Genomic DNA, 53641 nt, shown 5'->3' with positions numbered 1-53641 from the left:
GGGAGTGTAGCAGTGACCTTAATTTAAACTTCACAAAGTATTTTGTCTGTTAATTCTCTTAAGTCACATTTCAAAGACCTTACCCAAGAAAATGCTAATTGACTTTGAGATTTTTCTTATGTAAGGAATTCAGGATTTGGCCCAGTGATATTTCCTGAATAGTGGAAAATGTGTCTTTTTAAGTGTCATGGAGGAAGAAAAACAAATAAATCTGAACTCTCACATTCAGCCAATGGACTACCAATTAGGAGTAGCAGTTCACCAGATGAATCACTCATTGGCTGATCATGTCATGAGCACATTGTACTTTTTATAACTGCTTCTGAAAGGGTTCATCCAAAGGCAGGAGCCTTTCATGTTCCACCACCTTTTAAATTTGCAAGACAAATTCATTTACATCACGACATCATGGGATGACATTGCATAAAGGTGCCATCACAATGCAGGGCCACTGTACTTGCATCTGCCTCATCTTCTCCACTCTTAAGTAAGCGGGGGACAACTCACCCAGCGAGTTGCATCAGTGAAGCTCTCACCAATATCGAGAGTCCCTTCCCTTTTCCCAGGGATGCAGTTATTGTTCAGGCATAAACACAGTTCAACATCAGTCAAAACAGGTCCGGCTGCCTGGTTCCTCCAAAGACCTCTGCCTCATAGGGCTTCTCCTGCCTGCACAGCAGGTATCCCCAGCCAGGTCTTTCACCTAGCTAGTGTGGCAAGCCCCCTTCCAGAGACAAGGTGAAGAGAAAGAAACGTGAGAGGGAGAGAGAGAATAAGGAATAGGGGGGAGAGAATTGAAGGAGTCATCACTGCTCAGACGCTCCTCAATTATATTATCCAAAAGGGAAGATGCCAAGATGTTTGGGAGTCTTAAACAGTCTCTACCCTCCAGATATCCTTCTTCACAAACACTTCAGATATTCTAGAGGCTCCAGCTGCTCCTGACTCCTCACTCCACCATGCAAACTGTACTCTATAAAATGGGAAATAACCTCCCCCACACAGCTTCCCTGACCCCATTGGACAGCCCGCCATCAAATAATGCAGAATTGCACCATTAGAAATGGGAAATACCTAGAGGCAGTCAAAGATGGCTAAACTTTGCAATGCCAAGGGCCACACTGGCAACTTGCATAAAAAACCCTCTGAAGAGTATGTCAAACTTATGTCTGTTTTAAATGCCATCCAGTGGAAACTGGCTTGGATACTGCATTTTTACTGAGTGTTTTTTAATAACACTGATTGCGTATCGAGACTCTTCTTGCTTCCTTATCACCTTCTTCTCTCCTCATACGCTGCTTATTCAGACCTAACTCTTTTGACCTTTTCTCTGCATTCATAGGGTGGGTTGGGGTTGTGATTTCTGTGACTTTTTTATTTTTATTTTTTTTGTTCTGCTGCTGCTCTCATTCCCTGAACACTGCAGGGACTCAGTTAGTGCCAATTATGATGGTGGCTTTTGCAGTGTGGTCCATCTTTCTGCTAGGACTGAACTGAGATATGCCTAACTCATTGTACATATTGAGAGCACTGAACAACCTTTGCCAAAAGAACCACATGCCCATTTGGTACAGATTGCTCCCCATGTTGGTATTTTCTGGAGAAAGGCCATTGACTGGGATGGCCACAGACATTGAATTGCCCCTGCCTCATCTCTCTCTACCTCTCTGTTTTCTTCCTGTTTGTTCTCTCCTTTTGTCTCTTACCCCCTTTGTCACTCTTCTGTACGGTCTCTGTTTTCCTCACCTGTCTTCTCAGCCTGTCCCTCCCTCCCTCCATTCCTTCTTTCTCTCTCCTCACTCTCTTGCTTCTTCTTTGTTCCCTCTACTTTCACTGTGTCCTCCTTGGTCTCTTGCCTCTCTCTCTGCTCCCTTTGTGCCTCCACAGCCCCTCACCTTCTTCCTTTACTCCATCTCTTCTCTCTGGCTTTCCATCACATATATCCTACTTCCTGCTTTCTCCTCTTAATACCTCACTCTACATAGTCTTCATTCCTTGATGGAGTTCTTCTGACCCATCAAGAAATATGATGAGGCCAAATTCTTGTCACTTGTCATTTAAATCAGGATTTGTACCCAAATCCTCAGAGATGGACATCTTATGCTTAAACCACACTTCACCACTGGGACTCTTCCCCCTATGTTACACACCTTGTGCTGTTAGGCCCCTCCCCTCAAAAACAGGGTTAGTGCAAGGACATCTTTCATAAATAAAATACCACAAATATATTAGCTGGTCCTTTACGTGACTCACTGGACAATGACAGAAAGTATGGAGAGGTAGAGCACAATGAAGACTATGCAGGCTATCTTCAGCTGCCTCACTGTAGTGCTTCTGGATTGCACAGAAAATGGATCTCTCATTCTCATGTAGCTCTGGAATCTTACATGCAGGAGAAGAGCCGTGCCTTCCAAATGATACCTACCAGCACCCCTGCCTATGTTCTCACTGACAACCACAAACTGAAGCATGTCAGTGGATGAGGGGAAGTCTTTGAGGACTGAGGCTGTAGGGCCCTTGAAGCGGTGGCTCAAGGGAACCCGGGCAGGGGGAAGGACAGAAGTGATGGTAACTAAGCTGTTGTCCTCTGAGGCAGGGTCCCATGCGGACCTGGCATAGCTGAAGATATGGGTGATTCTGTATCTCACTGCCAGCGCTGACATGTGGAAAACTTCTAGCACCCCATCGAGGAACCCAAAGAAGAGTGAGATGCTCGCCTGCCTCATGCCTCCTCGCAGCGCTGTCTTACAGTCCCTGCTGTTCTCCCGGAAACAGGCAGCCAGATGATGGTGGACCCACTGGGCACTGGATGACAAGGTAGCCCAAACCACTTGTTTCAGGTGCCCCAGCAGCTGCACAGCACATCTCCTGCCACAGTGCAGCAGGATAGTGAGTAGGTGAAGGCAGAAGACTCTGGCTGCTGCCAGGGACTGCCATAGGGCCTTATTTGCTAGCATCTCAGCCCAGAGCTTCTTGCCCAGAATTAAGAGTAAAGCAGTCGCCATCTCTAGGCTGCAGCGCCACAGGATGAAGAACCTGATCACCTGGGCAGTGACCCACTGGTACGCTAGGTCTGCTACAGTGGTGAGGTGATGGAACAGTGGTTTGTAGATGTTCACAAAGACAGAATAGGTCAAGAAGTAGAGTAGCACCAGGTGGACTCGATGCAGCTCCCAGTTCATTCTGCTCTGTATCTAGTAGTCTTCTTCACTGGCAGATGGAGATCCAACCTTTTTGGCCCTGCTCTTTGCTCTCCTAGAACTCCAACCCCTCAGCTGTGGGGTTGTGCTCATCTCAACAGTAATGTCCTGCCCTGCCATCTGTCCCCTGTATTTGGTTCTGTATAGTCCCCTCAGATGACTGGGTGATGACACCACAGTCAATTGCATCAGAAAGAGAGGAGGGGTGATGGGTCCTCTAGAGGACACTAGTAGCTTGAAAACACAGGATCAACTTAAAGGGAGTGGAAGCTGGTGATAGAAGAAAGTGGATAGGCAAAAATGAAGGAAAAGTGCTTGCAGAGGCCTTGGGCACTGGTGCACCTTGGTCCCTCCTATTCTCTGGCTGTGGCACACCATAGTTTAGTCTCCTAAAGGCTGTAATACTTAGGTTTAATTCTGGTTGTGGGGTTTGATGTGAGTGTGGCTGGGTGTTTGGTGGCCTGTTATGTACAGGATGATCAGAGTAGATCCCTTCTGGCCTTAAACCTTAGGACTATGACTAATGCTGAAAAGATCATACTGTATCTGGCTTGCACCAAGACAACCAATCCTGAGCAGTTGCCACTGTTACTGGAATGATTTTTACTTGCCAAGGTTCTACACCAGTTCCTGTATTTATCCTGTGACTATCTATAGCAACATATAAAGCAAAGCAGAACTCTTTACAGTGTTCTAACCATCAAACTATCAAACTTTTAAATGTTTGTAATTTGCAGTGGTGTCAAACAGGGATCTGTTTTGCTACCAACACTCTTCAGTTTATTCTTCTCTCTGCTCCTTCGTCACGCTTTCTCATATAACACAAAGTGTGTACATACAAGATCGGACGGGAAAACTCTCCAACAGTGCATGTCCAAGAGCAAAAAGCAAAGTCAAAAACCTGCTGATACACTAACTGATTTTTGATGATGATGCAGTGCTCATCATACACGCAGTGAAGAGGAGCTCCTGCACCTTTGCAATAGCTTTGTGCTAGCTTGTGATGAATTTGGAGTAATCGTCAGTTTGAAAAAAAGAACAACCAAAAACCCAATGCTTATGGCAAAAGGTGTGTTGACTGCTCCAGAAATTCTAATAGCTAGCATCACACTATAAGTTGTGCAGAAGTCCTGTTATCTAGGATCAATTGTATCTGATAATGTATATCCAGCTGGTGAGTTTAATTTTTATAACAGAAAGGCAGCCACCATATTTGCCCAACTGACCAAGTGCATGTGGGATAGCCGGAAACTGACACTGCACAACAAGATACAGGTCCGCTAGACATATGTTTTGAGAATGCTGCTATATAGTGGTGACACCAGCTACAGCAGACATGAGAGCAGGCTAAACGCTTTCCACACCCTCTGGCTTTGCTTTATGCTGAATATCAAGTGGGATACCAAAGCTCCTGTCACTGAAATACTTGAGAAAGAAAAATTACAAAGTCTTATCACTATTCTCAAACACAGACATCTGCGTTGGCTTCGTCATGGGCACCAGATGGACGATGCATTCCAAAGTATCTCATGTATGGAGAACTTGTGGATGCTCCAAGGACACTGGGTCGACCTAGGCTCAGGTGCATGGCCATTTGCAAAAGGGACCTGAAAACTTTTTACATCGACACAGCAAGGTGGGAAGATGCAGCTAGCAACTGACTGTGCTGGAGGGAGTCAAAGAGGCTGAAGAGAGGGGGTTGAGAGAGCAGAAAGTGAAAAGAGTGAAGAGGAAAGCACAGCAGGCCTCAGGTGCTAGTAGTGCACTGGCTTCATCTTCCTTCCCTGCGCTTTATACTTGCATTATCTGTGGCAAGGACTGTCGCTTGAGCATGGGACTTTTAACCACTTGCGGTACTATAGCACGGCATATAGCAACTGATCTGCTTTGGCACTTACACCATTGTCTTTTCAGACAGATGGTTGCCATTCATTTCTAATTTTTAAGTGCACACATGTATAGCTGTGAATTACATGAACTCCAACATAGATTTTATTTATTTATTTAAGCCAAAAGAGAGTTCAGCTCACCTTTGAAATGATGAGAGGACGGCTCTGCTCTTCTGTCCCTGTTGTTTGGCCCAGGAATAGAGGCCCAGAGGACTGTGAGCAGTCAAGAATAGTTGGACTGTACTGCACTCTAACCTCTCCTTAGCACACTCCCCACAGCAGGGGCCAGAAGAAGGGCTGTCAGAGAGCATTTCTAACAGCTTTGTGCAGAAGGTGATCCCCTTTAAGTGGGAGACATTCCCTGTAAGCTGTTACTTTGGCAGTAAGGTAAAGGTACAGTAGCTACAGCTAAGCAGATCTGAGGAGTTAATTCTGCAGGTATAACCAAGCCCCTCAGCTCCTAGGACAAGAGCGAGCTGGGTGAATGTATCAAAGAACAGGAAAAATTCTCTTCTTGGTCCCTGTTTCTTCCATCTGCTGTTGGAACATAGATCTACAATCCCAGCCGTGTTGTTGAGACAAAGAAATTAACAACATTGAGTGACTGAACATTTATATGAACAAAGATAATATTCTGTTATAATAGAAGCAATCTTGGAACCATTCACAATTATCACGGAGAACTCATGGAGGGCAAGTGAGGTCCTAAAAGACTGGTGAAGGGCAAACATAGTACTTATCTTTAAAAATGAAGAGGAAAGAGGACCCATGGAGTCACTGACCGGTCAGTCTAACTTCAATACCAGGAAAGACACTGAAACAAATGATTAAACAATCATTTTGTAAGCATCTGGATCAGTGGTTCATAACCTATTTACCATTGTGGGCCACACATGAAGCTCTCTATGGGTATGTCTACACTATGAAATTAGGTCGAATTTATAGAAGTCAGTTTTGTAGAAAGCGGTTTTATACAGTCGATTGTGTGTGTCCCCACACAAGTGCTCTAAGTGCCTGTAGTCGGCAGAGTGTGTCCACAGTACCGAGGCAACCGTCGACTTCCGGAGCGTTGCACTGTGGGTGGCTATCCCACAGTTCCTGCAGTCTCCGCCGCCCATTTGAATTCTGGGTAGAAATCCCAGTGCCTGATGGGGCTAAAACATTGTTGCGGGTGGTTGTGACATATCGTCAGGCCCCCGTTCCCTCCCTCCCTCCGTGAAAGCAAGGGCAGACAATCGTTTTGCGCCTTTTTTCTTGAGTTACCTGTGCAGACGCCATACCACGGCAAGCATGGAGCCCGCTCAGCTAACCGTCACCGTATGTCTCCTGGGTGCTGGCAGACGTGGTACTGCATTGCTACACAGCAGCAGTTTATTGCCTTTTGGCAGCAGACAGTGCAGTATGACTGGTAGCCGTCGTCGACGTAGTCCTGGGTGCTCTTTTAACCGAGTGCCTGGGCAAACATGGGAGTGACTCAGCCAGGTCATTTCCCTTGTTTCGTCTCATGGCGATTGAGTCCTACCGGCAGTGCACTGTCTTTTAATCTGCAGCTAGCAGAAGACGATGGCCAGTAATCATACTGCACCATCTTCTGCCGAGCACCCAGCAGATGACGATGGCTAGCGGTCTGACTGCACAGTCTGCTGCCAGCAAGATGTATAAAGATAGATGAAGTGGCTCAAAACAAGAAATAGACCAGATTTGTTTTGTATTTATTTTCTCTTCCCTCCCTCCCTCTGTGAAATCAATGGCCTGCTAAACTCAGTTTTGAGTTCTATTCTTGAGGTTTTGAGTTCTATCCTTGAGGGGGCCATTCAGTTTCTTGCAAAGCCACCCCCTTTGTTGATTTTAATTCCCTGTAAGCCAACCCTGTAAGCCATGTCGTCAGTTGCCCCTCCCTCCGTCAGGGCAATGGCAGACAATCGTTCCGTGCCTTTTTTCTGGGCAGATGCCATGCCACGGCAAGCATGGAGCCCGCTCAGATCACTTTGGCAATTAGGAGCACATTAAACACCACACGCATTATCCAGCATTATATGCAGCACCAGTACCTGGCAAAGCGATACCGGGCGAGTAGGCAATGTCAGCGCGGTGACGAGAGTGATGAGGACATGGACAAAGACTTCTCTCAAAGCATGGGCCCTGGCAATGTGGGCATCATGGTGCTAATGGGGTAGGCTCATGCGGTGGAACGCCGATTCTGAGCCTGGGAAACAAGCACAGACTGGTGGGACTGCATAGTGTTGCAGGTCTGGGATGATTCCCAGTGGCTGCGAAACTTTCGCATGCGTAAGGGCACTTTCATGGAACTTTGTGACTTGCTTTCCCCTGAGGCACAAGAATACCAAGATGAGAGCAGCCCTCACAGTTGAGAAACGAGTGGCAATAGCCCTGTGGAAGCTTGCAACGCCAGACAACTACCGGTCAGTCGGGAATCAATTTGGAGTGGGCAAATCTATTGTGGGGTCTGCTGTGACGCAAGTAGCCAATGCAATCAAAGATCTGCTGATATCAAGGTTGTGACCCTGGGAAATGTGCAGGTCATAGTGGATGGCTTTGCTGCAATGGGATTCCCTAACTGTGGTGGGGCCATAGACGGAACCCATATCCCTATCTTGGCACCGGAGCACCAAGCCGGCGAGTACATAAACTGCAAGGGGTACTTTTCAATAGTCCTGCAAGCTCTGGTGCATCACAAGGGACGTTTCACCAACATCTACGTGGGATGGCCGGGAAAGGAATGACGCTCGCATCTTCGGGTCTGTTTCAAAAGCTGCAGGAAGGGACTTTATTCCCAGACCAGAAAATAACCGTTGGGGATGTTGAAATGTCTATAGTTATCCTTGGGGACCCAGCCTACCCCTTAATGCCATGGCTCATGAAGCTGTACACAGGCAGCCTGGACAGTAGTCAGGAGCTGTTCAACGACAGGCTGAGCAAGTGCAGAATGGTGGTAGAATGTGCATTTGGACGTTCAAAGCGCGCTGACACAGTTTACTGACTCAGTTAGACCTCAGCAAAACCAATATTCCCACTGTTATTACTGCTTGCTGTGTGCTCCACAATATCTGTGAGAGTAAGGGGGAGACGTTTATGGTGGGGTGGGAGGTTGAGGCAAATCGCCTGGCTGCTGGTTACGCACAGCCAGACACCAGGGCGGTTAGAAGAGCACAGGAGGGTGTGGTGTGCATCAGAGAAGCTTTGAAAACCAGTTTCATGACTGGCCAGACTCTGGTGTGAAAGTTCTGTTTGTTTCTCCTTGATGAAACCCCCCGCCTTTTGGTTCATTCTACTTCCCTGTAAGCTAACCACTCTCTCCTCCTCCCTTCGGTCACCGCTTGCAGAGGCAATAAAGTCATTGTTGCTTCACATTCATGCATTCTTTATTAATTCATCACACAAATAGGGGGATAACTACCAAGGTAGCCCAGGAGGGGTGGTGGAGGAGAGAAGCACCAGGAGGGGTGGTGGAGGAGGGAAGGACAAGGCCACACAGCACTTTAAAAGTTTAAAGCTTTAAAACTTATTGAATGCCAGCCTCCTGTTGCTTGGGCAATCCTCTGGGGTGGAGTGGCTGCATTCTTGGGCGTCTGGGTATGGAGGCTATGGAACTTGGGGAGGAGGGCGGTTGGTTACACAGGGGCTGTAGCTGCGGTCTGTGCTCCTGCTGCCTTTCCTGTAGCTCAACCATACGCTGGAGCATATTGGTTTGATCCTCCAGCAGCCTCAGCATTGAATCCTGCCTCCTCTCATCATGCTGCCACCACCTTTCAGCTTCAGCCCTCTCTTCAGCCCGCCACTTACTCTCTTCAGCCCACCACCTCTCCTCCCGGTCATTTTGTGCTTTCCTACACTCTGACATTGTCTGCCTCCACGCATTCGTCTGTGCTATGTCAGTGTGGGAGGACAGCATGAGTTCAGAGAACATTTCGTCATGAGTGCGTTTTTTTCACCTTCTAATCTTCGCTAGCCTCTGGGAAGGAGAAGATCCTGTGATCCTTGAAACACATGCAGCTGGTGGAGAAAAAAAAAGGGACAGTGGTATTTAGAAAGACACATTTTACAGAACAATGGGTACACTCTTTCACGGTAAACCTTGCTGTTAACATTACATACACAGCACATGTGCTTTCGTTCCAAGGTTGCATTTTGCTTCCCGCCACCACATGGCTAGCCCCTCCACCCTCCCCTCTTCCCATGGCTAACAGCGGGGAACATTTCTGTTCAGCCACAGGCAAACAGCCCAGCAGGAACGGGCACCTCTGAATGGCCCCTTAAGAAAAGCACCCTATTTCAACCAGGTGACCATGAATGATATCTCACTCTCCTGAGGATAACACAGAGAGATAAAGAACGGATGTTGTTTGAATGCCAGCAAACATAGACTGCAATGCTTTATTCTACAATGATTCCCGAGTACGTGCTACTGGCCTGGAGTGGTAAAGTGTCCTACCATGGTGGATGGAATAAGGCTGCCCTCCCCAGAAACCTTTTGCAAAGTGTGACAGGTTTCAGTCCGTCCTCCGAGCCCCTAGGGGCGATGGAGAGCTATGATCCACTGGCAGGCCTCAGTCACACCTTTTGGGCGCTGAGGAATTAGCGGGGAAGGTGTGCCGGCCGGAGTCTGCAGCGCGCTCCTCAGGCAGGGGGGCGCCGGCACAAGTCTGTAGCGCACAGTTCTGCTACCCAAGGCAGGTTGGCCGGGGTAGGGGAACTCAGGCCCAGCCGACTCCACTGCGTTCCAGCCCCTGGGCCCGGTCAGTGGCGGGAGGCGAAGGTCCTGCCACTGGGTCAGTGGGGCCGACCGCGCCCGCTGACCAAACACACCCACCCCACGGTGCAATTCTGCCCCTGGGCTACTTCCTATCCGGTCTCTCCGGTCCCTCCAGCTCGTCCGGGTATTCCGCTGCTGGCAGCTCCAGCTCCCCCTCTGTGTCGGACTCACGCCGGCCCAGGCTGCAGCCAGGCCCCTCCAGGTCCTCCGGGTATTCAGCGGCTGGCAGTCCTGGTCGCCACCGGCCTTCCTCCTGGTCCGGTTCCTCCTGGCCCAGGGCCTCACTTGGGTCAGCAGCAGGATCGCGAGGGACCAGCCTGCGTCTGTCTCCCTCCCTGGTGCTCTCCTCACTGGGCAAAGGGCCCCACCCTTTGTACTTCCTGTCCCACCCCTCCCCTTCCGGGGATTGGCGGAAGCTTGGCCTGGCCCCGCCCACTCAGGCTCAGAGGGTGGCTCTTTACCCTCTGGTTCGGAGAGGAGCCACGCTGGCTCCCTACACAAAGGCTTTGGGAGTATATCCAGGAGAGCCACGAATGCCAGGGCAAATTAATCATTGAACATGCTTGCTTTTAAACCATGTATAGTATTTTAAAAGGTACACTCACTATAGGTCCCTTCTCCACCTGGCAGGTCCGGGAGGCAGCCTTGGGTGGGTTCGGGGGGTACTGGCTCCAAGTCCAAGGTGAGAAACAGTTCTTGGCTGTCGGGAAAACCGGTTTCTCCGCTTGCTTGCTGTGAGCTATCTACAACCTCATCATCATCATCTTCCTTGTCCCCAAAACCTGCTTTCATGTTGCCTCCATCTCCATTGAAGGAGTCAAACAACTCAGCTGGGGTAGTGGTGGCTGAAAATGGCATGCAGCTCATCATAGAAGTGGCATGTTTTGGGCTCTGACCCGGAGTGGCCGTTCGCCTCTCTGGTTTTCTGGTAGGCTTGCCTCAGCTCCTTAAGTTTCACGCGGCTCTGCTTTGGGTCCCTGTTATGGCCTCTGTCCTTCATGCCCTGGGAGATTTTAACAAATGTTTTGGCATTTTGAAAACTGGAACGTAGTTCTGATAGCACGGATTCCTCTCCCCATACAGCGATCAGATCCCATACCTCCCGTTCAGTCCAGGCTGGAGCTCTTTTGCGATTTTATCTACATACATATTTACATATTATTTATGTAAAATTAACAAGTTTATTCTACTCTCACTACACTCAATTCTTCAAACAAATTTTTTCCCCTAGCTTTAGATGTGGCAAAGTCATGAATTATGTCATTGTAATTCAAAGACCTGATGATTTCATTCTCAGTGCTCAAGAGGGACAAAGCACTGAGATGCTCTTGAATCATGGTGGATCGGAGGACATTTTTGACCCTTGTAAGAAGAGAGAAGGAACATTCTCCACTACAGTTGGTGATCATTAGTGACAAATTCAGACGTAATGCAGTTTCAACATTTGGAAAACATTCTATCACATTAGATTCAGTGATAACTCGGTATATCCAAATAGATTTGCTTTAGTCATCTTTTTCCCTCTATATCTGAGAGTTATGTGAATTCAACAAATTGAAGAAATTCTTTAGTAAAATCTGCTGGGAGATCGTCTGGTTACTTCTGACACAGACTTTTGATAGCTTCACTGACTTCGGAATTTGAAATGTTAGGCAAAAAAATTGTGAGTACACTAAAGATTTTGTCATTATTTTTGTAGGCCTTGATCCAATGTTCTAATGAACTCTTCAGTTTGTCGATGATTGTGATGAAAGTATTAACTATGAAAGCCTCCTTGTCACTGAATGAGTGGGCAGTTGCATCTTCGCATGTCTTCTATCTTTTGTGGTGTTTGGCTGACTTATACTCATGGTTAGCAGTCCTTACAGCCCCCTGAATTTCACACTCATCAAAACTATCTCACATTTGTGGAAGAACAGTTCCAAGACTTCTTATTAGATTTACAGCAGTGGAAAGGTCAATTTGAGTACTTTGCAACCTTAGACTGCACCTGCTGAATGGCTGCAGTAAATCATTCCAGACCTCACACAAAATACCAGTTTCCAAAGTGTGCATTGCATCACTCAGGATCTTCGCATCTTTTTTTGTTGCTGATTTTTGAGATTCATCATCCTTGATGCTCTCTAGCGCTTCAAGGATGATGGGGTATCCCAGAACAACTGCATTCACAGCTTCAGCGTTGGCACTCCACCGTGTCCCTGAGAGTAATTTGGGCACTGGGCAGCCCTTTGGTAGTGAATCTCTAAGAATCATACAATGACTGGTTGATGCAGAGAAAAAATTGTAAAATTCTTGACAAATCCAAAAAAAGAAACTTCTTTAACACAACAATCCACGGCAAACTGGCAAACAAGGTTGAGTGAGCGTGCAGCACATGGTATATAATCAACCAAAACATTGCGCTCTTTTATCTTTGCCTGCATCCCTGAATATTTGCCATTCAGATTGCTTGCATTGTCATAGCTTTGGCCACGACAAAGGCTGATGTCAATCCCATTTTCAGTGGGGAAATCAAGTAGGTATGAGGCAAGTTTCTCCCCTGTGTGGCTGGTGATGTTTATGAAGGTCATGAAATGCTCAGCTGGTCTGCTGGGTAGCACATAACGCAAGATGACAGTCAGCTGATCTACATGTGACACATCCGATAATGAGTCGACGGACACTGAAAAAAAATCCCACATCTTTGATCTCATCTACAATGGCCAATAGCGTTTTCTTTGCCAGCAATGCAATGAATTCATCACAGTCTTTGATAGATATAATGTATGGCCTTTTCCACGATTTGCATGTTCATTGATGTGCTGAGATAAGAAAGGATCGAACTTAGCGATTAGCTCTACAACGCCAAGGTAATTGCCGTTGTGTTTTGATCCAACAGTCTCATCTGAGCCACGGAATGGCAGACCACGCTCAGCAAGAAAAACTATGGTTTCAACTACATGTCTGAGAATGTTCTTCCTATCAGCATGAGCTTCCCAAAAATGGTTTTCCATTTGTGTATTAATACTGCCACTAACTTTCTTTCAGGCATGGTAGCTGCTAATTGAAAACGTATGCTGCTCACTCATTGCATGATTGGTAATGTATGCAGTACTCTTCCAAACACTGAAGCCTTCACAGAACATTCCCCGCTTTTTGGTATCAGAAAGCAGGTGGCGAAGGCGAATAGATGAGCCATTCTTGCTTGCCAATCTGTTTGTTAGGGTTCACATATTCAAACATCAGATAATGATTCTGATTGCTCTATTCTCACTTTGTCAATGAAAAGCCAGCGTCTAGATTCTGGCATTTCTGTGGGCCCTTCTCAGTCCAATATGCAATGAGATCTTGAGAAGTCACATCCCACTCACCTGAATCACTGGAGAAGGATTTTTTTTATTACTATCACTGGGGAAGTCTTCAGAGGAGTGGGATGAGGCTGCAGCTAGAGAAGTCACAGGAGGCTGCTCCTTTCAATCAGTCGCAGCAGGGCTGGTATTCGCCTGGACTTCCTTACCACCATACTTAGTAGGAGGAAAAAACATTAGGAGCGAAGGAGAACCTTTCAGCACTACATCTTGTCTTTGCCGTCTTTCTTTGGCCTACTTCAATTTCTGCCATCCTCCATTCTTCAACATTGTTTTTATTGTCCAGTGTAGGCATACTGTGTACAAAGTTCAATATTGCTTGGGCCCACAAACACTTACTTAGACCACAAAGACAAAATCACAACCACCATAATTTGAATTGACAATCTTGATGGGTTAATTTGTACATAGCAATATCTAATGAGACAAAACATTTCCGATGGCCCCGCTACTGTTGCTCAGCTGTTACTTCAGTATGGAATAGAGGGCGTATAGGAGGGCCTAAAATAGGGCCTAAAACTAGGAGGGCCTAAGGCTATAGGCCTCCTTCTGCACTGCCTGCCCAGCAGCCGGCTTTCCTGCTCACTTGAGCCCTCCCCCTGTCTTGGAGCTGCCTGAGCACACGGCCAGGGGAAGCACTGGCTGGCAGGGTAGCTCATGTTCCTTCCCTCCCGAGGCATGTTCCATGCCTGCTGGGTGCTTCTTACCATGCTTGCCATGGGCCCCTGGTAGGATTGCCAACTCTGACTGAAGCTATTCCGGGAGATTTTTCCCCTCCAAACATGACATAATGTCATTTTCTTAAAATATTCTATTAAAATCTCCCGGATTGCTTTCAATAGTCACTGGGAGATCGATGCTGATTCCGTGAGATTCCAGGTCAATCCTGGAGGGTTGGCACCCCTAGCCCCTGTGCTCTATCCTCCGCTGCAACCCTGCAAACCGTGCTCCTAAACAGGGGCATGCCTGCTGCCAAGGGAGCCGCCACGTAAGGACTGCCCGCAGTAACTGGACTTTTAGTGTCCGCTCAGTACATCTGACCCTGAAAACCAGACCCCCGGTAACCCTATGTCCTGAGCCGGCCTGGCCTAGAGCCACCTCAGCCGGAGGCACCATCCTCCCAGCCCAACTCAGCTGCCTCCTGTTGCCCAGTGCCACCCGCCAGAGAGACCTGTGGGGGGGGGGGCGGACGGGGGGAGGGGGCTCTAGATCCCCTTGGGGGAGTTCAGTCAGGGCTGGTGAGCAGCCTCCACACCCTCACAGGAGCTGGCTGGCAGCCCCCCTTGCCTGGGTCATCTGCCCCTCCTTAGGCAACTGGTAACCCCAAGCTTCCCAGGGATCACCATGTTGATGCCGAACTTAGTGCGGACACCCGATCAGCATAGCCCACTGCAGCCCAGAACTCCTGTGCTCAAGTGATCCACCGGCCTCAGGAGGGAAGAGTACCCCAGGCCAGCTCCGCCAGAGGGCTGGAAGCTCTGGACTCAGGGTTCTCGGTTTACAGGGTGGGCATGGGGCTGTCCCTCTGGAGCGAGTGCCTTGTTCCCCTGGAGGTGGATGGGAGGAAGGTCAATGGATACTGGGATACGGGCGCGGAGGTGACGCTGGCCCAGCCCGAGGTGGTGGCCCCAGATCGGGTGGTGCCCAACACCTACCTGACCCTGACAGGGGTGGGCGGGACCCCATTCAAGGTGCCCGTGGCAAGGGTACACCTGAAATGGGGGGCCAAGGAGGGCCCCAAGGGTGTGGGTGTGCACCACCATTTGCCCACTGAGGTTTTGATGGGGGGAGACCTAGAGGACTGGCCAAGCGACCCCCAGACCGCCCTGGTTGTGACCCGCAGCCAGAGCCGGGGAGGGGCACTGCGCCCTGACCTTGGGGAGGGTACCACACCGGAGGCGCAGGACCCTACCCTGGTGGGGAGAGAGCACTGAGGGGCACGGCTCAGAGAGGCTGTGGCCTCAGACCCGGCCAATGAGAGGGAACCGGGCCCCATCCCTTCCCCAGCCGCTGAGTTCCAGGCCGAGTTGAGGAAAGATCCCTCCTTGTGGAAGCTCAGGGACCTGGCCGACCTCAGGGTGGTACGGACCATGAGGAGAGGTTGCCAGGAGAGGTTCCTGTGGGAGAAGGGGTTCCTGTACCGAGAATGGGCTCCCCCAGGGGAAGTGGAGTCCTGTGGGATCAGGAGGCAGCTGGTGGTCCCCCAGAAGTAACGCCGCAAGCTATTGTACCTGGCCCATGACATCCCCCTCGCAGGGCACCAGGGAATCCGGTGCACCCGGCAGAGGTTGCTACAGAACTTTTACTGGTCTGGGGTCTTTACCACTGTCCGCCAGTATTGCCGATCCTGTGACCCCTGTCAGAGGGTGGGGAAGGCCCGGGACAAGGGGAAAGCAGCTTTGAAACCTTTGCCCATCATAGAGGAACCTTTCCAGAAGGTGGCCATGGACATAGTGGGACCTCTGAGCAAGACAACCCGGTCGGGGAAGAAATACATTCTGGTGGTGGTAGATTTTGCCACCCGGTACCCCGAGGCAGTGCCCTTAGCTTCCATTGAAGCAGACACCGTGGCGGATGCGCTCCTGACCATTTTCAGCCGAGTGGGGTTCCCCAAGGAAGTCTTGACAGATGAAGGATCGAACTTCATGTCGGCCCTGCTCCGGTGCTTATGGGAGAAATGTGGGGTCCGGCACAACTGGGCCTCAGCTTATCACCCCCAGTCCAATGGGCTGGTGGAGAGGTTCAATGGGACGCTAAAGATGATGCTGAAAACATTTATAAACCAGCACCCACGTGACTGCGATAAGTACTTACCTCACCTGTTGTTTGCATACAGGGAGGTGCCCAGGAGTCTACCGGATTTTCGCCTTTCAAACTGTTATATGGAAGTAGGGTGAGGGGCCCCCTGGACCTGATGAGAGACGAATGGGAGGGGAAGGCCACACCCAATGGAGAGTCAGTGGTGGAGTATGTCCTGATCTTCTGAGAGAGACTGGCTGAACTCATGGGCCTGGCCAGGGAGAATCTGGCCAGAGCCCAGAAGAAGCAGAAGATCTGGTATGACCGCACGGCGCGGGCCCGTGCCTACGCCACCGGGGATCAGGTGATGGTTCTCGTCCCCGTGAGAAAGAACAAACTACAGGCCGCCTGGGAAGGCCCTTTCAAGGTTGTCAAGCAGCTAAATGAGATAAACTATGTGGTGGAGCTGTCGAACCTGGAGCACCACCGCCGGGTGTACCATGTGAATATGATGAAGCCATATTATGCCAGGGGGAATGTGGTGTTGGCCATGTGTGGACATTGGGAGGAGCAGGGAGATGACCCTTTAGTAGATCTATTCCCTGGGACCAGAGCTGGTTCTTTTCTGGAAACAATTCCCCTCTCGGATCAGCTAAACCCTGCCCAGCAAGCTGAGATCGGGGGGTGCTGCACCCATACGAAAGCTGTTTTCCAACCAACCTGGCTGCACTAATCTGACAGTCCACCGGGTGCAGACAGGATCGCACCCGCCGATAAGATGCTCCCCCTTCTGAGTCACAGGGAAAAAAAGCTCAGGACCTGGAAAGAGAGGTCAGGGACATGCTGGCTTTGGGGGTGATCCAGCCATCTGCCAGCCCTTGGGCCTCGCCGGTGGTGCTGGTCCCCAAAAAGGACGGGTCGGTCCAGTTCTGTGTGGACTATCGGAAACCCTATGCCATCACTGTATCTGATGCCTACCCCATGCCCAGGCCTGATGAGCTCCTAGACAAGCTGGGAGGAGCTCGATACCTTACCACCATGGACCTTACAAAGGACAACTGGCAAGTGCCGCTAGATGCAGATGCCTGGCTGAAATTGGCCTTTATCACCCCTCTGGGGCTCTATGAGTTCCTGACCCTGCCTTTCGGCCTCAAGGGAGCGCCGGCCACCTTCCAGCGCCTGTTGGACCAGCTACTGAGGGGGATGGAGAGTTTTGCCGTGGCGTATATTGATGACATCTGTGTCTTTAGCCAGACCTGGGAGGACCATGTGTCCCAGGTTAGACAAGTGCTGGACCGACTCCAGGGGGCTGGGCTGACTGTAAAAGCAGAGAAGTACAAGGTGGGGATGGCGGAAGTATCTTACCTGGGCCATCGGGTGGGGAGCAGCCGCCTAAAGCCGGAACCAGCTAAGATGGAGGTGATCAGAGACTGACCTGCTCCCCACATCAAAAAGCAGGTCCATGCATTTATTGGGTTGGCAGGATACTATCGAAGGTTTGTGCCCCGCTTTAGCGCCATAGCCACCCCCATCACTGAGCTATGCAAGAAGGGGAAGCCAGACAAGGTGGTCTGGACCGAGCAGTGCCAGGAGGCTTTCCGGGCGCTGAAGGAGGCTCTGGTCAGTGGCCCAGTTCTGGCAAACCCAGACTTTGACAAGCCCTTTATGGTGTTCACTGACGCCTCAGACACGGGACTGGGGGCGGTGTTAATGCAGGAGGATGAAAAGGGGGAGAGACACCCCATCGTGTACCTGAGTAAGAAGTTGCTACCCCGGGAGCAACACTACGCGGCCATCGAGAAGGAGTGCCTGGCCATGGTGTGAACCCTTAAGAAACTAGAGCCATATCTCTTCGGGCGACACTTCACCGTGTACACCGACCATTCTCCCCTGACCTGGCTGCACCAGATGAAAGGAGCCAATGCCAAACTCCTGAGGTGGCGCCTGCTCCTGCAGGATTACGACATGGACGTGGTCCACGTAAAGCGAAGTGCCAACATGATAGCGGATGCGTTGTCCAGGAGAGGGGGCCCTGAACTTCCCCAGGTCACTGGTCAGAGTGACTCCGCTTAGTTCAGTCTCGAAGGGGGGAGAGATGTGATGCAGCAGGGAGGGGGGAGTGTTGACCTGGGAATGTGGCAGGGGAGTTTCAATGGGAGACCTGAGAGCCTGTAATCTGAGGCAGGAGGGGGAAGTAACACCTCTGCCCAGGAATGTGAACAGGGGCTGCAGGAGGGAGCCTGCTGCGGGGGTTTAGGTTCAGTTTGGTGCTGGATGGTGGAACGCAGGGAACCCCAGGGCTGGGGTCTAAGCTCTCTGCTCCCCCAGAAGGACTTGAGTGAGGGGTCCTGGTTGTATCCACAAGCTCTGTTTTAGACTGTGTTCCCGTTGTCCAATAAAGCTTCCGTTTTACTGGCTGGCTGAGAGTCTCAGTGAATCCCAGGAAGAGGGGTGCAGGGCCTGGACTCCCACCCCCAGCTTGGCTCCTGTTACTGCCCAGCTGCCCCCCTCCCCTGCTCTGACTGAGCATCAGTGATGCATCCCATGAAGTGAGCTGTAGCTCGTGAAAGCTTATGCTCAAATAAATTGGTTAGTCTCTAAGGTGCCACAAGTCCTCCTTTTCTTTTTGCGAATACAGACTAACACGGCTGTTACTCTGAAACCTGAAATGATCCTATTGGCATTAGGAGTTCGCTTTCTCAAGAAGTGTGGCCCTAACCATGAGCCATAGCTCCTCGCGCACTGCCGTACGACGGGAGGGGGGAGGAGGAGGGAAAGGATGACGTGTAAACGCGTATGCGTAATGGTGATCGTACGCCCTTACGCAAGGCGCCGTGGAAGCGGCTATAAATAACGTGTGCGCGGCCTACCCGCCCCTTTCTACTAATTCGGTGTGCCTGCCTGGCGGGATGGTAAGTGGCGTTGGGGCGGGTGCGGGGCCGGGTCTCACCATCCCCGGGCATCGCCGCCATCCCGGCCCCGGCCGCCTCCGCTTCTGCCCCCCGATTCCACGGGGGCCCTGCTGGAGGCAGCGCGGGGCCCATTTCTTGGCGGGGAGGGGAGACGGGGCTGGAGAGCGGCCCCGTGACGGGCGGGAGGGGCGGACGGACACTCGCTGCCTGGGCTTGGAGAGCGGGAAGCGGGGTGGGGGGGGAGGAAGGACTGTGACGGGCCTGGGGTGGGGGCGCGGCTGCAGAGCCCCCCCCCAAGTTAGAATCGTTTGTAGGCGGCTCTCACACGTGTTAGCTGACGGCGGGGGTGGGGGAATGACTGGGGAGAGCCCGCCTGGCACCACGGGACAGCTGGGCTTTGCAGAGCCGCCGCATGGCGTTCTCCGGGCCTCCCGTAACTTCCTGCGGCCTGTTCTACGCCAAGAGCGGGGCGCTGCCTGTAGCGTCTCACTCCTCTTCGGGAGATCGGGGGCTACGGATGGGCTGCAGCCCAAAGCTTATTGATGGGGGCTTCAGCTGCGGTTGACTCACTCCCGTCACTCTTTAAAGTGAGGCTTCGCTCTGAAAAGGGACAGGCGGTGGCAGATCTGCCACCTGTATATGTCAAGGTCTGAGATGCTGACTTTAGGGCTAAAATGCGCTTTTGCTGGCTTGACTTTTGCTAGCCTGGCAAGACAGTGCAGTTGAGTGTAAGGTGAAGTCTTGTCTAGCTTGTGTGCCACTAGTATTGATGAGGGAATTCCAGTTGCAGGGCCAGATCTTCTCAGAGTAATAATGTCTAAAGCTGTTTTGAAGTGTGGGGGGGAGGAGGGGAGTTTGCACAGGTCCAAGTGGCAGCATTTGGTCTTGCAGAGCCTGTTGTTGCTGGTGCTTATAGGCAATTTGCAAGAAACTGGGGATTGCTTGATGAACTTTAAAAGCAACACACTACTAGAGTAGCTGCCACAAGATAAAGCTAAAAGTTTTAGAATTCAAGAGGGTTTGACTTCTGGAAAATGAGGGCACTGTAGTTAAATTACATGGATCAAGTGAGCCCAGAATTGTCTATTATAGGGCTTCTTGCAGGTTCCTTAAGCATGTAGTGTTTGCCACTATTCCAATAAGGATACTAGATTGGATGGACTATTAGCCTGAGTTGGGCTCACAATTCTTATGATCTTATGTAACCTATCTAGACACTTAAATCTTAGGGTGAGTGTGCAGAGCTGGCAGTTAAGAAAACCTTGTTTTTGTAAGCTAATCACATTTCATCTAAAAGTGATTCCAACAAAGGTAGACCCCATGGAGCAGTTTTTGTCATGTCACTTTTCAGAGTAGAATCACATTTTGCTATTAACTTCTGTAATCTATAAGGATTCCCAGGTGTGTCCATTAATTTTTGCTTTCCCCTTAATAGACATTTAGTTAGAATGGCACTTCGGGTGTTCAGAACCTCATCCTCCAAAAAAACCTTTGTATTGTGTCTTTAAATTTTCCTCAGTCGTGAACAAATCTGACACATGTAAGGCCCTGATGTAGTCACCATTCTAAAATGGTAAAACAGAGAAGAGCTGGTGTGGAGGAGAGGAACTTGTAGAAGGCAGGACATACTGGTATGTCTGTGTAATGGCCCCCTCAAAGGGAACAAGAGAGACAGCAACTAGTATGCCATTAGGGGCAAATTAGTCACTCAGGCAACATGAGTGTTAAAAGTATCTCCTTTGTTTTGTAGTCGCACCGTAAGTTCTCAGCTCCCAGACATGGATCCCTGGGCTTTCTGCCCCGCAAACGCAGTCGTCGACATCGGGGCAAAGTGAAGAGCTTTCCCAAGGATGACCCCAGCAAACCCATTCACCTCACTGCCTTTCTTGGGTACAAGTCTGGCATGACCCATATTGTCCGGGAAGTGGACAGGCCTGGATCCAGTATGTATTCTCTGCTGCTCTTGTTATAGGAGGTCACTGTACAGCTTTTTTTCCCTTCACTGAGGCAGTGGGAGGAGACTGTCAGGTTCACATGGGTCCCTGGGTTTGATTCCAGTCTGATTTCTGCCAAGTCCTTGCTGTTCTTTACTCTGGCTCCTCGGCTGTTGTTTCCAGTTGCTAGTTATAAAAGCAAGCTCCCAAAGGCTAGTGGATATGTCCTCCTTGCCAGTTCCAGACTTTGTGCCCAGCTGGTGATTGGTGTCTTATTTTACTGTAACGGCTGTTCTTGGGGTGTGTGGGTGACTTGCCAAGGAGCCCCACTGGTAGAGCTGTGTTGTAGCAGGCTACTTATGATGATCTTTTTTCGACGGGCGGACATAAGGAAATCGCTTCTGGCGCTTTTTGCTGACTGTCGAGTCCTGAATGTAGTTCTGTTATCAGCCACCACACAGCTCAATTTGGCTACTCCATTTTACATCACAGGGCCAACCTTGGGTTTAAGTATAGCATCTAGTCACCATTATACCATTAGGGTGCTTAATAGCTCAGGTGGCTAATCAAGGTCCCCTGGCCCGTGGATCCCACTGACTCCAGCTGCGTGAAGACCTTTTAGGGGGTCACTGGCCCCTCCTGATACTTTTGGGGTGGTGGTGGTGGTTCATCTGCTGTGGTGCTAATTGGCACAATGTGTTTTTTGTCCTTCCCAGAGGTGAACAAGAAGGAAGTGGTAGAGGCAGTCACTGTGGTAGAGACTCCTCCCATGGTCATTGTGGGCATCGTGGGCTATGTGCAGACTCCCCGTGGCCTCCGCACCTTCAAGACCATCTTTGCTGAGCACATCAGTGATGAGTGCAAGAGACGCTTCTACAAGAACTGGTAAAAAAACATGTAGGGAGGGACCTCAGTCTGTGTTCCTTGCATTGCTGGCTTTGTTGAATGAGTGTAGTGCTATTGCGGTTTTTAGTCTGAACAATTCACTTCAAGGCTCCCACATCACAGCCAGTGGTTGGCCCGTCGGGATCTAGGTGCTAGGCTGAAGTTTTAGTCTGATCACATAATAGTATAAAACCGCAACTGGCTGGAACAGTAATTGCTCACTGTGGGGCTTGGGGATCAAGTGAACTGTCTGATGTCTGCATGAACACACTACACATGATGTTTTTTCCTGTGGATGGACATAAGGAAATTGTCTTTGTTGCTTTTCGCTGAGTGTTGAGCATAGTCCTTTTTTCTCAGGGAAGGGGGGGAGATTTTTTTTTCTTATCACTCTTCCATGCATTGCTGTCATGCCTTCCTATAAGGTCACTCTGACAGTAGGGCTCCAGTGGGGTTGTCAAGTTCTCCTTTGCCTATGGGATTAGGAAGTATTTCTCCTAGATGCTCTTCATGAACTTCCCACACTGCCAAGATATTGGGTATTGCATCGGTGTCCTCTTACGTCAGCTGTAATCCAGGGTTGAAAGATGTAGGACTTTGTAGACCTGGAAGCAAGACAAGAGCATTTACAGAAGTATTTTAAGGCAACAGATAATCAGCTGATAGGCACTGTCGTGTTGCAGAGCAGTGCTTTGATATTTTGTGAATGTTTTATACTGTGTATATTAATATGCTTTGGATGAATTCATGGCAGCTCCGCTCAGCTCTGGCAGCTCAGCCTCTGTCTGATGAGCTCCAGGCTCCGCTTGCTGGTGGAAAAGATTCCTTAGAAGCTGGCAATGAGCCGAAACCAACTTGGGTGGCAGCTCCTTCCGCTCACCCCCCTTTCGTTGGGGGACTGATGAAGGGCTAAGCCATACCCTCTCTGCTCTGCTCCTGAAGGCACAAGTCCAAGAAGAAGGCCTTCACCAAGTATTGCAAGAAGTGGCAGGATGAGGAGGGCAAAAAGCAGCTAGAGAAGGATTTCAGTAGCATGAAGAAGTACTGCCAGGTTATCCGAGTCATAGCTCACACTCAGGTGAGTGTTCTGACTCCTTTACAAAGAGGGCTCATGCTTTGGGATACAGAGAATCCACAAGGGCTAGGGTGGTCCTGCCATTCTCTACAGAAACTCACTCCACTGCTGCTCTCATATTCCCTGTTCCCCAAATCTGGTGCTCAGTATTAATACCTAATAGTTATGGAGGGAGTGTAGTCTACTCTACTGGATAGCTCACTGGACTAGGACTCCAAAGACCTGGGTTCTATTCCCAGCCCAGCTACTGGTCTGCTGAGTGAACTTGGGTGAGTCACTTCCCCTCTTGTGCCTCGGGTTCACATCTGTACATGGGGATAATGATACTGAGTTCCATTGTAAAGCACTTTAATCAGTAAAGCACAATATAAAAGCTGGGTATGGTATTATTCTCAACTTCAAAGGCTTATGCAAACGACTAACAAATCCTTGCTGTACCCCTTCAGAGGTAAGGAGCCCCATCCCCATTTTACAGGTGTGAAAACTGAGTTTGGATTGTCTACAGTAACCTGGTGCATGCACACGTGTGTATGTAGGCGTGTGTCAGAGCTGGCATTGGAACTTGAGTTCTTGGCCTCCATCCTGTGCTCAGACCAGTAGACCACTTCCTCTCTCTGATTATAGTTACAGTTAGAAATAGGATTGACTGTTTTAGCCTTCTTTCCATGGGGGCCAGAGGATCCCAGGACATCTCCTTCACTTGGTTTTAAAAAATGGATGGCTACTATAGCTTCAGACCAAGGATATGCGGGCAGTGCTCTTCTGTGGAGACCATCAGTGGCTTATATTAATTAGATCATTGCTAAGCAGTGTGAAACTCTCCTCTCCTTCCCACCCCTGTGTGAGTGCCAAATACTTCCAGACTGAGAAATGTAATAGGATCTCCTGTGTGGGAATAAGTGGAGTAAGCTGTCTGCTCACAAGACTAATGTTTAGAGATGGCCTCTTGTGGCAAGCAGCAAAGGGGGGCGTGCAGCTGCTGTCAGCATTTTAATGTCAGTCCCCCTTTTCCCAAATATAGTGTAGAACACTGGGTGTGATGTCACCTTACTTAGGCTGGTACTCAGTCCCAGAGGCTTTGTCTTCAGTCCTTTTTTAAGATCCTCAGCCTGGCGACCAGCTGTAAGGGCGGTGTGAGGCATGTATTACTGCTGCTCTGTATAAGTTCAAAAGCTTCTCTCTCTCCAACAGAAATTGGTTCAATAAAAGATATTACGTAACCCACCTTGTGTCTTTACTGCTTTTCCTCTCATTCCCTTTGGTGATCTGGCTGCCAGAAACGTAGGCCTGTCTACGTATGTCATTGTACAGTCTTGATAACTCTTCCCCTTACCCCCAGAGCTTCAGTCTTCCAAGCATTGTGTATATTGTGACTGGGATACAGCAAAGGTGGAAAAATCCATCAGACCCAGGATGTGCATCTCAGAAAGATAAATTGCACTAGAGATCTCAGCACTTCGCCTGGGTTATAATATAGCTAATGTGAGGTCTGTCTTCCAGATGCGTTTGCTTCCGCTGCGGCAGAAGAAGTCTCACCTGATGGAGATCCAAGTGAATGGTGGCACCATTGCTGAGAAAGTGGATTGGGCCCGGGAGAAGCTGGAACAGCAGGTTCCTGTGTCAACTGTCTTTGGCCAAGATGAGATGATAGATGTGATTGGAGTCACCAAGGGCAAGGGATACAAAGGTAGATGTTATGGCCGCCTCCCTCTTGTTTCCCCAAGGCTTCAGTCTGACCAGAACCCAGAGTTTAGTGGAGAGTTGTTTGTAATCCCCACACACTCTGTTGCCCTGGTACATAGGCCGTGGGTCAGAGGAGTATCTTCAGTGTTGCTCTCACATCAAAAGTGGACTGTTCAATGATGAGGCCATGGAATACGTGCTGGGGACAGCATCCGACATCCATGAGGAATCATTCCATGCTGCCTTCCTTCTGAGAACAGCACCCAGGGAACAGTTTGGGAAAACACGGGCAGCTGTGGGTGGGTTTTCCGCAGAGTAGTTATTCCCAACACCCACGCCTAATCGGTACACTGATCTGAATTTCTGTTGGTGTTGCACTGGATACACATTCTCATTACGGAGCAGCCACAAACTGTGTGCATAGTGTCGTCACAGGTTAATGATAAACACCTCTGTAAAAAAGGCACATGCCACAGCTGAGCAGTTATGACAGTCTTATAGTGCTGTAATGTTTTGTTTTCTTCTTTCAGGGGTCACCAGCCGTTGGCATACCAAAAAGCTGCCCCGCAAGACCCACAGGGGTCTGCGGAAAGTAGCCTGCATTGGTGCTTGGCATCCTGCTCGCGTGGCTTTCTCTGTGGCCCGAGCTGGTCAGAAGGGATACCACCATCGCACAGAAATTAATAAGAAGGTAAGAGTCTGAGATGCATATTGAAGTGTCCTGGACAAACTAGAGTCCTGGTTCCCCCGGATGGATTGTCAAGGTCACTGCAGAATCCTCAAGCAGACTGAAGGTTTCAGACTACAATTCAGGCTTTGTTTGACTAGAGTTGCAGGCCTACAATAATTCAGCATCCCTAGCTTACTATTACTTACCAACAACATGTAACTTGTTAGTATGTGTAGGTGCTTAATGAAAACTGCCAGATCTGCACCCTGCTACTGGTTGGCCCTGTGCTGAAGGGCAGTGGTCTACAGTGAGCTCAGACTGTGCCTAGGACCAGCACTTAAGCTGCTTTGTTGTATTTTATATTTAGGGCCCTACCAAATTAATGGCTGTGGAAAACATATCGCAGACCATAAAATCTGGTCTCCCCTGTGAAATCTGGCTATTGTAAGGGGGTCATGGTATTGCCACCCTTATTTCTGCGCTGCCTTCAGAGCTGGTGCCCCCAGCCATCCAGCTCTGAAGACCGCGTTGCCAACAGTGGCAACACAGAAGTAAGGGTGGCATGATCTGCGGGAGGGGAGGGATGGCTTTTTGAGTGAGTGACTGCCCAGGGCATTGGGCAGGGTGGTCCCTTCCTCTTCTCCTGCATGGGCTGCTCCCGGGGGCAGGTCAGACCCACCTCCACAGCCAGCACAGAAGTAAGTGTGGCACTATCATACCATGCCACCCTCACTTCTGCATTGCTTCTGGTTGTGGCGCAGTTCCCATCCAGCATCTGCCACTCTTAGCTGCCCAGCTCTGAAGGCAGCACCGCCAGCAGCAGCACAGAAGTAAGGGGGGCAGTGCCACGATACTCTCCTCCTTTCTGCCCCCTGAACTGGACCTCCATGGTTAAAACTGAAATTTCAGATTTAAATATCGAAACAATGAAATAGAAGATTTTTTTTTTAAATCCCACAACCGTGAAATTTACTAAAATGGACTGTGAATTTGGAAGGGTCCTATTTATGTTTAAACATATCACAGCAAACCAGCTGGAGAAGGAGAGGCTGATGAATAGTCACACCAAAAAAGGAGGAAGAGTTGTCCAGTGAGTAGGACACTTGGGTTCTGCTCTCAGCTCTGCCACTGCATGGCTGTGACCTTGGGCAGGTCACTGAGGGATGTTTACACAGCAAAGAAAAACCCTGTGGCTGGCTGCATGGCAGCTGGCTTGGGCTTGCAGGGCTTGGGCCCTAGGGCTGTTTTCATTGCTATGTAGACTCATGGGCTTGGGCTGGAGCCCAAGCTCTGGGACCCTCCCGCCTCACAGGGTCCTGAAGCCTGGGCTCCAGCTCAAGCCCACTAGTCTACACAGCAATGAAACAGCCCCGCAGCTTCAGTCCACGTTGGTTGGCACAGGCCAGGTGCAGGTTTTCTTTGCTGTGTAGACATACCCTTAAACTTTTTTCTCCATCCATAAAAATGGGGATAAAGCTACTTTAACCCAATCACATAAAACACGCTGTGATACTATCTTGGTAGGTATTGTTGCCGTTAATAATAAGTTGAAATCCGGAAATTCAGCATAATTGAAATTAAGGGTTTTTTATGAAATGGGTAGGTGGCCAAGAGCCTCTGTACACACCAGTTCTAAGGATGTTAAAATACTTTTGATTTGTTTCTGTTAATAGGGTGCCCTGGTGACAAGTTAAAATGCAGTGACTGAGGCATTGGCTTCATGATAGAGACAATATTTGAGGCTCTTAATTGCTGCCCCTAAACACCAGCCACATTTGTTTTCTACATTTCTGTGTGCTCAACAAATTTCATATGGATTTGAACTGCTGTTTCTGGGTTAGGGTCTTTGCTCCTGTCAAACCATTTGCACATGCAAAATAGCATTCTCCTTTTGTCATTTTAGGTCTACAAGATTGGCCAAGGTTACCAAATCAAGGACGGAAAGCTGATCAAAAACAATGCATCAACTGACTACGATCTGTCAGACAAGAGCATTAACCCTCTGGTGAGTGGCTTTCCAGCTGTTAAAGGTTAAGTGTGTGGAAAGGGTATGGGAATTTAATCCTGGACTGTGAGCTCATAAACCAAACCACTTATTCTAGTCTAGTCAATATGGAAAAGCTCAGGTACTGCAGGAAACGATATTGATTCCTTTGGTTGCATTCTTCTCTATCAATATTACACAAGTATAGTACTGTGGATTGCTGAGCTGTGTTTGGTTGCAACTTAAGAGAATGGTGTCAACTTAAAAATTACACTTGTGTCTGTTGTAAAGGCCACAAGGATTGGAGGGAGGACTCAAGCAGGTGTAGGACCAGAAACAACTGGTTCATTGTCTAGATTTCAAGTTTGTGTCCCTTTACCATGGTCCTGATCACTCTTGGGCCTTAGACCCCCCAGGCAAGTTTTTGCAAAAATTGGGCTCCTGTGTTTTCAGCTTGGATAATTCTGTCGGCCTAAAATTCTCAGCTCTTTTCAGCTGGAGAAGCTTTTGATTTGACTTCCATGACAGTGTGCTGTTGCTGTGGATCATTAAATGGTTGCCTTTCAGTAGTGTACAGCTAGAAGGCCCTCACAGAGGCCTCGAACACTGAAGTTTTAGCCAAAAAATTAAAAGAAATGTTCGCCTCTTTAGGCCTGAATATTTTTTTTTGGTTCTTGGCTGAAGAGAGAATCAGTGGTAGCTAACTGAAAAGTAGCTTGTGGCTTGCTGGGAAAGCATAATCCCTGTGTCAGAGCCCATGACATAGCAGCGTGAAAGGACTAAAATCTCCAGAGGCTGCTCTAGTGAATGCTGGGCTGCCACAGCTCCCTGCGGAGCCATCCAGCAGCACAAAATAGCTGCCGCTCTGGCCCCACCTCTTACTTACCTCCTCCGGTCTGCCCTTCATGTCTTGGGCTGCTCAGAGCTCTTGTACCTATGCTTCCAGGGACTCTCCCTTACCCTGGGGGTTTCCCTGGGAGGGAGGTCTGCTGGCCGTGACCCCTTTAGAGCCAGCATGTGTGCTGTGCAGGAACCTCGGCACCCGCAAAATCAGAAGGTACGGTTCAGTTTAGGCCAGTACTTACTGCTACTGCATGGTACCGTGTGTTTAACCATCCTCTCTCTACTCAGGGCGGTTTTGTCCACTATGGGGAAGTGACCAATGATTTTATCATGTTGAAAGGCTGTGTGGTTGGGACCAAGAAGAGAGTCCTAACTCTGCGCAAGGTGAGAAATGCAAGAATATTGGTTCTGCCAGTCTGTGGGCGGGAGCCAGGATTCTCTGTTCTGCCTTGCCGCATGCTTCAAATTAGAGTCCCTTTACCCCAGAACGTTGTCTTGTTTGATAATGGGTAGGGCTTTCCATAGCAAGCTAGAGGAGAAGACTTGGGAAGAGAAAGTGATGCCCTAACACAGGAGTGCACGCTGCCTAATGCTAGTGCACTGCTCTTCCGAAACGCTTACCAGTGCCACTGCTGGGGCGCTGGGCTAATGGTCTCTCCAGAATGCTACGACCTGCGTTTGGTTGTTAATGAAGGACGCCGATGCGTTTGAGAGCTCATGTGGCTCATGAAGCTTCTCTTGTACAATAGCTTTTCCTTCTGCCTGTTAATGCTAACCTGTGGTGACCACTCCATCCCCCTGTGCTCCTGCCTTGGTTGGTGTGATAATGGAGTGACTTGCCAACACTGCTGTTAGAGCAGCCGGTGTGTTACCAGGCTCTTCAGCTCCTTGCTGTGATGGTGGTTTGGATCATGTATGTTGCCCACAGAAATCTCATTTTAAAATACCCAGTTAAGGCAAATTCTAGCAGGGAATGCAGGTCCTCTGCTGAAAATTGGTGACCTGGGCTGCCACATTTGAACATGTCTCTTCCCCACAGTCCCTGCTTGTGCAGACAAAGCGTCGGGCCCTGGAGAAGATTGACTTGAAGTTTATTGACACAACTTCCAAATTTGGTCACGGCCGCTTCCAGACGGTGGAGGAGAAGAAGGCTTTCATGGTAAGGGCATTGCTCCCCTGGAGCTCAGTTTTGTATTGCATACCTTTGTATTGTCTTGCTGCACAAGCATGCGTCTGTGCAGACTTGGACAGAGGTGGGTGCCAATGCAGTGTGTTCCCACCGTGAGAACTGCCATTAATAACTCAGCCATTGGGTCACTGGCACACGTGTACTCACGAAGCACAGCACAGGGGTTTGTTCCAAGGCTGTGTAACTGTCCAGATGAAGTTTGGAATCCTGTGGGAGGTTCATTTTTTCAAGACTCTTGTGATTGTGAACTCATTTCATCTACGTAGCCCTTGTTACCTAGAGCTGGGTGAGGCTTGGATGCTGCCCCCGCCCCAGCATATGGGCTGTTCGGTGATGAGGCCGTGGAACTAGCACTGAACACAGTATCCGACAGGCATGAGGAGACATTCCATGCTGTCTTCCTTCTGAGCACAGCTCCAGGGAACCGTGCGCAGGTTGCTGCAGGCAGCAGAGGATGCTCTCTCTGCCCATGGCACATTGAGTATCTGATCTGTCCTTGGTGAGAAACAGCAGATCTCTGGTCCCTTCTTGAACAGTTTTTAATGTGGCAAAAACTGGTTTTGAGTAAGATTTCATCCACCATTTAACACTGCAGGCTTTCAAGAGGTGGAGCTATTTATAAGCTGCTTAGTGCTTTCTCAGGAAGAGGAGGCAGTGATGATGGCTCTAAAGTTAGCTTTGCCACTAGGTGGTGCCAGATTTTATATTTAAACTGTTAATTTGAGATGGTGAATAGCAGTGTAGCTTCACCAGCCTCCATTTCTGCTGCTTGCTTCAAGTTCAGCCACACACTTAAGCTAAGATCTGCACCACAAGTAGGCCTGTGGCCATTGTCTTCATTAGTGGTTCAAAGCAAAGATAATCTTCCACAATGAGGTACTGAGGACGGTGGGGTCTCCAATGCTGGGGAGATGGTCAGTTCTGCTAGGTAACTGCGTGTTTGGTTTTTTTGCAGGGACCGCTCAAGAAAGATCGTATCGCTAAAGAGGAGACCGCTTAACATCTGGAACAGTCCTGTGCAGCTCTGGGGTCTGCCTCAGACAAATAAAACTACAGATATTTTCAAAAATACCAACCCTCTTGCCTCTTGCTTTATGAATGTCTGGGTAAAATCTGAGATTGCTTTTGCTGTGAATCTTATTCATATTTAGCTTTAGCTGGGTCACCATGGTAACTTGGGGCTTCATGTCCTACCTTCTGCACCATGCTTTCTTTGCAAGAGGGTTCCTGCAGCACAATGAAAATTCTCTCACCACCATGACCCCCTTTCCTTTCCCCAGTCCGTTTTTGTGAGTGTGAACAGGGAGCTGGTATACCAAAAACACAAGCCCTCATGCTCCAGAATGTAATTCATCTTCTTAGGAGGAAATTTCCCCTATAGGGGAAGTTATTCCACGATAGCCTACTTCAGGGTATCTGCACCTGGAAGTGGACTCTGATGGGAACAAGAAACTGGACTAGATGTTACCCTGTTGTGATCTGGTATGGCAACTCTCGTAAACTTAATGCTTGGAGAAAGTACCAAGGCGACAGTCCCTGGAGTTCAGAGTCATCTCTCCATAGAGTGCTCTGCTTCCCTCATATCCTGCCCCCTCCACCACATGCTTTATGCCTGCATTGAAGGGACCATATCTAGTATGTTTAGTCTCCATGGCACTTAGGTCCCTCAGACTGCTAAGAGGTGAGTAAAGCCAGGTGGAGGGCTGCCCTTGGGGAACTAGATTGACCCCCACATTCTTTACGCAGGTCCGCTTTACACTTGTCACTTGTACACTTTTTGAAGGTGCTTTAGTGGGGCAACAGCCAAAGTATTCTGGCTCCTTAGCAGTAACTGGCATGGGAGGGGAGAAGCAGAACAGGCTTCTCCTTACCATGGCTGTTCTGTGTATTCCAACCCCTTCCCAGTTGGTTGTTAATCTGAGGGAACCATTCTCCCCTGCATTCTAGAACAGGAAGAGGAGATGCAAAGCTTCCTTGAATTGCAGATTCTTCAAGTCATGCTGATTCCTTGCTAGCTCTGTGTGCTGCGTGCAGTTGCCAGAGATTTCCCCTCAGTGATATCCATAGGGCTGGCCCCAGCATCCCCTGGAGCCCTGTGCATGTGTGCTGGGATAAGGGGTGCCACCAGCTCCACATCCTCTCTCTTACCACCCGTGTTGTTTGCTTGGAACAACCGTGCTCTTTCAAGGCTTTCCTAACACCACCTGCATCTGTGCTTGTTCCACTGTGACCACTTGCTCTACAGGAGTACAGGTTTCTGCTGCGTTCCTCGTGCAGTTACCAATCCTGGATATTTCCAGGGCCATGACATGGTGGTCAATTTATACCTTTGCGCCCCACTACGCCATCACCCAACAGGCCTGTGACTTAGTTTGGGTAGAGCTGTGTTGCAATCAGCATGTCAGTGAGCTCTGAGCCCACCTCTGGGGATACTGCTTGAGTCACCTAGCATGGAATGGACACGAGCAAGCACTCAAAGTGGTTACTGACCTTTGGTAACTGTTGCTCTTCGAGATGTGTTGCTAATGTCCATGACCTGTGCTCTTACCCTTCTGTCAGTTACCCGCAAGAAGTTTGCGGAGCCAGCAGTGCCCCTTACACTGGCACATGTGTGCAGGGCTCCAGGGGGCACTAGGGCCAGCCCTACAGATACCACTAGGGGAAAAATCTCTGGCAACTGCATGTGCCGTGCACACACCTAGCATAGAATGGACATGAGCATCGCATCTTGAAGAACAACAGTTAGAAAAGGCAAGTAACCCTTTTTTAGAAGTGTAATAACAAAGTCCAGATTTAGAATCTAAAATGAGTTGAAAATCTCTCTACTCAGTGTCTGGACTGGAGTGCCTTGAGTTTCCATGGCAACGGCGGATGTTACTAACACTCAAGTGGGAGCAAGAAGAATTGTCCTGCATCTTCTGTTCCGAAGTGTTAATTATGGCACTGGCTGTTACCAAAGGAGCAGTAGGGAGGTTGGCCTGACACATTCATACATATGACAGCAGTTTAATTTTCCTGAATCCCCACCCCATCCTTGCTTAAAGGCTTTTCTTCCAGACAGACAGGCTGATGCCACAGAAATAGCTTGAGAGAGAGATGTCATTCCATGTTCGTCTGGCTTCCTGATGTGTAACAGGGGACGGGGGGAGGAAGAAAGAGATACAGAATGAGCTTTGGATCATTATTCTGACCCTCTGTGTAAGAGCCAAGTGGTATTACTGCGCCACTGAAAATAACCAATTCATCTTGAGTTCTTGGCTGAACACTCCTCTCTCTTCCCCCCCCCCCACCCCACTTTGTTTTAAGTCAAGTAAAAGTGCCATGATTGATAGAGAGGGCACTTGTGACAAATCTGGCTTGGTTTCCTGCTGATGGCATAAGTACATGTATTGCATCTAAGAATAAGTACTGTTTATGGGCACCCTCATGACACTGGCTAGGAAAGCACAGGAGCTTACAGTGATGGGGGCCATACAAGTGCTGAGATCTAGTCTCCTGCTTCAGGGCATAAACTGATCACTGTCAAAGGTCAGAAATTTTCCTTCCTGCCTGTAGCCCATATAGAGGAAATAATGGATTACTACTTCCTCTGACGCATCCAACAGTGGCCACAACTGAAGGTACTGCATAGTTAAGCCACTGGCTCCATCCAATCTTGAATGAGACGAATAACTGCTCTTGGTAGACCTGATGTAGCAACTGTTCCTATTAAAATGAAAAGAGCGTGAAAGGGAGAGATTTGGGACCCTGTATGTGGCTTAGAAACTTGCCACTGCTCAGGTAAGGTGAGGCCAACAATGGCGGGATAAAATGGGCTTTTCCTTCTTTAAAAGAAACTGCAAGGTTACAAAATTCTACTTCAGGCCCTGAGCAAGTGAAATTGACATCGCCAAGAGTCAAGCAAGAGCAGAGCAATGGAGGGAGAAGGGCTTTTCAGTCCAACTTCTGCCACCTGTTTAATCTCATTGACAAACAGCCTTAAGAGAATGTCTGTTAAAGGTTCAGCATCCACACTGGGTGGGGGGGGGGGTGTTCACAGATTAGATTGATATAGATATAGGGGGTGAGAGGCCATTATACATTTGTGAGACCTCAGTTCTAGCAAAATCAGGGGAGACCAGAGTTGACATCAAATTCCTGATTCTTTTTTCTATGCGGGTTTTAAATTATATCTACTCAGGCCTTCCTCTTAAGCAAAAAGCCCCAAGCTCAATTTTTAAAATCCTTTGCGGCTCCCTTTTAAGCCTGTTCCTCAAGCGGCACTTTAAGGACAAAGGTGTAATGGCCAGATGTGCCACAAGATGGTGATCTTCCCTCTGGAGCTGAATACGGTAATTATGCCTGGGGTGATGGCACCTCTTAGAGGAATTTGACAGTAGGGGAGGCTGTGGCCTGTTAAATGCCCAGTGTGGGTGCATGGGTTCCTTACTAGAGCCTGGGGCAACGGGGAGTTAGGGCTGGGCGGCAGCAGGCTGAGGGTTCACTTGACCTCTCTGTGGCCATTTCTCCCTCTGTAAAATGGGGAGAAGATGTTTCCCTGCCTGCCATGCTTTAAAGCTGTTTGGGATGCTCATGCCTTAGAAGTGCGGAGTAAGCTAAACAGTGAGAGGTTTGAGGCAAACTAGAATGTGCTACTTGAGAATTAAGTGGGCCAGCAGGCAGTCTGTGGGCTCAGTGCATGGGCTTGTCTAGCAGCGCGCTCTCCCCTCACTCTTCCTTGTCCTGCAGTAAAGGCTGCCTCCTGTGTTTAGAACACAGTCTCCACAGCAACAGGCCACAATCAATTGAGGTCACAGATCAGGGCTACTCTGGGCTCAGCCTGGAGGAGACTTGGCTGTGAAGACAATAAATGGTTTCTAAAACCTAAAGCTTGGAGAACTGGCAAGCAGGGCAGAAACTAGCTTGGTTTTGTGTGTGTTGCAAGGTGCTGTTCTCATATTAAATGTTCTGTTATGCAAGTCCCTCTTAAAACAAATGAATGCTTGGCCCTTCTGAGGCTCTCCAAGTACCTTACCCACATTGATTAAACTTCTGCCCCTGTGAAACAGGCAGGGTTATCTACATTGAATATAGGGGGGAGTTGAGGCAGAGCTTCCCCCTACATAAATCACTTGCAAAAGATCTGACAGTCTGGTAAAGCTAGGAATACAGCCTGGCCTCCAAACTGCCAGCCCTTTCCGTCAATCACTGGACATTGCTTTCCCTCTGTTCTGAGGGCAGTGGGAATCCAGACCCTGGGGCACAAGGCCTGGAATTCACACTTCCGCTCTGAGGCCGGTGGAGCCCACAGACCCAGGACACAAGTATTGGAATCCATGCTGCCCGCCTGCAGGCAGAGCAGGAATCACAGTGCGGAACATCTTGGGCTGCTCCAGGAAGGGGCTACGAGTGCATTTTTATTGTCTTGCTGAGGCACATCTGGGCAGGAGCTGCCTGTTTTCAAGCTCTTCCCCTTCTTAGAGATGAATCAAAAAGCAGCTGCAAATCTCTAAGGAAGACAAAAAACGTCTGAGGATGCCTTGGGGGCAAGAGCGGGTTCAGGTTTGAGGTCTTGGCTCCCACAATTAGCTTCACGAGTGGCCCAGCTGATGTTCTTGCATTTCGCCCAGGCCTCTGCCTTTGATCAAGTGACAGGTGGAGAGCTTCAAATATGCTTAATGTGGAAGGGGAGCTTATTAACATGCCCAAGGGGGATGAAGCTGGGTTCACACGGCATGTGGCTGTTTTCTAGCACAGGTTTAACCCAAAATGAATATTTAACACACTGCTTTTTGTAGTTTGGTTTGAAAGTGCTGCTCCTCAGTCCCCTTCACTGCTAGGTATATTATGGTAGACCCTCCTCAGCTCATCCCCCATTGTATTGGGCACTGCACAAGCTAAAATGAGAGACGGGCTCTGTCTCTGAACTCAGATTTTGTAAGTCTCAGGCCAGTGCCTTAAACACATGATCATCTGTCCGCTGTTCACCTGCTCCCTCTGCACCCCCAGTTCTCCATCATCACATTCACTGGCTTCCCATCACCCCCGACCCACTTGCTTTTCAGACTTATCTGCAGATCAGCTCCAGATCTGGCTCTGTGGCTCCACCCTGCCCTTTCTGAGTTGGCCTCCATCTGCTCTGTCCTCCTTCCTATTTGTATTTGTCATTTTTAGTTGTGCTGTCACTGTCTGGAAACTCCCCCCCTGCAAAGTCATTGCTTGGTCTCTTTAATCATGCCTAAATTTTTCTGTAATTCATTATCATGATTTCTTTTTTTAAAAGGAAGCAAATTACTCAGTAGGGTACAAAAATAGGATTACACATTACCATCTGCAATTGTTCTAGGATAAAAGTGTCTAAGGGACATCAACCCACACGCTTGGCAATCTACTAACTACTGTCCCTGGCATGAGGAAGCAGCTCCCCCAGTAAGCATAACTTAAGTGTCCTTTGTGGCAGTTTTACACCTTGCCTCTGAAATGGCAACTGCTACTGGCCATTACTGGCAATGGGATACTGGCTTAGCCAGACCACTGGTTTGATCCTGTATAGCAGTTGCTATCAATTCGGTGACATGTTTTGGGGCTACTGTGTGCATGTGAAAACTCTATACAAAGGACTGCGTGGCAAGCTCTGTGGGATCCAGTCCTGTTCTTGTGGAAGCCTCCGTCCAGCTGCACTAATAGCTCTGTGGGATGTGGACCCTGGCACATGGTGTCAATCATTCTGACAACCCCTGGGAGAGTGTTGGCACATGGACATTCTCCGGTAAGGCATGGTCACTGGGCAGCTGTTAGAGTGGAACTGAGGTGCCCCCAAGGAAGGTGCACAGGGTGCAGATTATCTGTACTGTCCCTTGCTATTGCTCAGTTGGAGTATGGAAAACTAAACGGGCTCCCCCCCGCCTCCCAGCAAGGATATTTTGCTCAGGTACTGGTGTTTCCCATTAGCTAACACTACCTGTTCCATGTTAGACCTGGGAAAGGGCCCTGAACATTTGCCATGATGATCTGACAGAAATTGTGGCCTTGAGGTGGACAGGAGAAGCTGAAGGATGCTCCTTGGGTTCCTAAGTCCATCTTGATCACAGGGTACGGTGCACGTGTGAGTAGCTGAAACACCCGAGCTGGGAGGAACTGCCACAAGGCTTCACTGACTCAGCAACATTGGCTCCAACTTGGGCAAGAATCACCAGGAGGAAGGAAGGTGCAGCTCCACTGCCTTCAGCTGGCTCGTTCTGACGCAGCAGTTGGTTGGCTTAGAGGGCAGCCTTTTCCTTGGCTTAGAAGGTTTCCATTCTGTTCAGATTGAGTCAAATCCATGCGGGGTGGGTGTGTGATAGCAGTTGGCTAGAGCAAAATAGGGATGGACATTGGAAATTACACATGGTGCTCTGCTAAACACAGTGCTGTCCTGCCCTGCTAGTCCACTCCTACGTGTGCCTTCTATAGCTATACCAATGCACCTCACTCCAGATCTGCAGTGTCTTGTTCTGTTCTTCTCTTGGGGTCCCTACATGCAGCTCTGTTTCATAGAATCATAGAAGATTAGGGTTGGAAGAGACCTCAGGAGGTCATCTAGTCCAGCCCCTTGCTCAAAGCAGGACCAATCCCCAGCTAAATCATCCCAGCCAGGGCTTTGTCAAGCCAGGCCTTAAAAACCTCTCAGGATGGAGATTCCACCACCTCTTGAGGCAACCCATTCCAGTGCTTCACCACCCTCCAAGTGAAATAGTTTTTCCTAATATCCAACCTAGACCTCCCCCACTGCAACTTGAGACCATTGCTCCTTGTTCTGTCGTCTGCCACCACTGAGAACAGCTGAGCTCCATCCTCTTTGAAATCCCCCTTGAGGTAGTTGAAGGCTGCTGTCAAATCCCCCTTCACTCTTCTCTTCTGCAGACTAAATAATTCCAGTTCCCTCAGCCTCTCCTCGTAAATCATGTGCCCCAGCCTCCTAATCATTTTCGTTGCCCTCCACTGGACTCTCTCCAATTTGTCCACTCCCTTCAGTAGTGGGGGGCCCAAAACTGGACACAGTACTCCAGGTGTGGCCTCACCAGTGCCGAATAGAGGGGGGGTTTCAGCTTGTGGAGGTGACCTGCACTCACCTGCTATAAGCCAGTGTGGGTTGGGGGAGTATCTCCCTCTACTAGGTGAAGCTCTGTCATTTGTGACGAAGGTCTGTCTACCAACCACAAAGGAGGTGGCTCTTGTGTATTTGTGTGTGTGTGTGTTTGACTCCCACTGGCATGCCATTACCCGCTATGGACCTTGGCTTGGTTTGAGAACCACGTAGGTTATGGTAGTTCCCATGACTTTTGGGGAAGTCTTTCCCCTTCCCCCACTGCACTGTTGAATCATGTGTTTTTTCAGCAGTCATCAGCAAACTGTGGTGAGCGTTAAATTTAGCTTGTGCTGTACCCGTAACTTCCTCGAAATGCCACAATGACATTTCCTGCCTGAGCTGAGTTTTCAGGGCAAGCAGGGGTTTCCTCTGGCTTTGAATTGGGAGGAGAGGACACTCTAGAGATGGAAACCTCACCTGGTTTTCTTCCCTCTTGCCCATGCCAAAGGCAGCTACAGGGCAGGACTCTAGGTGCTCTGTGGCAAGCTCGAGCTCAACTCTTTGCCAAGCCCTTGGGGTTCTGCAGTGCTGCCACTCAGTGCATCACATGTTCTGTGGCAGATTCAGCTGCGTTCCAAACCAGAGGATTTTACCCAAGTTGGTTTCGAAATGAGTAACAGGCTCAGTGCAGCAGCCCCATGTTCTTCGCAGTGTGCTGCAATATCTTGCACCAACATGAAACTGCACTGTGGAAGCTGTCCAGGGAGGGCGGAAGTTGGAGGTTTTGACACTGAGCTAGAAAGGTGCGGGCGGTGGGATCAGTGTTTGGCACCTCGGAAAAAGTTGAAGCTTTTATTGCACTAGGGTGAGGATGTAGCTCCTCAATTCCTATCATGTACAGGCAGGTTCAGAAGTGACTGTACATTCTGAGGAGAAGGTTTGAACTCTTTGTTCCCCAGCAAACCCTGAAAGTCATCAGCTGTCCTAATAGTCATAGCGAGCAGATCGAGGGACGTGATCGTTCCCCTCTATTCGACATTGGTGAGGCCTCATCTGGAGTACTGTGTCCAGTTTTGGGCCCCACACTACAAGAAGGATGTGGATAAATTGGAGAGAGTCCAGTGAAGGGCAACAAAAATGATTAGGGGACTGGAACACATGACTTATGAGGAGAGGCTGAGGGAGCTGGGATTGTTTAGTCTGCAGAAGAGAAGAATGAGGGGGGATTTGATAGCTGCTTTCAACTACCTGAAAGGGGGTTCCAAAGAGGATGGCTCTAGACTGTTCTCAATGGTAGCAGATGACAGAACAAGGAGTAATGGTCTCAAGTTGCAGTGGGGGAGGTTTAGATTGGATATTAGGAAAAACTTTTTCACTATGAGGGTGGTGAAACACTGGAATGCGTTACCTAGGGAGGTGGTAGAATCTCCTTCCTTAGAGGTTTTTAAGGTCAGGCTTGACAAAGCCCTGGCTGGGATGATTTAACTGGGAATTGGTCCTGCTTCGAGCAGGGGGTTGAACTAGATGACCTTCTGGGGTCCCTTCCAACCCTGATATTCTATGATGTTCTATGATATTCTAGTCTCTGCATCTAGTAACGATAAGAAAATTAATTGGATGTATATGCTTATATACCTGTTGTGAAAAAGTTAAAATATTTATATTTAAATTACAACATTCGGCTCCAGAGCAAATGCCCTATAGAGAGAACTACTTCTCAAAGCTATTGTTTCGGGTGGTCTGCAGATTCAGGCAGCCAATACTGCATCGATTTACACCTGGTTCTCCTTTTGAAGGATTTCTCTGCAACCGTAAGTGGTAGAGCCGAAAGAAAGAAAGAAAGAAAGAAAGAAAGAAAGAAAGAAAGAAAGAAAGAAAGAAAGAAAGAAAGAAGCTGAGATTCTGTGGCACAAGTCTGCCGCTGTGAAATTGCTTAACTTGGTGATAGAGGCTTCCCCTACAGAAGAGTAGTTCTCTACCAAATACTGAAGAGGTAATTTTCCACACTGTGGTCATCACAATCTCTGTTATCCAGCATCCTTACCTGAAATCTGGATCAAAATAAATGTTCTATTTTGGCCCAAGCAGTTAGCCAGTATTCAGGACCATGCATGTTCCTTCCATTAAGAGGAGTAATCAATCATATGAGTCAGATATAATCTTTGTGGTTAATCCTGGTTATTTGCAAAGTACACAAAGTCCTGTTTCCCTGAACACAGGAGAATCACACAACAGCAGGCAGTTTCCTTGCCTCAAAATTCCCAAGCCTGCCCTCTAGAAAACTCTGTGCCTAAGAAGTTCTGTCCCTTTGCTTCCTCTCAGAGTCACAATCTCACCTGCTTCTCTGGCCTTCTGCCTCCGACACACACAGACAAACAAACCTAATCTCTAAACCCCTTTGAAATCAGGGAAACTTCTGTTAATCTACGTGAGTTAATTTTTGCACAGGCCTTGCCATGTGGCTCATAGCCTTGGGTGTAGCTTCTACTGTTTCTGGCTATCCCACTACAAAAAGGTTTCAGAGTAACAGCCGTGTTAGTCTGTATTCGCAAAAAGAAAAGGAGTACTTGTGGCACCTTAGAGACTAACCAATTTATTTGAGCATGAGCTTTCGTGAGCTACAGCTCACTGGTGCTTAATTGTTCTCTCCATTTACCCTGAAAAAAGGAATGCTTAGCACACCCATTGATTTTAACCAGGTCTGTGATCACCTCTGATGGCAGCCCTTAACAACTTGCAGCAAAACAGGAGGCTTTTATGAAACTCCAGTTTGGCAATGTTTTCAGCTATGCTCCATGCCCTTAATAAATCAGGGGTCTTTCTATGCAGCCATGCAGAGCCTCAAGAGCTCTCTTTGAGTCCTGATGTCTCAGCAAAACTCCTTCACTATCTTACAACAAAAAAACTTCAAATCCAGACTCCAGCGAGAAACTGCTGAATTGGAATTCATTTGCAAATTGGATACTATTAATTTAGGCTTAAATAGAGACTAGAAGTGGCTAAGTCATTATGCAAGGTAGCCTATTTCCCCTTGTTTTTTTCTACCCCCCGCTCCCCCGACATTCTGGTTAAACTTGGATTTATGCTGGAAATGGCCCACCTTGATTATCATGCACATTGTAAGGAGAGTGGTCAGTTTGGATGAGCTATTGCCAGCAGGAGAGTGAGTTTGTGGGGGGTGGGGGGGTGTGAGAAAACCTGGATTTGTGCTGGAAATGGCCCACCTTGATTATCATACACATTTTAAAGAGAGTGGTCATTTTGGATGGGCTATTACCAGCAGGAGAGTGAGTTTGTGGGGGGCGGAGGGTGAGAAAACCTGGATTTGTGCTGGAAATGGCCCAACTTGATGATCACTTTAGATAAGCTATTACCAGCAGGAGAGTGGGGTGGGAGGAGGTATTGTTTCATGGTCTCTGTGTATATATAATGTCTTCTGCAGTTTCCACAGTATGCATCCGATGAAGTGAGCTGTAGCTCACGAAAGCTCATGCTCAAATAAATTGGTTAGTCTCTAAGGTGCCACAAGTAATCTCCTTCCTTGGAAGTTTTTAAGGTCAGGCTTGACAAAGCCCTGGCTGGGATGATTTAATTGGGGATGGGTCCTGCTTTTGAGCAGGGGGTTGGACTAGATGACCTCCTGAGGTCCCTTCCAACCCTGATATTCTATGATTCTAAGTACTCCTTTTCTTTTTGCGAATACAGACTAACACGGCTGTTACTCTGAATCCTTCTATTCAATGCTCCTGACCCCAGCTGTTTCTCCCAGCAAGTGATTGTGAATATTCTTCTCCTACAGGAGAGGGGCTGAGCATGCTGCTTCCATTGCGCTCTCAGCCCTCTCTGTGCTTCTTGGCGTGAAGGGACGTTAAGGGGAACTACTCTCTGATATAGTAGTTTAATGTGGCTTGCCAGGCGTCTCCTGCCTGTTCCTGCAGCTGTAAACAGCCCAGCGCCCTGACATCAGTGATGAGGCCCAAAACATCAATGTGACTTTCTAAGGTTTTTGGGGGGAGAGGGGTTGCCTCTGTCCAAGAAGGGAATTTCCCAGCCTTGTTCTCTACCTCTTCTAGGTTTCATTTTATAACACCAGTGGGTGAGTGGAAACACGAGGCTGATGGGAAGCGACAGAAGGGGAACACAAGACGTCAAAAGTCATGTCCAACTTCCTCAGAGGGACTTAAATATTAAAAGTGAAGCACAAACTCAACAGCCACCAAAACTGCCTTTCATGCTAAAACAGCCACAAAACAATTGTTTGCTTTCTTTTTAAAGGAGAGAGAGTAACCCAGTTTGGGTAGCAGGACTGTCTTTCTTTAAGCTGCCTATCTTGGCCCCTTGTCAAAATTATAACACTTTGCTTGGCCACTGGGGCTCTCAAAGCCCTTAATACAAGCCCTGTGTGCATCATTTCATAGCTGAGTAAACTGAGGCACTGAGCAGTTAAGTTTTCACTGATTTTGGGTGCTTCAATATTTGGGAGTCTGACTTGACACACAGAGCTTTTTCTGGGGTGCTAAGGACTCTGAGCTGGAGAGCAGCTCAGCAACTCTGAAATATCAGGCCTTACGTGCCTCTTGTCATGCCACTTTGGGCTGTAATCTTTTATGTGGTAGGTAGGCTCAGACCAAGCTACTACTTGGGTGGGAGAACGTCAAGGAAAACCCAGGGCTGACTCCAAACAGGGGCTGCTGTTGCTTCTGAACCAATGCCCCAGTCTGGTGTGAGGAGGTGCTGGGCTGCTGGAATGCCATAAAACTCTGAGCGCTTGGCCACTCATGATGCAAGCTCCCATGGCAAGATGTGGGTTTAGTGCAGGGTCTTTCATTTTACCAACCTAAAATTCCTCCTGCAGTGTCAGCTGGATACAATACTTGAAAGCTGTGCAGCATTAGGGGCTTGATGGATTCATTTCAGTGGTGGGTTAGTGATCCTTTTGTTTGGCAAAGTGCTTGGAGAATCCTCTGGGACGAAAAGTTCAGAAAGAACTGCTGTGGTCCTCTCCCAGGTGCTCTGGTGACCCGGTTTCTGACTCGGTTTTCCTCTCGCTTTACCTCCGCTGTGTCCCTTCCTCCCAGCCCCGCACTCTGTGAAAAGAAGGCATTGTCTCCTCACTGTTATTGTTGGCACTGCTGGGATGATGAAAAGTGATCAAGAAGGGGGAACGAGAGGCCCCAGTCCCCTCCGCTGGTCCCCTGGGAATGTGGCGTGGCCAAGCCAGGTGCTGAGTGGGTGTTGGAACCTTTCTCCCATGTTGACAGTGATTCAAGGGGTTGGGGGGGGTACTCATCTGAACCCATCGCACCTGTCTGTGCAGCGGCGGGAGCAGTGGGAGGACTGATGGGGCATGAGACCCTGTTGCAGGCTCTGAAACAATCTTTTGGGGGGTTTTGGCCAGTTTAAAAATGTCATTTTTGTTGTTTTCAACAACCTATAATAAGTGGGCATCTACAGTAATATCACTCCTAATATCAACCATGCTCAAACAACTCTTAGCAAACTTAAACCAGTGCCCTGTGGCCACTGGCATCCAGATGTTCACAGTGAACTGAAGAACTGAAATTTAACATTTTCTATTCTAGCTGTGCACAGAACATTCAAAAACTGCTTTTTAGGTCCTCCTGTTCTAGATATGCAGACAGCATTTGAGAACTGACCTTTAGTGACTTTCGGTCCAGTTGTGCACAGAGCACTCAAGAACTGCCCTATAGCATCTCATGTTCCAAATGTGAACACAGCATTCAAGGACTGTCCTTTGGTAACTCCCATTCCAGATGTGTCCATTGCAGGTGAGCGATGCTCATTTAAGCACTCCCTGTCTTAGAAGTGAAGAGAGCATCCAAGAACTGTCTGTTGAGCTTTCACCACTCTAGATATGTGGACCATCTGAGAACAGCCCAGGCTAAGTGTTCTCTATTCCAGATGTGCATAGAACATGCGAGAACTGCTCTTCTGACATCCCCCATTTCAGAGACAACCAGTGTCTGGTTGGACTCATGCGTCTTATGTGGTTCAAGGTCAACATGACCACAGAGCATCCCTGACCTGCTCTTAGCACCTGTCCTGCAATCCATCATGTGCAGATGGCAACCTGGCCAGATCCAATTCCTCCCTCCCCTGATCCTGCTGATCATGATGTACCACTCGTAATGTGTTCTTTTTGGTTCTCCCCAATCAAAAAGAACCTTCTATCCCTATTTAGCATGGTCCATTCTTTGATTTCTCCCCAGTCCTCTTCAGCACAGTTCACTCTTAAACCCCCACCACTAGGAGGAGAGGGATGTACATATCATGCTGAGGTGGCAGGTGCCTGGGAGTCCCTCCCTCTCCCCCCCCCCCCCCCAATCATTCCCACTCCAGCCCCATTTGGCCGTTGTTCTGTTTCTGCCTTTGGGAGCTGGAATTTGGAGCAGCCCTGACGTGCATGTGTTGCTGCCTGTACAGGCTTCTCCTCTGAAGCTGGGCCAGGAATTCCTCACGCCTGTTCCCAACAGGCCCTGAAGGAGGGGAGGAAAGAAGGTGGGAAACAGCAGCCTTGACCTGGGACATGGGAATAGGAACTTTCAGGAATGTGAAGAAGAGAGCACCAAACATCCGACCCCTAAGTAAAACCCGGTTTCCCCCGCAGCCCAGAAGTGGGAATTTGTAGGAAAAAGGGCCAAAACTGGCTGAAAATCCTGGACACTGGGCCACAGTGGTGCCCTTTGGGGTGCTCACAGGGGAAGGTAGGGTATCTCCACCTTCTGAATCCCAGATCCCAGCTTCCACTGGAAAATGACCTGGTGGAATGATTGGAAAAGGCAAACAACAAGGAGGCTTCAAGCCACCAGTCTGGAGATTTTATCTCCAAATCCAATTGTCAAGAGGGGCTTTTTGTTCCCCTCAGAGATCTGTTGGCTCCTAGTGAACAGCGGCGTACTGGGACATTGCTCCTGGGTTCGGTAGGGGCTCCTTGCTGAGCTGGAGGATACAGTCTGTCCTGCAGCTTCTCCAGACAGAGCCCCAGAGAATACAGGTCACAGGAATTTGCTCCCAGAGAAATTCAGCTGCTAGAATTTAGGGCGTGAGGGTCAGTTTCAAGAAGTCTGAGTTCTCATCCCAGGAACTGCCCTTGTCTCCTTCCATCTGATAGCAGAGGCCCTCTGCTGTGCCATATCTCTGTTGTCACACTCAAGAAGAGAACAGGGAAAAGGAAGAAAAGGGAGATACAGGTATTTTCCTCTAGCCTTTTCTACCTGGGCATGGGAATCTCAATGTACGGTAAAAAAGTTAATAAATAAATCTGCACAGTACCCCTATTACCTTTCCTGCCTTTTTATCAATGAGAAACTGAGTCCAAGTGACATACCCAATGGCACAGAGCAAGTCTGTGAGAATCAAAACCTTGACCTTCTGGCTCCCAGTCCTTGGCTTGAACCACTAGGCCACACTTCCTTTGTCCCTGTTCCTGAGAGGGCAGACTAGCAATTGAGAGAAGAGGTGAGGAGACAACTAGCTGAAAAGAAGGCAAGAGAAAGCCATACAAGGTCAGAGACACACGAGGGGAGCAGTGTAAATATTCAGATGGGAATTTGGCCCTCTGCAAGACAGAGGAGCGTGGAGGACAAACAGCGATAGGGGAGGGATCTTGTGGCTGTCGGTCCTGAACAGATCAGGGCACATGGGTGCTGGACGCCCCCCTGCCCCTGAGCTCTCTTTCATTCTCTCTCCAGGCTGTAGTATGGATTGGGTGCCTTGCCCAGGAGTCCCTGTTGCCACCTGGAGCAGACGAGGAGCCCAGTGAATGCACCCCGAAGCAGGAGCTGGCGGCTTCTTTTCATGTCTCCCCCTCACTCACACTCGCTCTTTCACCAGGTTGCCATGATGTCACTGGCTAATTAACAGTGTCAAGTTTGGGGTAGCCAAGAGGGGACTTGATTTTAGGACAAGGCAAGGGACTGGGGGGAGGGCTTCACTGGGTGAGAGGTCTGGGGAGAGGGGCCAGGCCCATGGGGAAGGAGGGACCCCCACAGGGAGAGAGGCTGAGGGAACAGCTCTGGGTGGAAGGGGGATCCATGAGGATAGGAGGCGCCCAGTGAAGGAAGGGTCTGATGGGGTAGAAAGGTGAGGCAGAAAGGCCCTGAGGGCATTTTTATTACACAGTCTTACTACAGACAAGAGTAATATGTGTGTGAGTGTGTGTATGTGTGCGAGGTTGTGTGTGTATGGTGTTGTGAGAGTGTGTGTGTGTTTGTGTTGGGTGTGAGGTTGTGGGGGTATGTGCATGCGGGGTGTGTGTGAGTGAGGCTGTGTGTGTTTGTGGGTGTGGATGTGGATGTGCGGCATGTGTGCGTGAGGTTGGGGGGGGTATTGGAAGTTGTGGGGGGGTGTGGGGTGTGTATGTGTGTGCGGCATGTGCGTGTGTGTGTAGTCAGTCATGGGATGCAGGAGGAAGGGCCCTGCAGCAATGAGCTTTGTAGGTGCCCCCCATTTTCTGAATGACACTGTGCTTGTATCTCTGGGCATGTCACTTTCCTGAGAGCTGATGTTCATTCTTCCCTGCCCCCACCCAAAGTGGACCCCACATCTCACTATGGCGCACACATGACCTGATCTCTTAGAACCCTGCATCCCATTTGGGGTGCACAGGGGAACGATACACTAGGCAACTAATCTGGAGAGAGACTATGGCTACCACCCACTGTGAATTTGATAGCAAACCTCGTTTAATGCTCCAAATCGCAGGGCGGGGAAGAGCCACCAGCTCTGAGGCTCATCACAGAAAAGGAAGGAGGCAAGCTGGCCTCATGGTAACACACTGTGTGTGAGTGAGAGAGACACACGGGGAGGGAATCCCTCTCGCTCCCCTGCTGGCCAGTGGGGTTGTGGGCCCTGAAGAGACAATGAGGGAAATTCATAGTTGTGTGGTGCTTACTTTACAGTGGCAGCTGAAAGGGGGTCTCCCTGGCAGGCGCACAGCCAGCATAGCTGGCTCTGGGCCACCTATTTTCACAGCAGCTCCTGGCACAGCTGTGTGCTGGGGACAGGAGAAGGGTATACAGAGTGCTCCTATGCCCCAGCTGTTCTGTGGTACTGCAATGGTTCACAGGGGCTGCAGCTGGGATGCAAGCTAGGGCTGCTCCAACCCATGCTGAGGGTGTGGGTTCAAGCTGCTTTCCCCCCTCGTGATCAGTCCCCGTGCCAGGATCAGAACTAGTGCAGGGAGAAGTTCCCTTCGGTGTGATCAGCCCTCTGGGAACAGGTGAGGCTGCATGTCCCCTGCTTGGCAATCTGGGAGCTCTGCTGCACCCAGGGGGACGGAAGATCACTACATTTTGGGCCTGGAGAATGTGCATGTGGGAGGACTGAAGGGTCTGAGGAACACCTCAGGGAATGTGAAGGGCAGCAATCTGCCTCCTTTCAAAGCTGCCAATGGTGTGGTGTTAAGGAGCAACTGTCCTGAGGGAGAAGAGAGGAGACATGCCCAGAAGGAGAGAACTCACATTCCCCGACGTCTCTGTACATTCCTCCAGATGAGTGGCATAGTCAACAGTAGAAGTGGAAGTTCCCTTCCTCCCTCACAGGTGCTAGTTGTCCTGGTACTCTTTCACACAGATCCCATTGTAGTCTGACTCAGTGATTCCCTTCCCCTGTGTGGCTGGCTGCGGGTTCTGGTTTCGGACTATTAGAACCCCCCTTGCTATATACACTCTCTCTCTCTCTCTCCCATCCCATGGAGTCTGATATGATTCAGGATTCACTAACACCTCATTGTGTCCTTTGACTGTCCCCTCTAGCGCCTCCAGCTGGCAGAGGCTGAGAACAGAGGAGCAAGTGAGCACTCAATCGCCAGCACTCCTGTGCCATTCCCCCTCGTGCCCTCTGCTGGGCGAGACTGGGAATGGAGTTGTGAGTTCCCCAAAGGCAGCGCTCCAGAATCACCTCCTGCCTACTGTGCTTTTTCTTGAAAGGGGCAGGAGTGGCTGTGAGTGCCTCACAGCCAACACTTCTGAACCCTTCTCACAGTGCTCCCTGCTGAGAGCAGCTGGGCAGGAGTAGCTGGTTCAAGGATAATGGGGGGGTCTCGTCTGAGACTGTTGAATGTTGTGGGACGTTGTGCCGGCCTGTACACCTCCCTGCTCATCTCCCTCTCTTGCCTTCATGCTCTCCACTGACAGTGTGGGAGTCGCTGAGTGACATCATTGCTACAGTCCAACCTATTCTGCCGCCTGCAGCTGTTCCGCATTCACACATAGAGCAGACAAGCCTGGACCCAATCCCACACTACTAAAAATACACACACTTCCCTGGAGGGGGGCAGTCTGGGCTCACTCCCGCACTCCTAAAAATACACACAGAGCTAAATACACAGACAGCCAACTGGCCAAAGTGGGCTCAGTCCCGACTGGTTGACACTAAAACACCCACATGTAGGAATTTGGCCAGGCTATGGAGAATGGCACCCCTAGTCCTGTGAAAAGTGCTCTGGGAGCTTCAGTGACCATAAATAGTCATAGCCATGGTTTTAGGTCTCATCTGTCAGCAGAGCACCCTCTAGCACCATGCTGGGGCCTGGGTTCAACACATATTCAGAGGGACAAGCATCCCCTTCCGAATCACCAGCACCACTTCTTGCAGCCCCTGAGGTTTGCTTGGGGGTATCCATTGTAAGAACTAACTAAACCCAGCCCTGCTTAGTTTGTGAGAGCAGCCTGAGGTACCGTGGCTCACTCATAAGTGAGTGGTGGGTGTAGGGACGGGGGAATAAAACAGACTTGGCTAAGCCGCAGAAGGAAATGAAAGAGACAATTTATAGTTCAAAAGTCTCTGTGTGAGCCTGTCTCCCTCGCTCTCTTGCTGCTGTCCAGGTGCAAGTCAGCCCAGGTAAAGGAGACCTGACTCATCCAGTGGAGAAAGTGTGGTGTGTCTCAGACACTGCAGCCTGGGAGGGATCAATCAGTGAACAAGACAAACACACAGCACATCTCTTGCCACAATACAGGACAGCCTCGGCAGCAACGCTAGCTAAAGTACCAGTGACAAGGGCTATTGCTCCTCATGCTTCAGGACATAATCTGATCGCCAGCTGATGCCAGGAAGAAATACATGCCCCCTAATTCACAACTGTTATAATTCTCTACAGCGAGGGGGGTGAGTAGTCAGCACTGACTACCTTTGGGATTCCTGATCAGAAGGCCCATGGCGCTGTTCTATTACATGAATGTCTATGTTCCTAGGCAGGCGGGAAATTTTGACCCCCTCCCTCCCTTTCCATGTGTAAGAGGTGGTAGGCAGAGAGTGACGGAGTATCTCTTTTTCCTTCTTTCCCACAAAGAGTTAACACCTCACTGTGCTCTAGCACCTCTTCCCGCCCCCCACCCCCCAGCTTCCCAGGTTAATGTTTAAACAAGCCCCATTGCTAATTAAATATTGATGACCTCAAGCAGGTTTTGTTATCACCCCATAACACCTGATGCATGTGTCACCAGCGGGATTAGTTCTCCTCATGGGCACACTGCACGCTGTACATGGACTAGCCGTGAGGTCTCCATTGAAGGAGAAAGAACTACCACAGAAAGACAGACAGGGATTAGTGGCAAATGGAGGCCCCAGATGGCAAAGTTTGCAGCTACTTCAGTCTCAGGCCTTTCCCTGCAGGGAGCAGTGCAGTGTAGGGAATGGTGTTGTAGGAGCACTGACTGTGGGGAAGCTCATGCCTGCTACAGTCCCAGTCTTCACCGGCATCAAGGGGGATGGCAAAGAATCTCTGGCTGTAGGGCACATGTAGCCACTTCAGCTCCAGCCTCACAGCAGGAGGCACTGCAGGGAAGAGTATGAGAGCTGAGAAATAGTCTGTCTCTTTAAGCATGGTGACATCACCTAATTCCTCCCATCCCATCCCCTCTACAGACCAAAGCATTGACTGAACAGCTTGCCCTGCCTGATCTTTCTTCCCGAGGCTTGACCTCTGACCTCCCACCCACAGACACTGAAACAAGGAAGTGCCTCTTTGACACACAAGGCCAAGATCAAGAACTATCTTGAAGGTCACTTGCCAAGGGAGGTGAATCTCCCTCAGAATTGGGCTTTTCCATTCAGCTCATCACTACCTGCATCTCTGAATGCTCATTCAACTGAACTGTAGCTACCAGACCTGCTGACCTGCTGGCGGGGCCACGCCAGGATGCTCTGTTCTGTGTTTTTCAGCAGAAAAGCCCGTAGGCAGTAGCAGAAACCCAGGTGGGTTTGATGCTGCTTCAAGCTTGCGATTGAAGAACAGGGGGTGCTGCAGACCAAGCTACAGGTGCACTGGCAAAGCTGTGGGGGCAGCGTAGGCCTGAGCTATGCATGCACGCGCGCACCCAATGGAGAAATAAATGAACCTTGTCAGCACAGGCGGAGCAGAGGCGGCAAGGCCAGTTGTGAAGATCTGGATCCTGCAGTTGTAGCAGGGGCCCTGACACGACCTCCCCATCACCTCACTGTCCAGCGGCTTGAGCTTCAGCCCCATTGTTTAAATGTCAGCAGATTTTTCAATCTTTCATCCAGCCAACAATGGTGTTTTCTTGCAGACACCCTCCCTCATCCTCCCCACTCCAAAATCTGACCTAGATGACCCTTAGGGGATGCTGGCTGCCAGGGGCTGGCCAAACCAGCTGTTTCAGGGAGATGGAATTTTCCCAAAGTAGCTCTGCCAGTGAAAGGGGTGGGGGAAAGATGAAAACAGAGGCAGGAGAAAAAGAGATAAAGGGATAGAGAGGGGAAAAGAGAAAGTCAGAAAGAGAAAACTGGATTGGAGCAAGAAGGATAGAAAAGTTCTTGTGGACTTTGTGAAGTTTGTCAGAGGTATGATGGACTTCACAAAGTTCTCCCATAGGAATGGATTAAAGAAAACTTTAACCCATACAGACTTTGCGTTAACACGCTCCTGAATCATGCCAGGTGCACTACGGTGAGATAAACTCAAGGGCCATACATGAACCAGCAGGTATTCCCCAAGAATTTCAAGGCAACTCAGGGGTTCCTGCAGATGTTACCAACATAATGGGATTCCTGAAAAGTTTATAAGATGCTCAGGGACTGCTTTGATGTTTCTTAGCCTGGCAGAAGGCTCAATGCTGGTTTTCCCAGCAGTAAAGTGGTAGAGACTTCATTGAAATCATTTTCATATTCAGGGTTATAAAAAGCTGTTTTAAAAAACAAAGGTAGTTCCCTAACAAGACCAGTTAGGGAAGAGTTAAGGATGTAAATATACCATTTATTTACAACCAATGTATTAGAACATTGTAACTGTTACCTCCCAGTGCTGGTCAGAGATCCCACACTTCAGCTAAAAGCCAGAAGTCAACTTTTCCACATCCATTCTGAACCTATTGGCCAGAGACCCCCCAATAACCTACACACCCTTACAAGACAGGCCTAACATCTCCCAATATTGGCCCCCAGTCCTGCAAGCTGCTCCACTAGCTTGGACCCATGCACTGGTCTGTAGCCATTTTCATTGGGGCTCAGGTGTCTGCCTGCTCAGAGTAGCTTTCAGGATTAGGTCTACTGATTGATGATGTAACTCGCACTCACTCACCCATACAGCCAATGACCTGTGATCAGGACCCTCCCCGATTCCAGTTATGGGACAGAATTATTTCAGGGATAAGGCTGGGCTCAGTTTTGTTACCCTTGCAGGCTTTTCTCTGATAGGACCTCCTTTGTCTTGCAAATTGCAGCAGCCTCTGTTTCTTTTATGTTCCTCCTCTTTCTTAAATCAAGTCATTGGTCAGCTTCTCTCTCCCTGTTATTCTTTCTCAGAGGCTAGAGGTAGGTTGGATGAGCTCCATTAGGAAATCGAGTGAGTGCCCTTTAAAAGTGAGGCATGATGGGGACCATCTCTAGACTATAAAGTCCAATGGTACAGAGCTTACTCTGCTGATGGTTGTAACAGAGAAAGGGCCTGGTGATGTACTTGGGAAACCAATTCTGCTGGTTGTGGGCTATGTCTGATTGGTTTTTTTTTTAGTGTCAACAGATCAGAACTGTATAAAACTGGCTCCCCGTGGGTTAGTGTGTGACAAACCATGTCTGCTGGCACGCAGTGGCATTACAATCTTAATCAAAGCTCAGCACTGGGATCTTCAGTTTCCAAAACACAGGTCTCTATTACTTGTGCCAAATGAGAACTTTTACCAGAGAACAGTAATAGGCTGTAATAATTTCTGGGGTTAGGCACTAAAAGGAGACGTAAACACACACACTAAGCCAGTGTGTGTCATATGGACTCCTTGTTAGAGAAGCCAGACTGAGAGTCTTAGGGCCACAGAAGTTCAAACTCCACCTGGAGTGCAACATTTTTCTGACTCTCCCTCCTGCATATATGCTAAGGGAGGGTTATAGGCGCATTTCATGTCAGGAGTTCTGGGGACGTCACAAGATCATGTTATAGGAATTCACATGCTTAACAGGGAAGATGCAATTGTTTTCATGTGGCAGCCAGTAGGGGGTCTTCTTTGCCACGTGCCCTGGATCACTAAGACCCTATCTATCCTAGGAAATGGAGCTGCGTTTGAATGAGCTGAAGTATGTTTGAGGATCCTTGTTTGGTCCTGTCTGTACAAGCTGGCTTGTTGACTCTTGGTTTTGGATTGTGGTGGGGACAAAGCCATGTTTGGAAATGTTTTTCCACCTTAGCTTGAGCTGTAGCTCACGAAAGCTTATGCTCAAATAAATTGGTTAGTCTCTAAGGTGCCACAAGTACTCCTTTTCTTCTAGCTGTGACATTCTATACCTTGGGGGAGCGTACTGTAACCCCTATATTCCTCATTTTCATATAATCGTGATCTCACATACAAAGCATGCCTTGTAAGGTATTGGGGAAAGGTTATGATCTGCTGAAAGTCATTTCTCTATCCATAGATGTGTATCATTAATGCATATGAAGTTATGAGAATTGTGTAGTATGGTTGTCACTAAAACATGCTGTAAACTGGGGAATCAGCCAGATATTAGCTCCCCAGAGGCAACAGCAAGGAAAGTAACCAACTCCCTGGTGGGGTGTGAAACAACCGATCAACAGCCATTGTCCAGCAAAGGAGCTACAATGCAATGACTCACCTGCATGAGGCCACACCAGGGGAATTGCTCAACCTTGCTTGGAGAGACTCAGCAATGCCCCCCAGACATGCCTGGACTTGTGCTCCCCAAGCACATGGACTGAGGGTATAAAACAGACAGAGTGGACACATACTGGGCCCTTCTCCTGCCCCCACCTATGCTACAAGCAATTAAGACACTGAGAAGAAGACAAGACTCCAACACAGGAGTTTGGCCCAGGTTTAAGGAACAAGCCTGTATATTAAGGACTGCAATATCCAGCGGGGTGAGAAAAACTGCTTAATCTAGATGTTGCCCAGTCTAATAGGGTTGAGAGTTTAGACTTTGTGCTTATATTTTCTTTTCTTTTGGTAACCACTCTGACTTTTTGCCTATCACTTAATATCACTCAGATCTATCTTTGTAGATAATAAATTTGTTTGTTTATTCTATCTGAAGCAGTGCATTTGGTTTGAAGCATGTCAGAGACTCCCCTTGGGATAACAAGCTTGGTACATATCAATTTCATTGTTAAATTGATAAACTCATATAATCTTGCAGTCAGTAGCGTAGCCGGGGGGGGGGGGGGGGGAGCGGGGGGAGCGGCTGCTCCCCCTCTGAGCACAAGTTAACTTATAGGCGCCTTTTTTAAAAAAGGTGCCACCCACTTGTACTCACCCGGCGGCGCTCCGGGTCTTCACGCACTCCGGCTCCTCGGCAGCGGGGGCCTTCACTCGCTCCGGGTCCTTGGTGGCATTTCGGAGGTGGGGGTCTTCAGTGCCGCCGAGGACCCGGAGCGCCGCCCGGTGAGTACAAGTGGGTGGCACCTTTTTTATGTCCGCTGCCCCTGTTCGCTCCACCTAGCTACGCCAGTGCTTGTAGTGTCCAGCAGGCAAAACTGGACACTGCAAGATGGAGGTTCCTAGGGTTGTGTCTCTCTGCGATATTGGCTAGTGTCATTCAGTTGCACAATCCAAGGAGCAGCTTACATGCTAGAGCGGGGTGGGCAAACTTTTTGGCCAGAAGCCTACATCTGGTATGAAAACTATATGGTGGGCCATGAATGCTCATGAAATTGGGGGTTGAGATGTGGGAGGGGGTGCAGGCTCTGGGGGTGGGGCCAGAAATGAGGAGTTTGGCATGCGGAAGGGGGCTCTGGGCTGGGGCAGGGAGTTGGGGTGCAGGTGGGGGGCTGAGGGTTCCGGGGGGGTGCGGGCTCTGGGGTGCAGGAGGGTGGGACTGAGGGCTTCAGAGGGTAGGAGGGGGATCAGGGCTGGGGCAAGGGGTTGGGGCACAGGAGGGGGTCGGGGTGCAGGCTCTGGGTGGCACTTACCTCAAGCAGCTCCCGGAAGCAGCAGCATGTCCCCCATCTGGCTCCTATGTGGAGGCGAGGCCAGGCAGTTCTGT

General features: G+C 49.3%; 1 protein-coding gene and 3 non-coding genes across 4 annotated transcripts; all 4 read left to right on the top strand.

The window, feature by feature from the left end:
* Positions 1-18747: 18747 nt before the first annotated feature.
* RPL3 (ribosomal protein L3) lies at positions 18748-30195 on the top strand. The gene is made up of 10 exons (XM_077830106.1): positions 18748-18861; positions 20612-20804; positions 21512-21680; positions 22623-22758; positions 24256-24442; positions 24969-25129; positions 27012-27113; positions 28224-28319; positions 28975-29094; positions 30080-30195. Exons 1-10 carry the CDS (start codon positions 18859-18861, stop codon positions 30122-30124), a joined length of 1212 nt encoding a protein of 403 aa, XP_077686232.1. The 5' UTR covers positions 18748-18858; the 3' UTR covers positions 30125-30195.
* On the top strand, positions 22576-22622 carry LOC144259743 (small nucleolar RNA U82P). Its single transcript, XR_013344889.1, has one exon. It is a non-coding gene; the product is annotated as a small nucleolar RNA U82P (small nucleolar RNA).
* On the top strand, positions 24607-24699 carry LOC144259739 (small nucleolar RNA U83B). The gene has a single exon (XR_013344886.1). It is a non-coding gene; the product is annotated as a small nucleolar RNA U83B (small nucleolar RNA).
* Positions 29447-29539, top strand: LOC144259740 (small nucleolar RNA U83B). The gene has a single exon (XR_013344887.1). It is a non-coding gene; the product is annotated as a small nucleolar RNA U83B (small nucleolar RNA).
* Positions 30196-53641: the final 23446 nt, after the last annotated feature.

Source organism: Eretmochelys imbricata, chromosome 1, assembly GCF_965152235.1.
Source record: "Eretmochelys imbricata isolate rEreImb1 chromosome 1, rEreImb1.hap1, whole genome shotgun sequence".
NCBI classification, from domain to species: Eukaryota; Metazoa; Chordata; order Testudines; family Cheloniidae; genus Eretmochelys; species Eretmochelys imbricata.
This window is presented reverse-complemented; position numbering and strand designations above follow the sequence as displayed.

Bases quoted from the DNA above. Each gene is read 5' to 3' on its own strand.
- RPL3 (XM_077830106.1), top strand. The intron at 22,759-24,255 runs GTGAGTGTTCTG...TCTGTCTTCCAG, and splicing joins GAGTCATAGCTCACACTCAG to ATGCGTTTGCTTCCGCTGCG. The intron at 25,130-27,011 runs GTAAGAGTCTGA...TTGTCATTTTAG, and splicing joins GCACAGAAATTAATAAGAAG to GTCTACAAGATTGGCCAAGG.